Source organism: Aegilops tauschii, chromosome 3 (genome assembly GCF_002575655.3).
Source record: "Aegilops tauschii subsp. strangulata cultivar AL8/78 chromosome 3, Aet v6.0, whole genome shotgun sequence".
In the NCBI taxonomy this organism is placed as follows: Eukaryota; Viridiplantae; Streptophyta; class Magnoliopsida; order Poales; family Poaceae; genus Aegilops; species Aegilops tauschii.
The window spans coordinates 237298792-237370880 of NC_053037.3; the positions used below are offsets into that span (position 1 = coordinate 237298792).

Below are 72089 nucleotides of genomic sequence, written 5' to 3' on the forward strand. Positions count from 1 at the left end.
GTACATCCCACACAATCGCTCCAAGGAAAACGTTTCCGTTCACAGGTACATCACACACAATTTTTCCCGTTAAATCGTTTGCGTTATTGAATGTATCACACATGGTTCGTTGAAGAAACTGTGTGGCAAAGGATGTCCATCACACACAGTTTTATGTGGTAAACGTTTGCGCAAGGTGGCCTAACGCAAACAGTTTTCAAGAGAAAGTCGTGTGTGATTGTTCATTGATCCAACGCGGTTTATTCCTAGAAACTGTGTGCGTTGCCTGAGGTCATCGCCCACGGTATTTTTTCAACAATCGTTTGCAATAGCAAAACCCAATTAGTAGGCTAATTCGCCATTAGCAGGCTAATTATCCGATTATTCATAATCCATTTATTAATCTAATTGACATTTCATATTAAGCACACAATGTATTTCATTTTCATAATTGAAATACATCAGAGTACAACATGATATAGCTTCAGCACTCAGCTACCGCATTACACAACTACACCAGGACCAAGTTTCACATGCAACATCTATAACCTTTCGAAATTAGCATCATAGACGGTACATCGACAGATGTATCTCATCTGGAAAGCTGCTGAAGCAGAAGGCGAATATTGAGGATGTTGAAGGTCTTTGTAACTTTAGGCCAGTGCCTTTGGATGATTGACCGTCCATCCTTCGTCCTCTTCAGGAACACTTCAATATTGAACCGTGGGTGTTGTATGAATAACTTCCTCGCCTCCTAACCATACAGGTTGTTTGAGAGGTAATCATCAGTGATCTGCTTTGGAAAGGCCTGAAAACAAGGATGTGCATAAATATCTTCTCTATATTGAAAATGGGGCAAAGGAATAAAAAAGGCAAGGTATAATAGTTAGTACCATCCTGTAGTGAACCGATGTCTTCTTCATTGTGCAGACAAAGATCTTGTTGTTTTTGTCGCTAATTTCTTTATCCTAACAATCTTCTGAGTTTCTTGACTTGACTGATATTCATGGACAACTCATTTCCTCATATGCAAAAAGGGTCGAACAGTGGGTCAAAACCTCTGACAGCAGGACCTACATGTGCAAGACCAAATTGCTAAAAACCTAAATATTAGAATGGTTCCTGCAATTTCACAATAATGTGCTATTAGACAACGTACCATGCACGTGCTAACCTCGATTGTAAACCTCAGTGCTTCCCATTGTTTCCCTGCAACACATATAAGGTAGTTAGTCATCAGGTTAAGTAAGGGTTCGCATGCTATCAGTAAAATATGTTGATGAAAAATAAGCACATTGCAGATTCATCATATTAATTCAAGCCACGTGGAAAACCCATTTATCCAAACCAAGCATGATTAAGAACTAGGAAATATAACACTTGTATATGTTGATCATGTATTAAGTGCAGCCAAATTCGATTTATTCCTCACATGCAGAACAATACAAAATTCGACCCACAACAATTGGACATCGCAGTGTAGAATTAAACCAAGCAGTTATCTAAACACCACAACAAATGAACCAAACATTAACTGAGCACCACATTGCACAATATAACATACTCCTAATAGAAGATCAGACAGTTAACCAAACCAAGCATGCTTAACAACTTGGAAATATAGCAATTGTATTTGTTTCTCATGTATTTAGTACAGCCAAATTCGATTTATTTCTCACATGGTATACAATAACAGAATGCAGCCACAACAATTGAACATCGCATTGCAGAATTGAACCAAGCAGTTAACTAAACACCACAACAAATGAACCAAACGTTAACTGAGCACCACATTGCACAATAAAACATACTCGTAATAGAAGATCAGAGAGTTAACCAAACCAAGCATGCTTAACAACTTGGAAATATTGCACCCTGAAGAATTGAACATCACATTTGCAGAATTGAACCAAGCAGTTAACTGAACACCACATTGCACGACATATAGAACATATACACTATAGCAGAAGATTGCATAGTAAAACTAGATAGCACAATTCACTAGAATTTATTAAGGAAAGGTAGTAGCTAGCAAACGATGGCCTCGAGAAAACGCCATGAACTGTCGTTTAAAGCAGCCAACCGCGTCGCGGCGTCGGTGCGAAGCGTCAACAGTGGCCTCGACGGCGAGGTGCTCCTCCAAGATCCGGGAGTCGGCACGAATAGCAGCCATCGCGACCTCATCCACGCGTGCGGCGGCGATTTGCTTCTCCGCTGCCAAATGCTCCTTGAGATCCTGGCTATACTGCGTGCACCACGGCTTAGGCCGGCGCTTATTTGGTGGAGGGGTCGGTGATTTGGGTGGAAAGTGTCGCGCTCGCGCCGGCGGTCGGGGCATGTGGGATGTGGAAGGAGGAGGAGGATGGGGGTCGGGTGTGGATTACCTTCCTGGATAGACGAGGCCGAGCAGCGTGAAGGAGGGTCGCCGACGAGGAGGCGGCGCTGCAAGTAAGGAGTGAAGGTTTCAACTTGAAAAGGAAGGCGGAAAGAGGGGGAAATGTGGCTTTTGGTAAGGGGGAGGGGGCGGGGAGGTAGATATTTCCGCGGAAGCCGAAAATTTGGAATCGCTTCAGCCAAAAAACTGGCGCGCAAAGTGTCATCAGACACGGTCCCCTATTCAGAACTGTGTACGATATGTGGACATCACAAACGATTCAGATTGCTTCACCCGTGTGTGATGAGTTTGAACATCAAAAGTTTTGGTTCAAATTTCCATGGTTACAGTGGTCATCCACGTCATTGCGTAATTTGGGTACACAAAGGAGACTACAGCACACCCACACTTCTTAATCGACCAAGTTCAGCAATTAAACAGAGCTAGCTGACCTAAACATTACTCTAACAAATTAAAGACCGGTGCTCTTCTTTACCTAATAATAAAGGACGGAGGCTTTCATAGTTCTCCATATGTCTATTAGTTTTTTCTTTACGTTCTTTTGTTTTCCATGCATTCTTATATGTATTTGTACTTTTGGAAAAATGTGCGTTCTGATATGTAATCGATCGTGTTATGTGTGTTAAAGACTATTGGGCTGTCGGTTGTGTACTTAGTTGGGCTGGGCCTTCCTACCCCAACCCCCCCCCCCCCTCCCCCAAAAAAACAAGATCTGTTGCCGCATCGGTCTCCTCCTTCTTTCTCATCGATCCCCTTCTTCCTCTCTACAGGACGCCTCCCGCAGCAGATCATCGCACCGCCGCCGCCGCAAATCAGGTGTCCTTCCTTTTCTTCGATCCAACCCAATCTCTTTCCTCTTCTTTAGTCCAATCCTTCTACTTTTTGATCCAACTAGTAAGTGTGCACGTGCAACGCACGTATGATACCATGGTTTTTTTTTGTAAAATTTGTCTTAATCCCTGCACTTGTAGGGGTAGTTTGACCTGAATCATGTACATGTAATCCCCAAAATCGGGCAAGAAACTCACTAATTTCAATTATTAACATCGCAAATCACATTTTCCAAGCGGATTGCCAGACTAAAGTCAGGCTCGGGGCACTCTTGGGCAAGTCACTAAGCTCGCTCGAGTCAATCGCGATCCAAATTGGTGGTAATGTTGAACGAAATCTAAGGATCGAGAGCGGAAGGAAGAGAAGAGCGGAAACCAATAGATGATGAAAGGAAGAGGGGCGGCCATTGATATTTAGGAGGGCGGAAAAGGGGAAAAGACCATCTCTCGACGTCTGGTGCATTTTCCACAAGTGGTGGCCGATGATGGATCGGATGCAAGAGCGGCATTAGTAGATAAGCATTCCACGCTTAGGGCACCGTGCCAGTACGTCAGCTTTCTCACAATGAGGCTAAAGTTATGGAGCGTGTCACCGTGTTCCCGAGCTACATGGTCAACAAGTCACATAGCACGCCAGTGTCCGCCTTGCCCTTTGCTGTGCCGGCACGAGATGGGCATTGTTGGACGAGCTAGTTAGTGCAGTTTGTGATACCCTTTACTTACTGGATCCTGATGTCTCACGTCAACATGTCTGATCTGCTTGCTACTTTCTCCTAGGATAGATCAAAGCTACTGTTAGTTTGACGAATTAAATACGTTACTCAATATCTCTGATCTGCTTGCTACTTTCTCCTAGGGTTAGCTGATCGCAAATCTCACATGTTTCCATTCACATTTACATATGCAACAGAAACAAATAGATTCACAATGCCGGTACTCATATATGTAATAAGATATCGCTGGGCATTTGAAATCTGCAAAGGATGCTTGTGCATTTGGCATCAAGTTGTAATTTAGCAGTGATCATATATAAAATCTGGTTAGCAGAGACCACACTGCAACCCAAAAAGGGAAAGATTACATAATGGTGTGGGAAGAAAGTTTGTATAAAAATAGTAATACAAAATACAATTCTTGTTCTCCTTTATTGTTGACCAATTCTCTGCTCAACATAAATACAATTGCACAAGCTTCAGCAGGGGAAACTAATGTTAATCTCGATATATTTAGTTGTATAATTCTCGTATGGTGTGAGAAAAAATAAATGGGGAAAGTCCGACATACACCATATTTGGCGAGTGCACGCCCTTAGCTCTGCTGTGTACCAAACTGAGATTGACCTCAACACACAACAGCGCAAACGTCCATGCTCAGCCTACACCTATATAATTTCTCAAAAAAGAAATATGACATTCTGGAAGAAAATATACATAATCAGACAAGCATAAACTACAACACAATCTAGCATATCAACATCATGTGCCCTAGAATCATTTAAAAGCAAGTAAAATTAAATTTGGGTGCAGAATCTGATTACCTGAGGTACTCTACAAGCCCATACCTGGTTTGGCAAATCTTCTATACTTTCTTTGCCATGTTGACCATGCCAACCATGCAACTCTAAATTTCCAACGACAACAACAATCGAAGATTTGTCCTCGAATAGTTTCAGTCATTACTACAGAATTGTCAGATGATGGGGCTTGAGTTTTGTACTGACTATACAACATAAAGCAAAACAAAGAAAGCCACCCAAAAAATAGCTATAGAACAAAATTGCACAGAAATAGGCCGAGTCTGATTCAAGAAAGATGTAGTTGTATTGTAAAATAAATTACCGTCCAATATAACCTGAGATAGCAAACTGACTTAGTGGCATCTCATCAAGTACCTGTAGGGTGAGGACTATCATTAATCACACAGTTCATTATGAAAGCCTGCTCCTAAAATTGACAAAAAGAGGCCCAATTGTCGTGCATATGGGAGAACATATTGAAGCAAAATTGGAAGATCTAGCTGCACACTTCAGTAAAAAAATACTCCTGTATGCTAAAACAGTATATAATACTTCTTCTAGTGTACAAGAAATATGACAAGAGAAACCAAGGCAAAGTCCACTGTAAATATGAACTTACCGTTATGCAGAAAATATGGAACGTAGCATTACATGAGGTATTTTAATGGAGAAAAACTGGTACCCATGCGGCAATTCTAATCGAGACAATACTTAAATTTCTGCCATAATATAATTATGTACACGAATTCAAGGCAATTAGATTAGAAGCTAAGTCAGAAATTTGCTCGTGTGAGCTAGATTGCACGCAGGAGTTATGGCTTTATAGGATGCATGAAATCTACAAGTTAATTGGAATAGTCTCACTTGCAACATCAGTACATCGCATACACGATGCCATATCAGAAAGCATGCAAACACTTATCTACAGGTCCGAAGGAGCCATGCGAGGGGGAGGAGGCGTTGCTGACCTGTGCATCTTTCAATTGCTGCATCTTTTGTAGCAGCCGCAGTCCCCTAGTGCAGGAGCCAGACGGAGAATCGATGACTCCCGTCGCCCTCCAGCGCCCAAACAGGAAAGGATGTAGGTGCCCTCGTCACCCCGCTTGACCCCGTGGGATTTCTTCCAGTAAGAGCTGCGTCAGCCTCCAGAAAGAGCGGCATCGGCCTCGGCAATGAGCGCATACACGCGCGGCGTCCAGAGCGTGTACCTCGCAGCCGCCTCCTCATCCCGATCCTGTCAGATCCCATCCCCACACCAACACCCCGCAGGGGAAGAATGCAGCGAGCCAGTGAGGAACAGATTCCACTCGCCGAAGGCGGCCACCGGAGGAGATGCGTGGGGATCGGGGGGAGGCGGGCGGGAAGGCCAGATGGGTGGAAGGGGAAGGTGGAAGGAGGACCGGTGCTACGCGTGGGAGCGACGGCAAGGTTTTTTGGAGGGCGAACGGATATTCAGGACAGTAAAACTGAGCCTAAAGGGAGCCTTCTCACGACTTCAGTGTTTATGGCCGTCCATTCGAGTGATCTGGTCGATCTGAGTCGTTAGATCTACTGCCAATGTCGAGCTCCACCGCAGTTTTTTTCCTGGCCCAACTGTCCTAAAGGGCCTCTACTCCGGAAGAAAAACGGAGATATGTGGTGCACTGGGCTTTTGTGCCGGCCCATTTGTCTAACCCGCACGCTATAGGGCCAGATCATCGACCTGAGCGCCGAATCCCTAGCCTCCCGAAGAAAAATCGTTCGGTCCCTGCCAGAGGAAAGGTCAATAGGATTGATTGGCTCGATCCAGCCGAGCGGGATGCAGGCGACGCGAGAATCCCTGGATTCAACCGACGCATGCGATTTGTCTACGAGGGGATCCAGCTGACAGGTGCCATGCGGGTCGAGGCAATAGGTATTCGGGGTGTTCGGCAGTCCCGTGAGGCAGATCGACAATCGAAACTGGTCCTTTGGGATTTGAAGAAGGTAATCAATCTTCAGTTTCTAGGGTCATTCATGGTGGATGATGTATGGCACTCGCCGATGGCAATTAATCAAGGTGTGTGTCTTTCTATTTTCCAACTTGTGTTGTATATATGCTCCCTCGCATGGCCCTCTCAATCACCGTTCTTGCTCCTTTTCTTTAAAACTGAATCACCGCTCTTACTCAGCACGGTTCTCGGCTAGGTTGGCCTCTATCTTTGTTTCTCCCCTTTCCTCTACTATCCCTTCTTCCACCCATGCTAATTCCATTCCTACCCCGCAGGTGGTGACTGTTGTTTCACGCTGGTGAGAAGATATTGCACAAAGCTTAGGTGATCAAAACCCACCCCAAAATCCCCACCAATCAGGTAAAACCCTGTGCATGAGGGCACAATAAACATTTTCTTTGTCAAAGAAATTCTTGATTAACTATGACTGTGTTGTTGATGCTTGGTTTCTTTTTTCAAGATTTGGCTTCAGTTTAGGTAAATCATCAATTTGTTTCTGGGTAATCTCTATTCTTACCAGATTTACATATTAGAGAACAATATGTACTCTAGATTAAGATGCCGTCATGAAATCATTTATCTGAACATAGCAAAGAAGATTTAGAAGTTGGGGATAGAGAAGTAGTACAGGAATGCAATTTATCGTGTAGGGCTGAATCGGCATTTTGTAAAATTTCCAATGAAACACGTGTGGAGGCTACAATCAGGTATAGTCCAGTTTGTGATACACCAAACGCAATCTGAGAGAGTTAGGAATATAGAGAGAAGATGGTAATTATGGACAGAGGAGAGGAATAAATGTGATCAACATATATATGTAGTAACTGGAGAGATGATGTGGTGGAGTGGAATTTGAGTAGGTGGTGAAGCAGAATTTGGGTAGGTGACGAGTTTATTAGCTCTGTCCATTTGGTAAGATGTACTAAATGGGGCCTTATGTATAATGAATGTTAGCTACAGGAGCACATCTCTGTATGGATTGAATTCACTTGAGGAGCTGCACTTGAATACTATCTTGAAGCTTATAACTTGTGTCTTGTTGCTGTGCAAAGAAATGAATGGAACAATGATATTTTTAGTATCAGGAAATAGACATGTGTGTGTGTGTGACCATCCGGGATGCAGCTAGAGCTATGAGATGAGTTTGACTCCACTAAGCTTTGTTTGATAAATAGTGTTCAATCCCCTGTTGGGTTTCACACATTATTACCTTGCCTTAGAAACAGATTGGATGAATGAAACTATACTATGGTTAGTGCCAGAAAGTTGAATTGTTTCTATATATGAGAAAAACGAAATGTCAGTGCCACTGTTCTATTCCTTCTAGATTCCAGTAAGTTGAATCAGTTTGGATAAAATCAAAATGTTAGCGACCCTGTAATTTTGCATAATATGGATTCTTGTATTCCTCATTTTCTTTTTTCATTTAAAATCACAGTATGGTTCATTGTGTTATGACCTGAATCTTGATGTGATGTACAATAGTATGAGTGTGATGTCTGATGATCTTGAGAAAATGGTTAATACATGAAAGTTGAAAGTATACAAAGCTATTGTCAATGAAGTAAAAGATGCACTTTATTAACAAACAATTAAAGGTTGGTTTCAGTTTTATATATAAGTGTAACGAAAAAGTAAATAGACATCAGTTTATGTCCCTTCTGCTATGCTTGATACAAAGCTATGTCAGACTCTGTCATTTAGGCACAAGTTCTTTTTCGATTGTTCGTTCATTTATATATGTTTCTCTAGTAGGAAACCATGTTCATCAGATGGCATAACTCTGAGGCATGGAAATAAAAATAGAGTGCCTAAATAATTTTGTTCTATCCTCCTCATTTCTTGCTTATAATTAGTGTTGCCAAAATTTGTTGTTACTCTGAACATACAATGATGATGGAATACATGAAGAAGGTGTTGGGGAACGTAGTAATTTCAAAAAATTTCCTACGCACACGCAAGATCATGGTGATGCATAGCAACGAGAGGGGAGAGTGTTGTCCACGTACCCTCGTAGACCGAAAGCGGAAGTGTTATCACAACGCGGTTGATGTAGTCGTACGTCTTCACGATCCGACCGATCAAGTACCGAACGCACGGCACCTCCGAGTTCAGCACACGTTCAGCTCGATGACGTCCCTCGAACTCCGATCCAGCCGAGTGTTGAGGGAGAGTTTGGTCAGCACGACGGCGTGGTGACGATGATGATGTTCTACCGACGCAGGGCTTCGCCTAAACTCCGCAACGATATTATCGAGGTGTAATATGGTGGAGGGGGGCACCGCACACGGCTAAAATATCGTATATCAATTGTCGTGTCTTTGGGGTGCCCCCTGCCCCCGTATATAAAGGAGCAAGGGGGAGGCAGCCGGCCAAGGGGAGAGGCGCGCCAAAGGGGGGAGTCCTACTCCCACCGGGAGTAGGACTCCTCCTTTCCTTGTTGGAGTAGGAAAAGGGAAGGGACAAGGAGAAAGAAGGAAGGGGGCGCCCCCCTCCCTAGTCCAATTCGGACTAGTCCATGGGGAGGGGTGCGGCCACCCTTTGGGGCCTTTCTCTCCTTTCCCGTATGGCCCATTAAGGCCCAATACGAATTCTCGTAACTCTCCGGTACTCCGAAAAATACCCGAATCACTCGGAACCTTTCCGATGTCCGAATATAGTCGTCCAATATATCGATCTTTACGTCTCGACCATTTCGAGACTCCTCGTCATGTCCCCGATATCATCCGGGACTCCGAACTCCTTCGGTACATCAAAACATATAAACTCATAATATAACTGTCATCGTAACGTTAAGCGTGCGGACCCTACGGGTTCGAGAACTATGTAGACATGACCGAGACACCTCTCCGGTCAATAACCAGTAGCGGGACCTGGATGCCCATATTGGCTCCCACATATTCTACGAAGATCTTTATCGGTCAGACCGCATAACAACATACGTTGTTCCCTTTGTCATCGGTATGTTACTTGCCCGAGATTCGATCGTCGGTATCTCAATACCTAGTTCAATCTCGTTACCGGCAAGTCTCTTTACTCGTTCCGTAATACATCATCCCGCAACTAACTCATTAGTTACAATGCTTGCAAGGCTTATAGTGATGTGCATTACCGAGTGGGCCCAGAGATACCTCTCCGACAATCGGAGTGACAAATCCTAATCTCGAAATACGCCAACCCAACAAGTACCTTTGGAGACACCTGTAGAGCACCTTTATAATCACCCAGTTACGTTGTGACGTTTGGTAGCACACAAAGTGTTCCTCCGGTAAACGGGAGTTGCATAATCTCATAGTCATAGGAACATGTATAAGTCATGAAGAAAGCAATAGCAACATACTAAACGATCGAGTGCTAAGCTAACGGAATGGGTCAAGTCAATCACGTCATTCTCCTAATGAGGTGATCCCGTTAATCAAATGACAACTCATGTCTATGGCTAGGAAACATAACCATCTTTGATTAACGAGCTAGTCAAGTAGAGGCATACTAGTGACACTCTGTTTGTCTATGTATTCACACATGTATTATGTTTCCTGTTAATACAATTCTAGCATGAATAATAAACATTTATCATGATATAAGGAAATAAATAATAACTTTATTATTGCCTCTAGGGCATATTTCCTTCAGTCTCCCACTTGCACTAGAGTCAATAATCTAGTTCACATCGCCATGTGATTTAATATCAATAGTTCACATTACCATGTGATTAACACCCATAGTTCACATCGTCATGTGACCAACACCCAAAGGGTTTACTAGAGTCAATAATCTAGTTTACATCGCTATGTGATTAACACCCAAAGAGTACTAAGGTGTGATCATGTTTTGATTGTGAGATAATTTTAGTCAACGTGTCTGTCACATTCAGATCCGTAAGTATTTTGCAAATTTCTATGTCTACAATGCTCTGCATGGAGCTACTCTAGCTAATTGCTTTCACTTTTCAATATGTATCTAGACCGAGACTTAGAGTCATCTAGATTAGTGTCAAAACTTGCATCGACGTAACCCTTTACGACGAACCTTTTGTCACTTCCATAATCGAGAAACATATCCTTATTCCACTAAGGATAATTTTGACCGCTGTCCAGTGATCTACTCCTAGATCACTATTGTTCTCCCTTGCCAAAATCAGTGTAGGGTATACAATAGATCTGGTACACAGCATGGCATACTTTATAGAACCTATGGCCAAGGCATAGGGAATGACTTTCATTCTCTTTCTATCTTCTACCGTGGTCGGGCTTTGAGTCTTACTCAATTTCACACCTTGTAACACAGGCAAGAACTCTTTCTTTGACTGTTCTATTTTGAACTACTTCAAAATCTTGTTAAGGTATGTACTCATTGAAAAAAAACTTATCAAGCGTCTTGATCTATCTCTATAGATCTTGATGCTCAATATGTAAGCAGCTTCACCGAGGTCTTTCTTTGAAAAACTCCTTTCAAACACTCCTTTTATGCTTTGCAGAATAATTCTACATTATTTCCGATCAATAATATGTCATTCACATATACTTATCAGAAATGTTGTAGTGCTCCCACTCACTTTCTTGTAAATACAGGCTTCACCGCAAGTCTGTATAAAACTATATCCTTTGATCAACTTATCAAAGCATATATTCCAACTCTGAGATGCTTGCACCAGTCCATAGATGGATCGCTGGAGCTTGCATATTTTGTTAGCACTTTTAGGATTGACAAAACCTTCTGGTTGCATCATATACAACTCTTCCTTAATAAATCCATTAAGGAATGCAGTTTTGTTTATCCATTTGCCATATTTCATAAAATGCGGCAATTGCTAACATGATTCAGACAGACTTAAGCATAGATACGAGTGAGAAACTCTCATCGTAGTCAACACCTTGAACTTGTCGAAAACCTTTTTGCGACAATTCTAGCTTTGTAGACAGTAACACTACTATCATTGTCTGTCTTTCTCTTGAAGATCCATTTAATCTCAATGGCTTGCCGATCATTGGGCAAGTCAATCAAAGTCCATACTTTGTTCTCAAACATGGATCTCATCTCAGATTTCATGGCCTCAAGCCATTTTGCGGAATCTGGGCTCATCATCGCTTCCTCATAGTTCGTAGGTTCGTCATGGTCTAGTAACATAACCTCCAGAACAGGATTACCGTACCACTCTGGTGAGGATCTTACTCTGGTTTACCTACGAGGTTTGGTAGTAACTTGATCTGAAGTTACATGATCATCATCATTAACTTCCTCACTAATTGGTGTAGGAGTCACAGGAACATATTTCTGTGATGAACTACTTTCCAATAAGGGAGCAGGTACAGTTACCTCATCAAGTTCTACTTTCCTCCCACTCACTTCTTTCGAGAGAAACTCCTTCTCTAGAAAGGATCCATTTTTAGCAACGAATGTCTTGCCTTCGGATCTGTGATAGAAGGTGTACCCAACTGTATCCTTTGGGTATCCTATGAAGACACATTTCTCCGATTTGGGTTTGAGCTTATCAGGATGAAACCTTTTCACATAAGCATCGCAACCCCAAACTTTAAGAAACGACAACTTTGGTTTTTTGCCAAACCACAGTTCATAAGATGTCGTCTCAACGGATTTAGATGGTACCCTATTTAACGTGAATGCAGCTGTCTCTAATGCATAACCCCAAAACGATAGTGGTAGATCGGTAAGAGACATCATATATCGCACCATATCTAAAGTACGGTTACGATGTTCGGACACACCATTACACCGTGGTGTTCCAGGTGGCGTGAGTAGTGAAACTATTTCACATTGTTTTAACTGAAGGCCAAACTCGTAACTCAAATACTCTTCTCCACGATCAGATCGTAGAAACTTTATTTTCTTGTTACGATGATTTTCCGCTTCACTCTGAAATTATATGAACTTTTCAAATGTTTCAGACTTCTGTTTCATTAAGTAGATATACCCATATCTGCTCAAATCATCTGTGAAGGTCAGAAAATAATGATACCGGCTACGAGCCTCAATTTTCATCGGACCACATACATCTGTATGTATGATTTCCAACAAATCTGTTGCTCTCTCCATAGTTCCAGAGAACGGCGTTTTAGTCATCTTGCCCATGAGGCACGGTTCGCAAGCATCAAGTGATTCCAAAATCCCATCAGTATGGAGTTTCTTCATGCGCTTTACACCAATATGACCTAAACGGCAGTGCCACAAATAAGTTGCACTATCATTATTAACTTTGCATCTTTTGGCTTCAATATTATGAATATGTGTATCACTACGATCGAGATCCAACAAACCATTTTCATTGGTGTGTATGACCATAGAAGGTTTTTATTCATGTAAACAGAACAACAATTGTTCTCTAACTTAAATGAATAACCGTATTGCAATAAACATGATCAAATCATATTCATGCTCAACGCAAACACCAAATAACACTTATTTAGTTTCAACACTAATCCCGAAAGTATAGGGAGTGTGCGATGATGATCATATCAATCTTGGAACTACTTCCAACACCATCGTCACCTCGCCTTTTACTAGTCTCTGTTTATTCTGCAACTCCCGTTTCGAGTTACTACTTTAGCAACTGAACCAGTATCAAATACCGAGGGGTTGCTATAAACACTAGTAAAGTACACATCAATAACATGTATATCCAATATACCTTTGTTCACTTTGCCATCCTTCTTATCCACCAAATAGTTGGGGTAGTTCCGCTTCCAGTGACCAGTCCCTTTGCAGTAGAAGCACTTAGTCTCAGGCTTAGGACCAGACTTAGGCTTCTTCACTTGAGCAGCAACTTGCTTGCCGTTCTTCTTGAAGTTCCCCTTCTTCCCTTTGCCCTTTTCTTGAAACTAGTGGTCTCGTCAACCATCAACACTTGATGTTTTTCTTGATTTCTACCTTCGTCGATTTCAGCATCACGAAGAGCTCGGGAATTACTTTCGTCATCCCTTGCATACTGTAGTTCATCACGAAGTTCTACAAACTTGGTGATGGTGACTAGAGAATTCTTTCAATCACTATTTTATCTGGAAGATTAACTTCCACTTGATTCAAGCGATTGTAGTACCCAGACAATCTGAGCACATGCTCACTAGTTGAGCGATTCTCCTCCATCTTTTAGCTATAGAACTTGTTGGAGACTTCATATCTCTCAACTCGGGTATTTGCTTGAAATATTAACTTCAACTCCTGGAAGATCTCATATGGTCCATGACGTTCAAAACGTCTTTGAAGTCCCGATTCTAAGCCGTTAAGCATGGTGCACTAAACTATCAAGTAGTCATCATATTGAGCTAGCCAAACGTTCATAACGTCTGCATCTGCTCCTGCAATAGGTCTGTCACCTAGCAGTGCATTAAGGACATAATTCTTCTGTGCAGCAATGAGGATAATCCTTAGATCACGAATCCAATCCGCATCTTTGCTACTAACATCTTTCAACATAATTTTCTCTAGGAACATATCAAAAATAAACACAGGGAAGCAACAACGCGAGCTATTGATCTATGACATAATTTGCAAAAATACTATCAGGACTAAGTTCATGATAAATTTAAGTTCAATTAATCATATTACTTAAGAACTCCCACTTAGATAGACATCCCTCTAATCCTCTAAGTGATCACGTGATCCATATCAACTAAACCATGTTCGATCATCACGTGAGATGGAGTAGTTTCAACGGTGAACATCACTATGTTGATCATATCTACTATATGATTCACGCTCGACCTTTCGGTCTCCGTGTCCCAAGGCCATATCTGCATATGCTAGGCTCGTCAAGTTTAACCTGAGTATTCCGCGTGTGCAACTGTTTTGCACCCGTTGTATTTGAACGTAGAGCCTATCACACCCGATCATCACGTGGTGTCTCAGCACGAAGAACTTTTGCAACGGTGCATACTCAGGGAGAACACTTTTATCTTGAAATTTTAGTGAGAGATCATCTTATAATGCTACCGTCAATCAAAGCAAGATAAGATGCATAAAGGATTAACATCACATGCAATCAATATAAGTGATATGATATGGCCATCATCATCTTGTGCTTGTGATCTCCATCTCCGAAGCACCGTCATGATCACCATCGTCACCGGCGCGACACCTTGATCTCCATCGTAGTATCGTTGTCGTCTCGCCAACTTATTGCTTTTACGACTATCGCTACCGCTTAGTGATAAAGTAAAACAATTACATGGCGATTGCATTGCATACAATAAAGCGACAACCATATGGCTCCTGCCAGTTGCCGATAACTCGGTTACAAAACATGATCATCTCATACAATAAAATATAGTATCATGTCTTGACCATATCACATCACAACATGCCCTGCAAAAACAAGTTAGATGTCCTCTACTTTGTTGTTGCAAATTTTACGTGGCTGCTACGGGCTTAGCAAGAACCGTTCTTACCTACGCATCAAAACCACAACGATAATTTGTCAAGTTGTTGCTGTTTTAACCTTCGCAAGGACCGGGCGTAGCCACACTCGGTTCAACTAAAGTGAGAGAGACAGACACCCGCCGGTCACCTTTAAGCAACGAGTGCTCGCAACGGTGAAACCAGTCTCGCGTAAGCGTACGCGTAATGTCGGTCCGGGCCGCTTCATCTCACAATACCGCCGAACCAAAGTATGACATGCTACTAAGCAGTATGACTTATATCGCCCACAACTCACTTGTGTTCTACTCGTGCATAACATCAACGCATAAAACCAGACTCTGATACCACTGTTGGGGAACGTAGTAATTTCAAAAAATTTCCTACGCACACGGAAGCATCAACACCAATATGCTTGGTGAGCTCATGCTTCACAGGATCGCTCGCAATGCTAATAGCACCTGTACTGTCAGATAAGAGCAGAGTCGGTGTAGTGACAGAAACACCAAAATCCTGAAGTAACCACCGTAACCAAGTCACCTCTGCCGTCAAAAGAGCCATGGCTCGCAACTCAGCCTCAGCACTAGAACGGGAAACTGCAATCTGTTTCTTCGTCTTCCAGGCAATGAGAGAACCGCCAAGAAAAACACAGTAAGCAGAAAGTGAACGGCGATCAGAAGGATCACTAGCCCACATAGCATCCGCATAGGCCTGAAGCTGTAAAGAACTGGAGTTAGGAAAGAATAGACGGTGAGAGATCGTGCCCCGAAGATATCGGAGAACACGAAGGAGATGACTATAGTGAACCGATGTGGGAGCAGAGACAAACTGACTCAGAATATGAACCGGATAAGAGATGTCCGGACGAGTGACAGCTAGATAGACAAGACTGCCAACAAGATGACGATAACGCGTCGGGTCAGAGAGAGGATCACCATCAGTAGCACGGAGGTGAACATTGAGCTCCATAGGAGTCTCAACAATGCGCTCGTCAGTAAGAGCAGCACGAGCAAGAAGATCCTGGATATACTTTTCCCGGGATATAAAAAAGCCATCAGAGGTAGAAGAGACTTCAATCCCAAGAAAGTAGCGAAGAGGTCCAAGATCAGACATAAGAAACTGCTCACTAAGACGGGCCTTTACAAAGGCAATATACTCGGGGTCATCCCCAGTGATGACCATATCATCAACATAGAGAAGAAGAGTACGGCCACGAGGAGAAAGGTGAATAAACAATGCTGGATCATGAGCACTTGCTGAAAAACCAGCAGAAGTGACAACAGAGGCAAAACGCTCAAACAAGGCGCGAGGGGCTTGCTTAAGGCCATAGAGAGAGCGACGAAGACGACACACCATGCCATCAGGAACAGAATACCCAGGTGGTGGCTGCATGTACACCTCCTCACGCAGCTCACCATTAATAAAGGCATTCTTAACATCAAGCTGAGATATAGACCAGTGGCGTGCAGAGGCAACGGCAAGAAGTGTACGAATAGTGGTCATATGGGCCACAGGAGCAAAAGTCTCGTCATAATCACGACCATGCTCCTACTGAAAACCACGAGCCACGAGACGAGCTTTGTGACGCTCAAGAGAACCATCAGAGCGAGTCTTAACCTTGTAGACCCACTTACAAGTGATGGGACGGACTCCGGGAGGAAGAGAAACCAGATCCCAGGTACCAGTGCGTTCAAGAGCAGCAATCTCCTTTGCCATCGCAAACTGCAAGGATGAACAACAGCCTGACGGTAAGAAGTCGGCTCAAGAACAGCAGCACCAGCGGTGGGAAATCCAAAGCGATCAATAGGCGGACGAGGACGAGAACGCAAGCCATAAGTAGGCTGAGAGGAAGAGGACGACTCATCCAAGGAAGCATCCACAAGTCGTGAACGACGAGTGTAATGCTGAGGAAAAGATGGAACAAGAGAAGGAGGAATTGCCAAGGTAGAATCGGGGGGTGGCGACGAAGAAGTCACCGGAGATGAAGGTGTAGAATCCGGTGACATGCTAGGTGAGGAGACCGGGGAAGATGGTGGCTGCAAATCGACGAGGCGTGGAGAAGCAGAGGGAGTGGAACGAATAGGCACAGGCGCGACGGGGGTGATAGGTGAGTCAGGAAAAGTGAGGAAAGAGATATCCTCCACGGAAAAAATCGATGAAGATGGGCGTGGGTAGAAAGGACGAGACTCATCAAAAGTCACATCTCGAGATATACGCATCCGACGACCGGTAGGATCCCAACAACGATAGCCCTTATGTTCATCACTGTAGCCTAAGAAGACACACTCAACAGACTGAGCGGTCAGTTTGGTGCGTTCGCGAGGGGCAAGAAGAACATAGCAAACACAACCAAACAAGCGAAGCATCGAATAATCGGGAGAACGATCAAAAAGACGCTCAAAAGGAACACTACCCTGCAAAGCAGCGGACGGCTGAAGGTTGATGAGATAGGCGGAAGTGGAGATAGCCTCAGCCCAAAAATGAGGCGGAAGAGAGGCGGCGATCATCATCGCACGAGCCGTCTCAAGAAGGTGACGATGCTTGCGCTCAGACACGCCATTCTGAGCATGAGCACCAGGACAAGAGAACTGGGCAAGAGTACCCTGCTCAGCAAGGACACCACGCAACATCTTAGAGATATACTCGCCAGCGGAGTCAGCACGAAAAACACGAATGGGTGAAGAGAACTGAGTATGAACCATGGCAGCAAAACGCTTATAAATAGACAACACCTCACTACGAGAAGTCATGAAATAAAGCCATGTGTAACGAGAAAAATCATCGATGAAAATAATATAGTATTTATGACCACCTTTCGAAGCGAAAGGAGCCGGACCCCATACATCAGAATGGACTAAATCAAAAGGACGCTTAGACACTGACTCACTATGTGAATATGGTAACTGAATCTGCTTGCCAAGACGACAACCCTGACACTCTAAAGAGACATCTCCTGAGACAGACCCCAGAAGACCTCGACGAACTAAAGACGATAACCGAGAACCACACAGATGACCAAGTCGATGATGCCACTGCTTGAAGGAACCAGTAACAGAGGCGACAGCAGCGGAGGGACTGGCGATGGTGGTGGCAGCGGAAGGAACATGAAGCCAGTCCAACTCCCAAAGACCCTGAGAATCACGGCGGCGAGGGCCAGCCCCAACCAGAGTGTGCGTGCGACGATCCTGGACAGAACAAGAGTCAACGTCAAGGATGACACGACAACCAGAATCAGTAAGTTGACCGGCAGAAAACAGATTCATGGTAAGTCGAGGAACATGAGCAACATCAGGAACAGAATAAGGAGTGGAAAGATGGCCTCTACTAGCAACAGAAAGTGGAGTACCATCAGCAGTGAAGACATGAACAGGAGAATCCAGCGATCGAAGAGAGGACAAAGCGGAAGAATGAGAAGACATATGAAAAGAAGCTCCAGAGTCCAGAACCCATGGGGATGTACCTGACTGTGTAGAGGGCGGGTGCTCAGTGCGGGAAGCATCAGTCACAGAACCAGCAGTACCCGTCGAGGAAGAACCTGAGGCCGCGAGCAGACGCTTAAGTCTCAGAATATCCTGCTCAGTCAAAGCAATGGCTGAAGCTGTCGAGGGAGATGACGAAGTCCCTGAGGAGGATGAGCGCGCCTTGCGCAGGTGTTTCCGCTTTGTGTAGCACTGGGACTCAATATGACCATCAATGTTGCAGTAGTCACAATGTGAACGGGGGCGACCTGAGCCTCCAGAAGGAGTGGGCAAGAGCGGCGGAGCACTCGAGCGAGAATGGGGCGGTGCAGCAGGTGGAGTGGAAGAAGCCCGAGTAGCAAGCACAGAGGGAACCTCCAGCAAACCAGCACCACGTAAGCGAGTCTCCTCAGCATGAATCTCTGAAAGCGCCTCCATGAGAGAAATGCGGCCACGAGCAAACAACTGAGCACGCCGGGGCTCAAACTCGGCGCGAGACAGGAACTCGTAGACGCGATGAAACTCCAAGTTGGCCTGGACAGCCTGGCAGCAGGGGCAAGTACGACAACCAGCACTGCAGAGAGAATCAAGCTGGCGCCAGATAGCAGAACTCTGTGCATAAAAGTCATCAACAGTAGAGTCACCCTGCTGAAGAGCATGCTCCTGACGCACCACAGAAAGGTATAAGGCATCACCAGAGGGCTCATAGCGCTGACGAAGACAGGTCCACATCTGAAAGACAGTAGGAAGACCCAGAAACTCAGAAGCAAACTGAGGCAGAACACTAGCAGTGAGAACAGCTGCAGCACGAGCATCATCATCAAGCCACTGGGTGTAAACAGACAAAGCACCATGATACGTCTGAAGAGCCTCCTCATAAGCCAAAACCCTCTCATCATAAGCACGATCAACAGTCTCATCAGCAAGCTTAGCCGCATCCTTGGCGGCCTGAGTAGCATCCGTAGGAAGAACCAGTGGAGTCGGCGGAGTAGGGGCCACCGGAGGGACCGGACGTGGCGGACAGCAGACCTCGCTAGAAAGAACACCCCAGAGACGAATGCCGCGCATGTGAATGCACATGAAGCCAGCGAACTCGGTGTAGTTGGTACCATCGAAGATCACCGGACAGTGAGGGACAGCAACATAGCCCGATGCAGCAGACATTTTTTGTTTTTTGTTTTTTTTTGGGCAAAGATCCGAAAGCAGCAGAGGCCGGACGAGGACGGCGGCTGGGAGCGGGATCCGGCACGGGCGGCAGGGGATCTCGATCGGGGCCGGCTAGGCAGGAGCAGGCCGGCTGGGAGCGGCGTCGATCAGGGCCGGCTGAGCGCAGGAGGGAGCAAGCCGGCTGGATCTTGGACGGGAGCAGGCCGGCTGGGAGCTGCGCCGATCGGACCGGCTAGAGCGTGACGAGATCGATCGGGGCCGGCTGGGCGCAGGAGATCGATCGGGGGCCTCCCTGCTTCGATCGAGGAGAAGACTGGACACGATCGGGAGGAGAGGCGCCTGGCGGGAGGGGACGCAGCAGCGGCGCCGAGGCAAAGAGAGAACGCGGCGGCGGCGGGAGTGGATCGAAGCACGAGTTGCGCGTGCGAAAAAAAGAGACCTAAAGCTCTAATACCATGTTAGGAATAAGCAACTTGTATTCCCATGAGGCCATAGGCCGATATATATACATGTACAGGTGTGGAACATATGCAGGAAACCCCTTATACAACAGGATAAATACAAAGGGGTACATGACCTATATTATAACTCTAACTAATAATCACTTCAAGGATTATTTGATATCTATTCCAAGGCATGAACTGCTTAATTTTGCTAACTGAAATGCAAATCAAATAATTCTCTTTTTAAGAAAACAGTAGAAATGATAAGCTTAAAATTTTCGCAGAGTTCACCAAGAAGATATCACTAATATAATTCTAAAATGGACAGAACAACACAAAATAAGAAAGGACCAAGGACCCTTGACTCTCTGTAGCAGTTTTCTTTCCTGTAACTTGATAAATAATTCTTTCCACCATTTTCTAGAGCTCAAGACCTATGCTGATGCATATATCAATTTTAATTAGTTTATTCCTTTTTATTAAATAACACATTAACCACTGTTGCTGATGCATATATCGATTCCAATTAGTTTCTCATTTCTATTAAATAACATACTCTTACACATTCCAAAACTACCGTGCAGGAAAGCCAATTGAGTTTCAATCTTTGTTAATGGATGCCAAGGAACAAAGAAGAAAGAGTTAGAGAGCGATATGCACAGATGAGTAATGAAGAAAAGCAGGAAAAACAAAAAAACAACGTGAAGCTTATCAGAGAAACAAGACAAAAATATGCACACAGAAAAGGCAGAAATATGCAAATATGCAGACAGAAGCAGAGATGACCAATGAAGAAAAGCAGAGAAAGCCGGACAAGCTGAACAAATGCCGTGAAGCCTATCAGCAAAACAAAACCAAAAAAAAGGCACAAAATAGGGAGATATATGCAAACATGCAACCAGAACAAAAGAAAGCTAGAATACAACAAATTACAGCTAGCCAAGAGTTGAAGCGCAGTATGTTGAGATGGATGTGTGGCCACACGAGGAAGGATCGAGTCCAGAATGATGATATACGAGATAGAGTTGGGGTAGCACCAATTGAGGAGAAGCTTGTCCAACATCGTCTGAGATGGTTTGGGCATATTCAGCGCAGGCCTCCAGATGCTCCAGTGCATAGCGGACGGCTAAAGCGTGCGGAGAATGTCAAGAGAGGGCGGGGTCGACCGAATTTGACATGGGAGGAGTCCGTTAAGAGAGACCTGAAGGATTGGAGTATCACCAAAGAGCTAGCTATAGACAGGGGTGCGTGGAAGCTTGCTATCCATGTGCCAGAGCCATGAGTTGGTTGCAAGATCTTATGAGTTTCACCTCTAGCCTACCCCAACTTGTTTGGGACTAAAGGCTTTGTTGTTGTTGTTGTTGCAAGAGTTGAAGCGCAGCACACCAAGCAAAGATTCAATTGCGATGGAGAATCCTGCATATGTTGCAACTCAAAAGGAAGTTAGTACATCCAAATTTAGTGAAAAACACGTAAAGCGTGTGACACCCGGAGAAAGGCAAACATTGCTACGCCGCTGTAACAAAGAATTCTCGACAAGGCGGATGAAAACTGTTTCTGTATCATCAAAAGAAGAAGCATCTATGACAGAAACCGGCAACGATGGCACGGAACCTCTACAGCAACCAGAGGTCATGATTTATGGTAATACTCTAAATTTTATACAATACTTGCATTCAAAATAACATCTTTATGTACAAATAACCATCGTTGTGCGTAGACATCCCCTCGTCAATGTTTCCAAGCATCAAAGAAGCAGATGCCACAACAGAAACAACCTACAACGACAATCACAGCAAGGTGGCTTTGTGGCCAGACATCCCCTCTTCAATGTGTTCAACAATCAAAGAAGTAAATGCACGAATACAATCATTCTATAACGATGATCACGGTAAGGCTATCAATATCATATTTACTTTTATGCAATAGACAGATAATATATTCAAAAAATACTACACAGATAATGATGAAGTGATATGTGAGAAAGACAAAACCATCAAAGAAGTAGATGGACCAATACAATCAATCTACAACGATGATCACGGTAAGGTTATCAATTTCATATATGTTCTTATGCAATACAAAGAAATATAAACAATAAAAAATTACAACATAGGTAATGATGAAGTCATATTTGAAGAAGATACAAACGAGGATGAATACATGTTCTTTGGTGAAGGTATGCTCAATACAATCTTAATATTTTTGCATCATTATATTGCCCCTTCACTAATTTTTGTATGCTACAAATCAAATCAGAAGAGGATGAGGAAGTGGAAATTGAAATCAAGGAAGACGAGGAACTTCACAATCCTGATCCGTATGATTTTGTCTACAGCAACATACCAAAGAACACACACGTGTTCAAAACGGAAGAAAATTGCAGGTTCTGCAAAGCAACAAAATTCAAGTATGAATCTAAAAGGTTATGCTGCAAAAAAGGGCAGATAAGACTAGCCAATCCAGATACACCACCTGAACTCATGAGACTTTGGACAAGCAACGATTCTGAAGGAAGGCATTTTCGGAACAATATAAGATTTTTCAATGGACACTTCTCATTTACTACTCTATACTGTCACGTTGACAGAGATACAACTGACATTCGAACAACTGGTATTTACACCTTTCGAGCTCATGGTCAGATCTATCACAACATACACTCATTTGGTAATAGTCGCTCAGATCCAAAGCATCTAGAGCTATACTTCTACGATGATGATCCAAGCTTAGAGCATCGGTACCGCCACTACCGCGAGGCAATGTACGAGCAAGACAGGCAGGTGATTGGAATAATAACAGACATTCTACGCGATAACCCATACTCTCAACAGTTTAGGAGTTTGGGACAAGCCCAAAACCTTGAGGACTACAGACTCATCTTGAACCTTGACCAAAGATTGGACCAGCGAACATACAACGCACCAATCAATTCAGAGGTAGCTGCAGTGTGGATTGAAGGAAATGAAAGAAGAAATACTTATGACAGGAATGTAATACTACATGGGAACAACAACGAAATAGAGCACATTCGATCATATTACGGGTGCTATGATCCGTTGTCGTATCCTCTATTCTTTCCAAGAGCTGAACTGGGTTGGCATCGGAAAATCCCAAAGAAGGATACACAAGAGGAAGATGTTGGTGCTGAAAATATCAATAATGATGAGGATCCAGGTAATATTCAGAACTCAATTTTCATATATGCTTCACTACTACATATTCAACTAAGTTTCCATGATGCAATATTTGCACAGATTCAGTCAGTGGCCTGTGGGTAACCATGAGAGAATACTACTGCTATAAATTCCATACACGACCAAACATATTCAACCCAATATTGCATGGTGGACGGCTTTTCCAGCAGTTTGCTGTAGATACATACATCAAGATTGAAAGCTCCAGATTGGATTATATGTGGCATCATCAGAACAAAATAAGGGCAGATCTATACCAAGGCCTTCTAGACAACATTCAAGCAGGAGAACAGAATGGAGATGCAGTCGGAAAACGGAGAGTACTTACCTCATCGTTTATTGGAGGGCCACGAGATAAACTTCGCCGGTATCTAGATGCTATGGCTTTAGTTAGAAAATATGGGAAGCCAGATGTATTCCTCACAATGACCTGCAACCCCAACTGGGAAGAGATCACACGTGAACTACAGTTCAGACAAACACCACAAGATTGCCCAGACATTGTAGTTCGTGTCTTCAGGGCCAAGCTAGAAGAAATGAAGCAGCTATTTGAGAAGGCCATTCTTGGAAAGGTTCAGGCATATACATATGTCATAGAGTTCCAAAAGAGGGGACTAGCCCATGCTCACTTTTTGCTCATCATGACCGGGAAATACAAATACACATGTCCGGAACAGTATGACAGAATTATCTCCGCTGAGCTCCCTGACAAGCACAAGTACCCGGAGCTATACAAAATGGTAGTCAAACATATGATGCATGGTCCTTGCGGTGCATTGAATAAATTTTGTCCATGCACAAAGAATCGTCCGTCATAAAAGAATAATTTGTCAGCACTAGAGCTCTGTTGCTGACGAACGGCGCATCAGGGAGCAGACAGGAGAAGAAGGGGACAGATACTAAGTGGCAGGCCGAAAGTTGACTCAAATGTATGGGCCGTTGGCCCATCTCGTAGGGCAAGAGGACCCATGTAATAGAGTGCGTAAATACCCAGTAGCTGAGCCGGAGAAGGCAAGGAATTGTAATTGGATCTCGATCCCCTCTCAGACTCTCCCTTCTTCCTTCTTCCCCAAGCTGTACCTCTCTTCTCCCAATCCCCATTCCAATCTCTACGAAAGTACTATGTATCCTTGAATCCGTTCAATAGATCGTGAGCAGAGGGTTCTGTACATCACAGTTGGTATCAGATTTGGGTCGATCGGCGGCGGTCGGGTTGGGTTCTCTCGTAAAATTCCCGTCCGTTGGCTGGGTCTGCGGCGGCGGTGTGTGGCTGCAGTTCCGGTGCGGCACGGGCGGCGTCTTCAGTGGCGGCGGTGATTTATTCGGCGGCGGATCGAGCGTGGCTCACGGTTGCACACAACTCTTCTGTGTGTGTGAAATCCCGGTGAGGCTGCTTGATTGGCGCTGCAGGGCGGCGGCAAGGAGTCGGTTGCAGAGGAAGGGGTTAGCGGCTGCTGTAAAACTCCCTGGTACTCGCCGATTTCCGGCAGGCGGTGAAGCTGGCGACTACGGCGCCCCCCAAGCCGAACCAGCAGACGCGTCTTGTGGTGGACGCCATGGAGACGATTGAGGCACGGGTCGGAGAGCAGTTGCAGATGCTACAAAACGTGGGTGACAAGCTGAGTAAGCTCGATGATCTCTTTCGTCGATTGGATTCTTTGGATCAGCAGTTTGCAGCGCAAGCCGTGCAGATGCACATTGTACAGAACAACGTCAGTCTCACGATGAAGTCAATCGGAGAAATCAGACAGGAGCAGGCAGCGGCTGCTCGGGAAGTGGGTTCCAAACAATCCCCTCAGGGTTCGTTTGCAGGTGATGGAATCCTTGGTATGCCACCACAGCAGCAACGTCCACCAGTTACACCAGTTCCACCACCGGTGTTTGTACCTCAGCCTGTACATCACGAAGCAGAGCATTCTGGGGCAGAAGTTCAGTTGAAGAAACCGTGGATGCCCAAAATGGATTTTCCCCGTTTTGAGGGAGAGGATGTTCGTATCTGGCTAGATGGATGTGAGGCCTACTTCTCACTGTATGCTATCCCTGAAGAATTCAAGGTCACGTCAGCTACGCTGCACCTGTCTGGTGATGCAGCAAATTGGTTCCATGCATACAAGGCTCTGCATCAGTGGCCGTGCTGGAATGAGTTTAGGATGGCAGTTATGCAGGAGTTTGATGTGAATGTTCATCGCACAAAGATGAGAGCTCTGTTGTTACTTAAACAGACCGGATCAGTGGCTGAGTACAAACGGGAGTTCACCCAACTAGTGTATCAACTTTTGTTGTATGAACCGACAGTGAGTGACACATTTTTGGTGACGAGGTTCACTCTGGGCCTCAAGGAAGAACTCCGGGCTGCTGTTGATATGCAGCTACCCACTACTGTTAGTGAAGCAGCTTCATATGCATTGATCCAGGAAGAGATTGTACAACGTGCTCGCTCTAACAGAAGTTTTACTACCAGAACTGCCTTCTTCAAGCCGGACACACGCCCAAGCACTCCAACAGCTGGAGAGCTATGGAAAGCAAGGCAGTTGAAGGAGTATAGGCACTAATGGCCTGTGTTTCAGTTGCGGTGACAAATACGCACCTGGTCATACTTGTGTGAAACCACCCACTCCTACTGCAGTCATGGCCATGAATAGTGCAGCTGAAGCCATTTTGTCAGATGATATACTTGATGCAGTAGAAGAACAAGAAACTCAGGAAATCACTTGTCTGTCAATGCCTTGTCTGGAGCTGATCACCCTAGAACCATTCGCTTGCGAGCTCTTATTGGCAATCAAGTGGTACTTATTCTCCTGGACTCAGGTAGTACTCACAGTTTCATGGATTCAGCGTTGCTGCCCAGAATTCAAGTGACACCACAACAACTGTCCAAAGAAATCTCTGTAACAGTGGCCAATGGAGAGAAACTGTTGTGTAATTCTGAAGTGCCCCAGCTCAACTGGTGGATCCAGGGACACACATTTGAGTATGATTTTAAAGTTCTTGATTTGGGAGGTTATGATCTCATTTTGGACATGGACTGGTTGGAAGCTCAAGGGGAAATGACATGTCACTGGAGAAACAAATGGATCCAGTTCAGTCACAAGGATAGTCTGGTTAAGCTGCAAGGAATTCTTCCACAGTCTACAGAGGACATCAAGGAGGTCACTCTAGAACAAACTATGAAATGGCACAAAGGCAATGATATTTGGGCAGTGGCACTGACACAACCAGTATGGGACAAAAAGCCTGACCCTGTTCCTGATCCAGTACAACCCTTGTTACAGGAGTTCGCAGATGTCTTCAGAGAACCTACGGAGCTACCACCCTCTCGAACTTTGAACCATGCAATACACTTGTTACCAGGGGCCGTTCCTGTCAACTCCAAACCTTACAGATACTCACCACTGCAAAAAGATGAGATTGAAAGGCAAGTTGCAGAAATGCTTAAAGCTGGTACTATCACTCCCAGTCTCAGCTCTTTTGCTTCTCCTGTCCTATTGGTAAAAAAGAAAGATGGATCTTGGAGATTTTGTGTAGATTATAGGAAGCTAAATTCCATCACTGTGAAGAGCAAGTTCCCAATGCCAGTGGTAGATGAGCTTTTGGATGAGCTTAGTGGCACTAAGTGGTTCTCCAAGTTAGATCTCAGGTCAGGATATCATCAAATCAGAATGTTACCGGAGGATGAACACAAAACAGCTTTCAAAACTCACAGTGGACAGTATCAATTTAGGGTGATGCCCTTTGGTCTTACTAATGCCCCCTCCACTTTTCAATGCATCATGAATTGAATTTTTGCTGCTTACAACAGAAAATTTGTTCTTGTCTTCATGGATCATATCTTAATCTCTAGTGAGACCCTGGAAGAACATTTGGAACATCTCAGAATAGTGTTTCAAACCTTAAGAGAGCATCAGTTCTTTGCTAAGAGTACCAAATGCACTTTTGCACAGCAACAATTGGAATATCTAGGACACATCATTTCTGACAAAGGGGTTCAGACAGATCCTGAGAAAACTTTGGCTATGGCCAGGTGGCCTACTCCTCAGAACGTGACTGAATTAAGAGGGTTTTTGGGGCTCACGGGATATTACAGGAAGTTTGTGCAAGGATATGGTATAATTGCTAAACCACTCACTCAACTACTGAAGAAACAAGCATTTGCTTGGTCCTCATAGGCCCAGGAAGCCTTTGAGAAACTCAAGGCAGCGATGATGACTACTCTTGTATTAGTGTTGCCTGACTTTGACCAGCCGTTCTGCATTGAAACAGATGCATGTGCTACAGGAATTGGTGCTGTGCTCACTCAAGGAGGACACCCTGTTGCCTTTTATAGCAAAGCTTTGGGCATCAAAAATCAATCTCTGTCCATCTACGAAAAGGAGTTTTTGGCAATTATGATGGCTGTAGAAAAATGAAGAGCATATCTACAGCGAGGGCCTTTTATTATCAAAACGGATCATCAAAGTCTATGTCAGTTGGAAGACCAAGTCCTTACAACTGATGTTCAGAAAAAAGCCATGACCAAGTTAGTGGGGCTGCAATTTCAGTTTCAATACAAAAAAGGCAGTGAGAACTTAGCAGCTGATGCCTTATCCAGAGTAGGGCACTTACTGGCAGTGACCACTACTTCCACCAGTAGACCTGTGTGGTTACAGGAAGTACTTAATTCATATGAGGTGGACCCAGATGCTCAAACACTGCTTCAGAAACTAGCTATTTCTGCTGCTGATACATCAGAGTACTCTCTGGAGAAAGGTGTGATCAAGCATCAAGGCAGAATATGGATTGGAGCAAATCAAGCATTGAGAACAAAACTCATTTCTGCCTTTCATGCAAGTGCTGTGGGGGGACACTCTGGCATCCAGGCTACATATCAAAGAGTTAGGAAACTGTTTGTGTGGACTGGGCTGAAACAAGATATCATTGATTTTGTTCATCAATGTGCTGTGTGTCAACAAGCAAAGCATGAACATGTGAAATCTCCCGGATTACTTCAACCACTTCCTGTACCTGACGGACCTTGGCAGGAGATCACCATGGACTTCATCGAAGCTCTACCAAAATCTGAGGGCTATACAGTGATCTTAGTGGTGGTTGATAGACTGACCAAGTATGCTCACTTTATCCCCTTGAAACATCCTTTCTCTGCTCCAGTGGTAGCGAAAGCATTCCTACATACTGTGGTCAAATTGCATGGACCACCCCATACTATAGTTTCAGATAGGGACAAGATCTTTACCAGTCACTTTTGGAAGGTTTTGTTCAAGCTTTGGGATACTAAATTGCTCATGAGTACTGCCTATCATCCTCAAACAGATGGGCAGAGTGAAAGAGTGAATCAGTGTTTGGAGATGTTTCTCAGATGTGCAGTACATGATACTCCAACAAAATGGCATTCCTGGTTACCCTTAGCAGAATTCTGGTACAATACTAATTTTCATTCTGCTTTGGAGTGCTCCCCTTTCAAAGCTCTCTATGGATATGAACCTACTTATGGGGTGTTTCCCTCTTTGCTTACCTCTGAGAATGTTGAAGTGGAACAGTGGCTTAAGGAACACCAGGCACATACATCTCTGCTGAAGGCGCACTTACTTAAAGCCCAGACGAAGATGAAACACTATGCAGATCAGAACAGATCACCCAGGATGTTTTCGGTGGGAGACTCGGTGTATTTGAAGCTCCAGCCATATGCTCAACACACTGTAGTCAACCGACCATGTGCAAAATTAGCATATAAGTTCTATGGGCCTTTTGAAGTTTTGGAACAGATCGGACCGGCTGCTTACAAACTTCAGCTACCTGCAGCAGCCCAGATCCACCCCGTGTTTCACGTCTCTCAACTCAAAGAATTTGTGCCAGATCATACACCAGTCTTCTCCACTGTGCCTGCCCCAGTTGATTTTTCCAGTATGGACGTGCAGCCAGGTATGATCTTGGACAGGAAATTAGTCAAAAAAGGTGACAGTGCATTGTTGCAGGTTTTGGTACAGTGGACAGGACTTCCAGCCGAGGCAGCCACCTGGGAGGATTACGATACAATCAAGCTTCGCTACCCTACTGCTCCAGCCTGGGGTCAGGCTGAATCTCAAGAGGGCGGCACTGTCAGCACTAGAGCTCTGTTGCTGACGAACGGCGCATCAGGGAGCAGACAGGAGAAGAAGGGGACAGATACTAAGTGGCAGGCCGAAAGTTGACTCAAATGTATGGGCCGTTGGCCCATCTCGTAGGGCAAGAGGACCCATGTAATAGAGTGCGTAAATACCCAGTAGCTGAGCCGGAGAAGACAAGGAATTGTAATTGGATCTCGATCCCCTCTCAGACTCTCCCTTCTTCCTTCTTCCCCAAGCTGTACCTCTCTTCTCCCAATCCCCATTCCAATCTCTACGAAAGTACTATGTATCCTTGAATCCGTTCAATAGATCGTGAGCAGAGGGTTCTGTACATCACATAATTATCCAAGGCCATTTAACGAAACTACGATTCAAGGCAAGGACTCCTACCCACTTTATAGGAGACGCAATGACGGTCGGACTGAAATGGCCCGCAATTGCCAACTAAATAATAGGTGGGTTGTTCCTTACAACCCCTATCTGTTAAGGATGTTCAACTGCCACATAAATGTTGAGATATGCTCAAGCATTAAAGCCGTTAAGTACCTCTTCAAGTACATCTACAAGGGTCATGACCGAGTATCTGTGTCAGTAACTGACAAAGTGGACGAAGTCGAAATCGATGAGATTAAACAGTACAAAGACGCACGGTGGGTGACGCCTCCAAAAGCACTGTGGAGAATATATGGCTTTGAACTAAGCAAAATGCACCCACCTGTCTTGCAACTGCAGCTACATCTCCCAAATATGCACATGGTTTCATATCATGGTATGGAAAAAATAAAGAATGTTATCAACCGTGATGGCACAGAAAGATCAATGTTGACAGCGTACTTTGAAGCAAACAACTTATATGAGAAAGCACGAGGCATACTATACAGAGACTTTCCAGAATATTATACTTGGCAAAGACGAGGGAAGTCTTGGCAAGAGAGGAAGCGAGCCGCTGTGTTCCAGGTTGGCAGGATCGTCTCAGCACACCCGGCTGAAGGAGAACGATACTATCTTCGAGTTCTCCTAAACCACGTGACAGGCGCCACCAGCTACGAAGACCTACGAACAGTCGATGGACAAGTAATGCCAACCTTCCGTGAAGCTGCAGAAAAACGGGGGCTCATTGAGGCAGACAACACACTAGATGATTGCATGACAGAAGCAGAGTTGTTTCGGATGCCATCATCGCTCAGAAGGTTATTCACGACAATCTTGGTTTTTTGCGAGCCAAGCGACGTCCGTAACCTCTGGAACAATCACCTAGAGGCAATGTCAGAAGACTACAGCAGAAACTGCAAATGCAAGCACACGGTCGAACAGATGGTTCTGAAAAATATCAGAGACATGTTGCACTCAATGGGGAAAGACATAGAATCGTTTCCTCTTCCAGATATCGACAAACAGCATGAGACGACAGACGACATACCTATGGTGATCATCGAGGAGACCTCCATCGAGGTGGACCCTGAGGACGTATCGTCGCATAAAAACCTCAACAACGAGCAGAGGAAGGCCTACGATGAAATCCTAGCCACGGTTGACCGCCAAAGAGGAGGTATATTATTTGTCGATGGGCCGGGAGGCACAGGAAAAACTTTTCTTTACATGGCGCTTTTGGCCACAGTGCGCGGACAAGGCAAGATTGCTGTGGCGACGGCCACTTCCGGTGTTGCTGCTTCCATAATGCCTGGAGGGAGAACCGCACACTCGAGGTTTAAGATTCCACTAAAAATAGACAATGGAGCTATTTGTAGCTTCACAAAACAAAGTGGGACAGCAAAGCTACTCCAAAGCATCACTAATAATCTGGGATGAAGCATCTATGACTAAGAGGCAGACAGTGGAGGCGCTAGACAAAAGCATGCGGGACATAACGGACAGACCAGATCTTCCATTTGGTGGAAAAACTATTGTATTTGGGGGAGATTTTAGACAAGTGCTACCTGTTGTCTGAAAGTGAACCAGAGCCCCAATAGTAGATGCATCACTGCGCAGGTCAGACCTCTGGAATTGCATGCGTCAATTGAAGCTTGTACGCAACATGAGGGCTCAAAACGACCCGTGGTTCGCAGAATACCTACTGCGCATTGGGAACGGAACCGAGGAGACAAATGATGATGGTGAAATACTACTACCTACAAGCATATGTGTGCCAAATAAGATGGATGATAATGGCCTCGATAGACTCATCGACAATATCTACCAAACGGGCAATGCTTCACTAAAAGATCGAAAGTACATCACATCAAGAGCAATTTTATCCACAAGGAACGATTGCGTAGACAAAATCAACCTAAAAATGATTGATCGCTTCCAGGGGGAGGAGATGGTGTACCACAGCTTTGATTCTGTAGAAGACGACCCACATAACTACTATCCACCAGAATTCCTAAACACCCTAACCCCAAATGGACTGCCTCCGCATATGTTGAAGCTCAAAATTAATTGTCCAATCATACTACTCAGGAACATCGACCCTGCTAATGGACTCTACAATGGCACGAGGTTGGTCGTACGTGGTTTTCAAAAAAATACAATTGATGCAGAGATTGTGGTGGGACAGCACTCTGGAATTCGAGTTTTCCTACCTCGGATACCATTATGCCCCTCTGACGATGACATGTTCCCCTTCAATTTCAAAGTTCCCAGTCAGGCTCAGTTTTGCAATGACAATAAACAAATCACAAGGTCAGACGATACCAAATGTTGGGGTCTATCTGCCTGAACCGGTTTTCTCACATGGTCAACTATATGTCGCGCTTTCTAGAGCAACCGCGACATCAAACATAAAGGTACTAACAGGTACACATGATGAGAATAAACAGAAGAATAAAAAGACAAGTACAAGCGACACATACCCAAAGGGTGGGAAGAAAAAGAAGAATAAGAAGACCAATACAAGCGGGACGTATACGAAAAATATTGTCTACACCGAAGTCCTAACCAAATAGGTACTGCAACCTTTCAATTTCTTGTTCAAATTTTCAGTTTCTATTTATATTTCACATTGCATTGCTTATTTTCTAACCTTAAATTTATTGCTTGGATTCTACAGAAACATTATAGCCAAGTGACAACTTCGCAGTTAGAATTCAGAACTTTATTGTCTTGAAGGACACTACCTCATTTATGTATATACAAATCAGTCATGATATAATTACTAAACCACTAAATCATTCATGGAATTTTTTATTATGTGTCCACTAACTCATTCATGGATTTTCTATAGAAATAATTCTATGTGTATATGCAAATTTAGCACCAAACTGTGTAACTAAGGGCAAAAGGAGACTTACAAGTCAAAATAAAAACATATTTCTCTCCTTGGAAATGTTGCTGCTGCGCTAATTTTTCGTAACATCACATTCTCTACCTCCCCTGGAACCTGAAATATATCTGTCCAATTTTGTAAAAGTACATATAATTTCATAGCTAAAGATAAACAACCAAACAAACCAGAAAACTATATATATGCACATTTTAGAAAGGATCTAATAGAAAGGGCAGATGAATATAATCCGGTGGATATACTATATAAAATGGAATAACTAGATGGAAGTATACCTAATTTTAATAGTCTCAAAAAGACCCGTGGCCTTCACTGCTGTAGCAATACAGACAGCAGCACCAACACCAATCACAGGTGGATCAACTCCAACTGCAGCTGCTAGGGATCTTGGTGCACAGGTTGAACGCGGCGGCAAGGGAACCAGACGACAAGGGCATGTAATTCTGAACTAGGCAACAAGTAACCAGAATAAAAGCTACATCTACAACTATGAAGAAACAGGAGACACCCAGCCGGGAACAGTGACAAGTTTCGTCCTCTCATATTACAGTTCATCTCTACACTCTGCATTTTATTCGGAAAAGCATACAAAGAAAGGCAATCCTCAAATGTAGTTTAATCATGCAACAACTAACTGTACTTCCCAAAAGTTAAATAACTGAACCTTCTAACCAGTTCCTTGCACTCTGCTCTGCAAATCTATGGTTCAGTTAGTCCTAAACTTTGCATCTAATAAAATGTTAATGGACGAGGGTGTGTTATTGCCCAGATTAACTTCAGTAATCTTTTGTGTAGATTGGTACTAAGTTCGTTGCTGCAGTGCAGTACATGGAAAGAGCGGACAGGGGCGAGAGTGGGGGTGGACCTCCATGGCACCAGCAGCAGTACGTTGGAGGCGCTCGGAGCAGTGGAGCCATCTCCTCGCCCCTCGCAGGGCCTCGTCGGCGGCGAGCAGGACCACGCCGAGGAACAATCTGCATCCAACTCCTCCTCTACCGGCCAGGAGCCCGCTGCATCCGCGCGAGGAAGCGCTGTAGGCGTCGGACAGGAGCCACCGGGGGCGCCAAAGCCGCGCCGTCGACGGTGGCGCAGGCGCGGGCGGAGCTGAAATAAGAGGGAGCCGCGCAAGGTCCCGTTGATAAGCCGGCGCAGGTGGAGGGCACGACGGTACAGCCACATCCTTCGTGCCCTCGTCCTCGGAGAACGATGAGAAGACGGGAGGCGGCGGCAGCGCCGCTTGGCCAGCACCAGGAGAGAAAATGGGGAACGGGAAGAGATATCGAGTTCGTGCGTCTCCTTTTCTTTTTTGAGGAGTAACGTCTCTTTTGTTCTTTTTTTTGAGAAATTCTCTTTTGTTGTTTAGTAGCAGACATATTATGTTTTTTCAGGGGTAGCAGACATATTTTCTTTTGCTTGGGCCAAGCCCAAAAACAATGCAAAAATAAATACAATTGAAATATACTTTTCCAAGAAAATTGATCGTCAACAAAAAAATGATTAATTTTTTGAATATGTTCTGAAAAATAAAAAAAACTTTTCAGAATGTGTTTTACTAAAAAATCAACTAAAAGACTGTTCATGCAAAACTATTATTTCATCGGATGATAGTGCGGAGATGAATTAGGTCGTGACGAACGTCGTCAGGGTGGCTTCTTCATGTCCAAAATTTATGGTCCAAACTGTTATGCTAAAAAAATACAGTTGAAATATACTTTTCCAAGAAAATTGATCGTCATAAAAAAATGATCCAATTTTTGAATATGTTCTAAAAATTACAAAAAAAAAACTTTTCGGAATGTGTGTTACCTAAAAAATGAACTAAAAGACTATTCATGCAAAACTATTATTTCATCGAATGATAGTGTGGAGGTCAATTAGGTCCTGACGAACGTCGTCAGGGTGGCTTCTTCACATCCCAAATTTATGGTCCAAACTGTTATGCTCAGTGTAACCTTATTTCTGATGATAGCCAAAATTAGATATAAAAAGGGTTGCGTAATACCATGTGAGCATGTATAAAAAAATTCGTCCGTTGCAATGCACGGGCATTTGTACTAGTAATTAAACAAAACAAAGAGTACTACTACGGCTGGTGCTCGTCGATCTTCGCCACCGCCTCCATGTCCAGTTTGCGCCCGACGGTCTCCTGGGGAAGGGGCTCCATGGCATCCATCGCACCATACTCGGCAAGCATTTCGCCATCCGCGTCCGCCATACCTTTGGAATAGGGAATAGGCCACCACGAGCAGGGCGTGGGCGGCCGCGATCTGGGCTTTGGCGGGCTCCGTCGTGGCAAGGTATGCCGCGCAGGAACGGATGGCTGCTCGAACTTTCTCGGCGATTGCCACCTCTTCAGCCATGGGTTGCCGACCGTTGTCGGAGAAGCTTCCTTCGATTTGTGTGGTGAGCGCCACGAGCTGGGTGTGGACGGCCTCGACATGTTGGCGGGCGGCCTCCATCAGGGCTAAGGCCGCCGCTGGAGAACGGACAGCAGCTGTGACGCTCTCATCAGTTGTTATCCCCGAGGCAGATGTTGTTGCCACCGCCTGAGAAGCAACAGCGGCCGTTTCGGCTGCTTTGGCCGTCCGGACGCACATTGCGGTCGCCCTCACGAAGTTTGTTAGCACTCGCTTGGCGGCTGCGGCCGCGCTCTCGCCGGAGTGGGCCGCCGAAGTTGCCCTCACGACGCGGGTCCACGTCCCCATCTTTCATCGGGGACGATTGAACAGTGAAATGATATTTGGGGAGTGAGCTAGTGTGCTTGAGACGCCGGCTGTGGACTGTAGCCGACGCACCTTCTCGCGTAAGCCATAGGCATACTATACACCGACGGTGCTCCAGGTGTAACATCCCAAATTTTCAATTTGGAATGTTATACACTACATCATCATTGCATATCATATTTTATTGCATTTTTGTTTGATCCTAGAAATTCTACGCAACTCAAGGACCCGCGGAGAGAGTTGGGGATTTCATTATTTTCATATTCGAGATTTTCTCGAATTTTGAAAAGAGGATCGTTTGATTTTAATTATTTTTCTCTTTGAATATTTCTTTTATAAAAATAAAAGAGCGAGGATAAAATGACTTCCTCAAAATAAAGAAATATCGGAGATTTAATATTAAAATCAAATAAGATTCTTATTCGGAGTTTTGTCGCTATTTTATTTGAATTAGGAAAATATGTGTTTTTTAAAAATGCATTTTAGGCCCAAATAAATGTTCACCTTGTCCGACCTATTTTTAGATGACGGAGAAAAATTATTTCGGGATTTGTGGAGTCCGTTTAGTATTTCTTTTATTCGTTTTTCCGAGCGGAATTATTTTTTAAAAAAAGTTACCGACCTACCGGGCCGTGTCCGCCTGGGACACCGACTCAGCCGGCCCTTTAAGAGGTGAGGGGCCCGAGTCGCCAAACCCTAGCCCAGCCCCGCACCCTGCCGCCACCGCCAACCCCGCCGCCGCCGCCGGACGCCGCCAGCCCCGCCGCCTGCGCCGCGCCCCGCGCCACCTGCTGCTGCCGCGCCGCCCCGCCGCCGCACCGCCGTGCCGCCACCCGCCGCCGCCCGCGCCGCCGCCGTCTCGCCGGATCCGCCGGAGGTAGCCGCCGCCGCCTCGGTTTTCGTTAGAAAACCATCATTTTTTCAGAACCCGCGGTTTATTTTTTTAGATTGGTTTATTTTTTCGGTTTAGTTATTTAGCGGACGTTCGTCCATACGTTCGTCCGTACGTTCGTTTTAACGAACGGTTTTCACCGTTTAGCCGCAGACAGCGAACGTTCGTTCGTTAGCCTGTTCGCCAGTTTTTCTTTTTCTCGGATTTTCCGCGATTATTTTCGATCGCGATTTCTGATCCGATTTTCGTTTTAGTTTATCTTTTCGCTCGTTTATTGAAATCAGGCGATTCAAGCGCCTAGAGTTTCGCCTCGAAGCCCTCTTTTTGTTTAACCAACTTAAACAAGTTTTTGCTACTGTAAAATTGGACTTTAGTCCAGATTAGTAAACGAAGCTTGTTTCTTTCGTCGTTTGAGTTTTGTTGCTTCATTTGATTTGATTCTTTTTTGCAAACCGGAGTTCTTAAGTTGAACTTTCTGGTTAGATCTCTTATTTGAGTTTTACCCGTGCCCTTGTTTGATTGCTTATTGTATGCTTGTTTGTTTGCGATAGAGTACCCGGAGTGCGAAGCGTGCTACTACGAGTCTCTAGGTTTCGCCGATCATCAGCAAGGCAAGTAACACTTTGATCATACCTCTTTCATACCCAGTTTTATTGCATTAGATCAATCCTCAAACATTGCATGATTAGGATCTAATTAAATTGTGGGTTTTGGGAAGTAGATGAGGTAGTACCTATTCACCTGTTTATTATCAAACCTTTGGGAGTTACTTCTACGTTGCTTATACTGCTATGTTATGCTCGTAGACGTGGATTGGGTTTGAGTGTATTCATGACAGATGTGAGTATTGTTAATTAATGGTTTACTTAAGGTGGCAACTTAAATACACATCTGGGTGGATTGAGGCACCTGGGGAATTCCAGTGATTGCCTGTTTTTTTGGAAATCCCGGGGTACCGTGTGATTCTCCTATGGACTGCCACCCAGGCTCAAAGGGATCATGAGATTATTCATGCTAGAAACTTCCGTGTGCAGCCACAAGCCATTATGGGCTCTGGCATAGTTGATTAAGTCGTGTGAACTCTTACAATGGTAGACTAGCAGATGTAGGGGATGTAGGTGGTACTGTCTACCCATCATAAGGTGCTAACGCTTCTGAAAGACTGTGTCTCAGTCATCCGTTTCTCAAACACCATGTAGTGCGAGAAATCCAACGGAGGAGATCGAGTCTCGTGGGAAAAAGTGCGCAAATCTCTGCAGAGTGTACAAACTAATCATGGTTAGCCATGTCCCCGGTTATGGACATCTTGAGTATCTGGTTCTTGGATTATCATGTGAATCTCATCACTTTTAATTATAAAATTTGATTGGGATGTTAATTACCTTTAATTGGGATTGAGAGGGGGTTTACCTTCTCAATGTTTTCAACAAACCTTGTAGTTAAATAAAATATATTCCTTTGTTGTAGGGAAAAATTGGCTTTTCGCAAAACATATTAACCATACAGCCTCCACCAGCCATATATGCATGTAGTGATAGCTTTATCCTGTTTATTACTCTCTTGTGTTACATTGCCAGCATATTCCATGTGCTGACCCATTTTCGGGCTGCAATGTATCATGTTGCAGACTTTTCAGAATACGAGTAAGGAGCCTTAGGTCGTGGTCTTTCACTCAGTGATGCCGTTGGAGTTGATGGACTCACTTTATCTTCCAAGCCTTCCGCTGTTATCGTATTAGATGGCCTTAAGCCATATTTATTGTAATAAGTTCTCTTTTGAGACATTCGATGTAATAAGTGTGTGATTGCTACTCTCTTATAAATCCTTCAAGTACTGTGTGTGTCAGCATTACCGATCCAGGGATGATACTTATGCACAGAGATCAGACTGTTTGAGGTCTGGTCGCTACACCAGGATATTTTGTACTGCATCTCACACGGTTGCTGATAATAAATTGTGTGCGATCTACTTGATTTTTCATCTTGATTTGAGTTACATAATGGGGTCACAGCGGCAATGGACGGTGTTTGAATTGCTAGACCTTTTATCTGGAGTGAACATGCAACTATATGTGTGTCGTCAAATTTTTTTGGAATTATTCAGGGTTCGCTTGGTCGTCTTTATACATTAACTTGGTTTGTAAGCATTTCAGGTGCATAATTCAAATTTGAACTACATGCACATGCTCCAGTGCATATAAACTGGTTGAAAAATCAAATATGTGTCCTTGGTTGCATGCTTAGGTCCCATGCAAGAAATGAGAATGAATGTCAAACACCCAGCCACCGTCACTCGGCCGCACACATTGAGATACTTGGTTTTTAAATTCTAGTAAATCCAAAACTCGTCTGAAATTCATGAAGTTTGGCATGCTATCATGGAGCGGCATCAACATGACGTGGTAAATTTTTTGTCCCATTTGGGGTAGGTTTGGGTATAAGCTTCTCACAAACCAGACCTTCTCACAACAAGCATGATGGTTTCGGTAGGGAATGCCCCACCTTTGGGGACGAAACGATATCTGTTGCCTCTTATTGCTTCCAAAAAATTTCTCGTGTCAACATAGAACAACAGGACTATTGTGTTATTTTTTTGTGATTTTTGGGGTTCGTTTCGACATTTTTATGCATTAAGTGGATTTTCAATGCATTTATGTGCATAATTCAAATTTGCATGCACATGCTCAAGTGCATATAAATTGGTTGAAAAATCAAACCCATGTCCTTCGGTGCATGCTTAGGTCCCATGCAAGAAATGGGAATGGATTTCAAACACCCTGCCACCGTCACTAGGCCGCAGACATTGAGATACATGTCTTTTAAATTCTAGTAAATTCAAAACTCGTCTGAAATTCATGAAACTTGCCATGCTATCATGGAGCGGCATCAACCTGCTGTGGTAATTTTTTGTCCCATTTGGGGCAGGTTTGGGTATAAGCTTCTCACAAACCAGAGCTTCTCACAACAAGCGTGATGGTTTCGGTAGGGAACGTGCCACCTTTGGGGACGAAACGATATTCGTTGCCTCTGATTGCTTTAAAAAAATCGTGTGTCAACATAGAACAACAGGAGTGTTGTGTTCAATTCTGGAATTTTTCGTGGTTCGTTTGGACATTTTTATACATTAACTGGGTTTCCCAGGCATTTTATGCGCATAATTCAAATTTGAACTACATGCACATTCTCCAGTGCATATAAACTGGTTGAAAAATCAAATATGTGTCCTTGGTTGCATGCTTAGGTCCTATGCAAGAAATGGAATGAATTTCAAACACCTTGCCACCGTCACTCGTTCGCAAACATTGCGATACCTGGTTTTTAAATTCTAGTAAATCCAAAACTCGTCTGAAATTCATGAAACTTGGCATGCTATCATGGAGCGGCATCAACATGCCGTGGTAAATTTTTTGGCCCATTTGGGGCAGGTTTGGGTATAAGCTTCTCACAAACCAGAGCTTCAACAAGCGTGATGGTTTCGGTAGGGAACGTGCCACCTTTGGGGACGAAACGATATCCGTTGCCTCTGATTGCTTTAAAAAATCGTGTGTCAACATAGAACAACAGGAGTGTTGTGTTCAATTCTGGAATTTTTCGCGGTTCGTTTGGACATTTTTATACATTAACTGGGTTTCCCAGGCATTTTATGCGCATAATTCAAATTTGAACTATATGCACATTCTCCAGTGCATATAAACTAGTTGAAAAATCAAATATGTGTCCTTGGTTGCATGCTTAGGTCCCATGCAAGAAATGGAATGAATTTCAAACACCTTGCCACCGTCACTCGTCCGCAAACATTGCGATACCTGGTTTTTAAATTCTAGTAAATCCAAAACTCGTCTGAAATTCATGAAACTTGGCATGCTATCATGGAGTGGCATCAACATGCCGTGGTAATTTTTTTGGCCCATTTGGGGCAGGTTTGGGTATAAGCTTCTCACAAACCAGAGCTTCAACAAGCGTGATGGTTTCGGTAGGGAACATGCCACCTTTGGGGACGAAACGATATCCGTAGCCTCTTATTGCTTTCAAAAATTTCGAGTGTCAACATAGAACAACAGGAGTGTTGTGTTCAGTTTTGGAATTTTTCGGGGTTCTTTTGGACATTTTTATACATTAACTGGGTTTTCCAGGCATTTTATGCGCATAATTCAAATTTGAACTACATGCACATTCTCCATTGCATATAAACTGGTTGAAAAATCAAATATGTGTCCTTGGTTGCATGCTTAGGTCCCATGCAAGAAATGGGAATGAATTTCAAACACCCTGCCACCGTCACTCGGCCGCAAACATTGAGATACATGGCTTTTAAATTCTAGTAAATCCAAAACTCGTCTGAAATTCATGAAACTTGGCATGCTATCATGGAGCAGCATCAACATGCCGTGGTAAAAATTTTGTCTCATTTGGGGTAGGTTTGGGTATAAGCTTCTCACAAACCATAGCTTCTCACAACAAGCGTGATGGTTTCGGTAGGGAACCTACCACCTTTGGGGACGAAACGATATCTGTTGCCTCTTATTGCTTTCAAAAAATTTCTAGTGTCAACATAGTACAACAGGAGTGTTGTGTTTACTTTTGGATTTTTTCGGGGTTCGTTTGGACATTTTTATACATTAACTGGGTTTTCTAGGCATTTCATGTGCATAATTCAAATTTGAACTACATGCACAAGCTCCACTACATATAAATTGGTTTAAAAAAATCAAATTTGTGTCCTTCGGGGAATGCTTAGGTCCCATGCAAGAAATGGGAATCAATTTTAAACACCAGGGCACTGTTGATTGCCGGCAAAACATTAAGATACTTTGTTTTTAAATTCTAGTAAATCCAAAACTCGTCTGAAATTCATGAAACTTGGCATGCTATAATGGAATGGCACCCGACATGCTGTGGTATTTTTCGTGTCCATTTTGAGAGAAGGCGCACTCGAATAACAGCCAACAAAGGCATTTTGAAACAAATAGCTGCCACTGTAACATCTCAAACGTTTTGTATAATTTAAATTGTGTGTGTTCTGTTAACCATTCACGTGACGCCACGCCTCACTCTTTTAATGGCTAGGAGGTGCCGTGCGGACACGTGCTTGAGTGCTTGACTAAACGGAAGGCATGCGAGCTGTACTCCAATGCGGAGGCTCAATGGGAAGCGTGCGAGCTGTACGCCACGCAGGCTCACCGGAAAGCGAGCCCTTTGACTTCAATGGCCGCCCGCCTTGCTCGCATCCTCTCTATTAATGGAGCCCAAGCCGCATTTTAATTCGGTTTTTAAATATAAAACACTCATCGCAAACGTTTTAGTTAGAACACCCGTATGCAAACCGATAGCTTCCCTAGGAAGCCAAGGAAAAATGTGCCGAACAGGATTTGTGCAGCTCTTGATCGCAAACATTTTAGATAGAACACACATATGCAAAGTGAGAGCAGCGCAAGATTTGTACATCCCTTCAACGCAAACGGTTGTTTTGGATGACCCGTGTGCAACCACGTACAAACAATTTGGTAAGATTTGCATCTGTCATATTGGGTATGTTGCCATTTATCAAACTGGAAAGATTTACATTTGTTGATCTAGTAACGTTGCCATTTGTCAATCCTTGTAACATCGCGATTTGTCAAAATATGCAGCTAGAAATTACTAGCACTATCTAATTTTTGGAACTAAAATTCAGTAATTAAGCATAGATTTCATTCATAGATTAAGCAGTCGTTCTTAATTTATACAAACAATTCAACTCGACAGCTGAATCGATCAAACTTTTCCCCAATTGTTGCCAACCACGTACTGAAATAGCTAGTTCAACTATATATACTAGCTAATTTTAAGTACGTTGTACAGTTCGACCACACATCTATATTCAGATGAACTGAACAAAATAGCCCCTAAATACTACTACTACCACGGAGGGGCTTTGTGCTACTTTCGGCAGCCTCTCCTCTGCCGAGCGCGCTCAGTGAGAGGCAGAGGAGGAGGAGGAGCCTACCGACGAGCTGGAGAAATGCAATACGGAGCCTGCCGCTTTTGCAAATTCAGCAACGCTCGCCAGCTCGAACGCCCACTACCGCTCCAGATGACCCCTCTCGAAGCGGCCGGACTGCTCATAGATCTCCTGATTCCTCGCCTCTGCATCGGCGTGTGCTGCGGCCACGGCTGCGGTAAGGCTCTTTGCATGCTCGACGAGGCGCTCCTCCTTCTCCCGCAGGAACTCGATGTAGCGCGCAAGGTCGCTGACGCACGTGCGGGCCTCCACCTCTGCCTCCCTCCTTGGGGCGGCGGTGGCGGAGCGGGTGATGATCCCGGCAGTCAACGGTGGGCTGGCGGCCACGGCAGCCAACGATGGGGTGGGGGCCACGACCACCACCTCCCACCTTCGGGCCGCGGTGGCGGAGCGGGTGATGGCCACGGTGGCCGGCAGTGGGGTGGAGGCAACAACAACCACCTCCCGCCTTCGGGCCGCGGCGGCGGAGCGGGAGATGGCCCTGGCTTTCGACGATGGTGTGGCGGCAACGGCGTCCGGCAATAGCTGTCGACGGGCAGCAGCGGCGGAGCGTGTGGTGGGTGTTCCGCGCACACCCAACAGGGATGCCACGCGCACTACACTACGCCGGGGACTACGCCGCCACCGCGGTGTAGCCTCCTAGCTGGAGCTGTCCTCTAATGACGGCGGAGTGTCTGAGCGACGACGACGGACCGGTGCCATTGGCGATTGTGGAAGAAGCAGACGAGATAAGCTACAGGGAGGGAGGGGAAAATGCGACGCAAGACTCACCGGCCGTGAGGGTTTTTATAGCAGGCCAGTAAGCATTGGGATTTTGGGGGATTTCACCGAGTCGGGCGGGAAGCTTGCGCGGGAACCTGCGAGGTTGCGCGGGTACGGGCTCACCGACGATTAATTGGCGCCACCGTTTGGCCAAAAGAACGCCCCCGCGCGCTGCGCAAGCTTGCGCGGTAAGCCGTCTGCGGCAGCCGGGTGACAAGACGTGTGAGAGGAGGACGAAAGGACACGTACACATACGGTTAATACAAAAAAACGTTTGCGGTTTAATTACCTCCTATACCCCCGTCCTGGTTTATAAGTAGGATTGAACTAATAAAATACGAATGCATGTCCTTATAAGTGTGTGTGTGTGTGTATATATGTTGTTCTGTATGCAATCCCATCGCACAACACACACGTCTTATTAGCAGCAACCATCTGTGTTATTATCGGTCTTCACACACATTTCTGATTACAGACCTGTTTGCCGCGTATCACACACATCTTGTTAAGTCGAACCGTTTCTGTTCTCATGTCTCAACGTAAACAGTTCATCCGAGTGAACCGCATGCCGTATATCGCACACACCTTCATCTGGCTGACCGTTTCTTTTGTGTTGCCTAATCACAAACAGTTCATCCGAGTGAACCGTATGCTGTATATCGCACACACCTCCATCTGGCTGCCTGTTTCTTTTGTTCCTCCTCATCGCAAACAGTTAATTGAACTGAACCGTATGCCCTGCATCACACACGCAACTAAAATATGAACCTTGTTTGATGGCTCCGCCATCACAAACGTTTTGCACCTTTTTGACGGTTTTTTTACACCACCGTTTGCGATTATGGCATCGCACACAGTTTCGTCGAAGGGTCTCTGATGGTAGTGTCGTGTTAGCAGCATCCTGCAGTAGTGATTGTTGCTAAATATTTACCACCTAGCTTTACGTACCAACACAAGAAAAAAATCTTCTATGATTTAAGACATTACTTTTGGGACGACCCACGTCTTTATAAAGAAGGAGTAGATGGTATTATTAGATGTTGTGTACCTGAGCATGAACAGAAAAATCCTACGGAAACGTCACTCCGAAGCTTATGGAGGGCATCATGCTGGTGATAGAACTGCTCACAAGGTATTGCAGTCTGGATTTTATTGGCCTACTCTCTTCAAGGAGGCCCATAAGTTTGACTCATCTTGTGATGAATGTCAAAGAATAGGTAATATCGGTAAGCGTCAAGAAATGCCTATGAATTATTCACTTGCTGTCGAACCATTTGATGTTTGGGGATTTGATTACATGGGACCTTTCCCTTCCTCTAATGGGTATACACATATTTTGGTTGCTGTTGATTATGTTACTCAATGGGTAGAAGCTATTCCAACCAGTAGTGCTGATCACAACACCTCTATTAAAATGCTTAAGGAAGTTATTTTCCCATGGTTTGGAGTCCCTAGATATTTAATGACTGATGGTGGTTCACACTTTATTCATGGTGCTTTCCGTAAAATGCTTGCCAAGTATGATGTTAACCATAGAATTACATCACCTTATCATCCTCAGTCTAGTGGTCAAGTTGAACTTAGCAATAGAGAAATAAAATTAATTTTGCAAAAGACTGTTAATAGGTCCAGGAAGAATTGGCCTAAGAAATTAGATGATGCACTTTGGGCTTATAGAACAGCATATAAAAATCCTATGGGTACGTCTCCTTATAAAATGGTTCATGGAAAAGCTTGTCATTTGCCTCTTGAGTTAGAACATAAAGCATTTTGGGCAGTTAAAGAACTCAATTATGATTTCAAACTTGCCGGTGAAAAGAGGTTATTCGATATTAGCTCTCTAGATGAATGGAGAACCCAAGCTTATGAAAATGCAAAATTATTCAAAGAAAAGGTTAAAAGATGGCATGAAAAAAGAATCCAAAAGCATGAGTTGAAAGTTGGAGAATATGTTCTTTTGTACAACTCTCATTATATATTTTTTGCAGGAAAACTCCTCTCAAAATGGGAAGCCCCATATGTCATCGAGGAGGTTTATTGGTCTGGGGCCATCAAAATAAATAATCCCGAAGGTACTAACCCGGAGGTTGTCAATGGGCAACGAATAAAACATTATATCTCAGGTACGCCCATTAATGTTGAAAGTAATATTATCAAAAATTTGACACCGAAAGAACACATAAAAGAGTCCTTCCGGAACACTCCAGAATCGTGAAAATAAGGAGGTATGTGATACGGTAAGTAAACGAACTCCGAAAATTCTGCAAAAATATTTTTTATTAGTTTTGGAATATTTAAGAATTTTGGAATTAAAGAAACTTCCAGGAAGCATCCCCTGGTGGGCACACTACACCGGGGCACGCCAGGCTTGCCTGGCGCGCCCAGGTGGGTTGTGCCCACCTGGGACACCTTCCGTACTCCGTTTTCTCCCGTATACTTGTCCTCCAAGATAAAAAAAGACTATATATACTTCCTGAACCTGTTAACCACCGTATCGCGGAGAAAATCCTTTGTTCACTTTTGTTGCTGTTTCCGGTCAGATTTATCAAGCCAGGCATCATGTCTTCCTGCTCCTCCAACCACATGGAAGAAGATGCTTGGCTGATGAAGATCGAGATGAAGAGGGAGGAGCCTACGGATGCGGTCGTGGTTTTGTCACGGTAGATGTCCTAGTGTGAGGACTTAGTCGTGGAGCCATCGTAATGTAGTTAGCTTAAAGGGGTTAAAGCGGGACAAAGGACGCAAGGAGTTTATACTGGTTCGGCCCCTTGCGGTGAAGGTAAAAGCCTAATCCAGCTGAGGTGGAATTGCTAGGGTTTCGATGACCGGGGAGTGAATACGCTTTACCTGGCTCTCGACCTCTTCTTTCTTGTCCCTGAACCGCCGCCGGGTCATCCCTTTATATACACAGGTTGACGCCCGACGGTCTACAGAATCCCGGCCAGCTCATAAACAAGTCCGGCTCAGTTTCTACCCTTTCCTATCTTACAACACAAGTTATACATCATATGGCGGTTTAAATCTACGTGCCCTAATCCGCCTTTGGGCCTTGGGCCTTCTCGTTAGATCTCTTCCATAAAACGCCATATTCCTTATCTTCGTGGGCTTCAATATGAGTAATTCACTATGAGTATAACCCGGCCCCTCCTGGGCGGTTTATACTCAGTAGTTATATCCCCAACATTAGGCCCCAGATTGATTTGAACTTGTTCATGTCAGTCTTCAATACTTAGAAAAATTCCTTCTTCAATACCTTTGTGAAAATCTTGTAACTCGCCGTGACGTCACCTTCTAAGATCACGATACTCCGCCATGACGTCATCTGCATAAACTTTATATAGAACCCAAATCTTTTAATACTTCTCCTTTAATGAATCTCCGAAAATCGAGGCGTCTGTATATCTACAGATCCGTTTTTCGACCTCCTCGATTCCCGCGTCTGCCACTTATCCATTCACCTTGTAAATAGGGCCGGGGGTCATTTTCACTCCCCCCCTCGTGCCTCTTTGCCTCGTCGTCTTCCTCGCGCCGCCCCGGCGCTTCGAGCTCAGCCGCCGCCGTCAAGCCTCGTCTTCGACTTCACCTCCGGCCGCTGCATCACCCTAAACGCACCAGAAAAACGTGGCGTCTCTCCGCTGTTCCCTCAGCATCAGTAAGCCACCCTTTCTTCCACCATAGATCTGTCTTTAGGGTTTGAGCATTCATCAGTGTTCGTCACTGCACAGCAGTCCTTTGATTCAAACCTCAATATTCAACCTGTATAGCGACGACCATAATCCTTCTTTTTTCATTGATGCATCTCGTTTAAGCAGAAACTCCAATCTGAACCTTTATCAACTGCTTCGGTACCAATATTTAGGTCTGAATATACTTTCATTTTCTGACATATGGCAGATCCAAATTATAATGCCAACTTGTGAAACCTGTTTTTCTACTACTTAGTTATTTCAGATATGTACCTTCAATATCAATGTAGGCGGTTTAACTTTAGAAAATGATAACCCGCCAGGTACCATTAGTCCCCTCTTAAACCGCCAATCGCTTGTCGTTATAATTCTGATAACATCATCCTCCGGTTTAGCAATTTTGCATGCTTTAGCACTTTCTGTCTCTTAACCTGCAACACTTTATGCTTGCCAATCATGAACCTTAAACCGGCACAAACCTTCCTTCAGGTTGTCGAATAAATGGCCAAGTCCTTTTACGCTTGCAACTGGGTTCCTTCCCGGGTTACTGAAGAACAACTGAACGGGTCGTCGCCACCGGCGCTTTAGCAAAAAAGGAAGTCATCCACTGGAGAGCCCCTGGTCCAGAAAATCCTCCTGAGCCCAAGGATGGAGAAGTGATTGTGTTCGTTGATCATCTGGGTCGAGGGTTTAGCCCTCCCGGATCAAAAAATTTCCGTGATGTGCTTGCTAGCTTCCAACTCCACCCTCAAGATATTGGACCTAACTCCGTGTCCAATATTTGTAATTTTCAAGTGTTTTGTGAGGCTTATCTGCAGGAAGAACCCAGAGTTGAACTGTTCAGAGACTTCTTCTATTTGAACCATCGTACTGAATTTACAGATGGGCCCAACATTGAACTTGGCGGGGTTTCAATTCAGAAGAGGAAAGATGTCAGTTTCCCTCACACCAAGCATCATAGTCACCCCAAAGATTGGAATTAGACTTGGTTCTATTGCCGAGATACATCTCTAGCTGAAGAAAATCCTCTGCCGGGTTATCGCGCTCACCGGCTTACCAGTACACATCCATTCCCCCAACGACTAAGCGCAAAGGAACGAGCCAAGTATGCACCACAACTTTCGAAGCTCCGAGCCTTTGTGGCAAACGGTTTAACAGGCGTCGACTTTGTCCGTTGTTGGCTTTCTTGGAGTATCTTGCCTCTAAGCCATCGCCCCGGTTTAATGTGTGAATACACAGGGGACTTAAAAGACCCTCAACGCCATATTGATATCCAGCTATCTGATGCTGAAATTACTGAAGCTGTTAAGAAGATGCTGGATGAACCGGTGGCCGAATGTAGTGAAACAGGGATTAATCCTTTCTGCGTTTCCAACAAACCACCAGCTGTAAGAATTGCGTAACTCTTATTTTAATCCGACCCTTTTTAACATTCCCTTATAACTTTTGTCAATCTTTGATAGGGTGATGATCCGTTCTGGAAGAAGAAGCCACATGATAAACCGGCGAAAACCCCTCGTGTCAAGACTAAGGTCACCAAGAAGCCTGCCAAAAAGAAAACCGCCGACTCCACCGATTTAAACATTGAGGATGACGATGAAAATCACGAGTCAGAGGTAGAACTTGATTCACTTGGTTCCTTCTTCATACATCTTATTGATAATGATTATTATCAGGAGGACGCGGAGGCTAGCCAAGGTGGTGATGTAGAGGTAATTATTCTTTCCTCCGGCTCAAAACCTCTGCCAACTCCGCAAACCCGTCAAGCAAAACGGAAAGTAAGATTTCTCACCCTCTAGCTTACATGGATCCAAATTTTCTTTTGAAGAAACAGCAACACGAAGCTCGCCGCACAACTCAGCACAGCGGCCATGTGGTAACTTCTCCCGGTTTACCGAACACGCCAGTTCGTAAACATCGCCCAGAGGTCTCTTATAATTCTGACCCACGTTATCCTATGCGGATTATTTCCGGCAACCTCTTACTCCGTCTCATTCAAATTATTAGGGAACTTCCCATTCCTCTTCTGGCAAATCAACAGAAATGCAACTTCCAACCCTCAAGACGGTTCCTAGGTGAGTTATGCTTTAAATTTACCCTTAACACCTTATGTTTGCCCACTGTACCAACCTTTATGTTTGTTCCTCTCAGTGCCAAGCCTAGACCCAGCAAAAAGGCCAAGTTGAATAAACCGGCTGATGACAATACGACCACTGAACCGGAGGAAACAAATGCATCCGCCACCACAAGATCATGACCTTTTTGTTGAACAAGTGGAAGTTGATCCAACGGGCCATGCTGATAAACCGACAAGCCCAGTTAGAGCTGCTGATAAACCGACAAGTCCACTCAAAGCTGCTGATGACAACACGGATGATGTTGTAGTTACCGGCGTTGGCCACACCACCCCTGGCAATCCTATCGCTTTAGCAAAGCATAGTGCCAAGGAAGAACTTTCTACTATAGACAAGGGCAATTGGAAAACAGATTTGTCAAACTATGCCCACCTCAATGCCCAAGACATTCATTCTGGGTTTTTGAATCGCCTGTACACAAGCCGCGACTATGAAGCCGGCTTAGTGAACATGATGAAGGAGCGATATGAGGTAATTGCTGTTAACTCTGCATAACTATTCTTCCTTTATATCCAATTTATAATATCAACTCCAGTAGCCCCCAAGGGCTGGTTTATCATATCCATATAATCCGGGACTGTGTAATACTTCAACCTTGCCTGCATAGCCCCCAAGGGCCGGTTTATCTTTTCAAGATGAACCGGGACTTTAGCCTATAAGCTGCCAACTCTTGTTGAATATTTTTGTAAACCAATTGACCACCAAGCTGATTGAAGAAGACAATCCATAGTGTTAACTTGAGAAAATATGCATTAGCCCCCAAGTGCCAAGAATAATACTTGTATTGAGCTTGGGACTTATGAAAAAAATTTGATAACGAGCAAATAGGCATTAGCCCCCAAGTGCCAAGTGTATAACTTGTTATGTGCTTGGTACTTCAAATATATACTGCCAACTCATAAATTGCACGTTGCTTGCAGGCTGATCTTAGCAAGAAAGAATCCCAAATCGCAGACCTTCAAGAAAATATTAAGTCCCAACAATCAGAGACGTCCAAAGCGAAAGAAGAACTCACTGGCGCTTTAGCAGCCATGGAAAAATTGAAGGAGAATTTCAAGAACGAGCGTGCGGGCTGGGACACAGAAAAGGCAGCTCTGCTGAAGAGGGCCGAGGACGCTGAAGCGGCCCTTAATCCAATAACAGAAGAGCTGACTGGCTTGAAACGGCAAATAGATGCCATGAATTCTACCGTTTTTTGGTAAAAAAACCTCTTCATAACCTTTTAGCATGTAATATCCACAAAACTGCCGGTTTACTGATCATTGTGTATGATGCAGGATCTCGCATCGCTCACCTTGGCTCAGACATGCGGAATAAATTGAAGGCTGCCTATACTCTTATAGAGCAACTATATACCGGTGCACAACAGATCATCTGCACGGCCTCCCACAATAAGCCGCCCCCGACTTTGATCAAGGAAACACTAGAAAGATTGTCAATGATGCCTGCCCGGTTTGAAGAGCTAAAAAGATCAGCTGCAAGGGCAGGTGCTCTGACAGCACTAACTCAGGCCAAAGCGTGGGTACCTGATCTTGATCCAGCTGATGTGGGTAATGGCTATCCAAGCTTAAAAGAGAACGGATCAGATTTTGATAATGATGACCTCCGAGCTTTGACGAAGGAAATGCGCCCCTTGGCTAGCAAGCTGGCCGAAGAGACCGATCTTTCTCATTATTAGTCGATTTATGACGCTGACAATAAGAGAGTTAACCTGCCAACCAATGATGCTCCAACGCTTATTCCTCCAATCCCTAAGACACTTACGCCCCTGATGTTGAACCTTCCACACTTATAAGTGATGAAGATGTATTCAAGGCCTTAACTGGGATCAACTGGGAAACCATTGACTTCCAGCCACTCGGTGGAGAGGAGGAGGATGAACCGGCGCAGGATGATCCACAACCTTCAAGTCAGCCCGGCGAGGATTCATGAACCGGAGGCCGGTTTAGCTTCTGCATACTGCAACATTGTGGAAAACAATTATCCTTTTGGGCATCAAAGCGCCTTGTAATAGGCTAGTTTAAACACTTGGTCTGCTATGCCATCGTGCATATTCACTTTGCATGACACTGTTAACCCGCCATGATTAAGATATGCTATGTCTGCTTATGATCCTTAGCAGCTTATTCAATCTGTTCCTGCATACAACAAGTTGAAAGTGTCCTGGCGGTTTACCGCCAGACGGGTCATAATGCCCAACATAAAGCCAGGGTTTATAACCAAGGCTGTACTTAAGAATACTCAAATATGACATATATCATACCTGTGATATTGAATCACGTCGTTGGTTTATCAACTTATTGTAGTAAGGGTGATAACCCAAACCCTGAGTACTGATAACTCCTCCTATGTTTGCCGGTTTATAACAAAATCGGACCGGATTTAATAAGCACCGGATTATCCTTATATCATACTGGCGACTTGTAGTCGAAAACCAAACCAGGTCAATAAACACCAGATTGTAGCTGATCGTATGCTGGCAACTTATAGTCGAAAGCCAAGCCGGGTCAATAAACACCGGATTATTATAATCTTCATCAAAATAAACCTCAAAAAGAAAGATTGCAAAAGAGAACATGCAAGAAGCGAGGCTTTTCATGGGCTGCCAGGCCCAAAACGAGGCTTTTCATGGGCTGCCAGGCCACTGAGTTAAACCATTTTACAAACCTTATAAGATGGACCTCACATTAACCAATCGTAATTTTAACTAAGACATGTTCAGGGTCTGTATAAGATTGACTTGTCAAACGTTCGACGAGTCTTACCAGGATTACCTGGGCGGAGTGACTTACTTAAAAAGGCAGGATAACCTGGGGTTTTAGGTGAATACACCTGGCTTCGAAGCCTGGCTTTTATAGCCTATTACAAGGTTATAGACTCTATGTTCTTTTAGAACAAAGAGCCCCCAAGCAATATTTTGAGTTGTGCTCAATGGGCGCCTATGTTTGAGTTGTGCTTTGCAACAGACTCTCTTTGGACCCTTTTGACTTTGGGTATCAAGCCCCCAAGTTTTTTTATGTGTGGCCTATAAGCCGGATCAATGGGTAATCAGAACTCCGCTTTATAAACAGAAGCCCCCATGTAACCAAAAACTTTTAAGGGAGAACGGCAGAGGCCCCGCTTTAGCAGGGATGCCGGTTTATTATATTGATCATAATATATACATTGTCAAGAATATGTACATAAGAGGAGCCTATGGCTCAGGTGCAGTAAGGCCGAAGATGAGCGATATTCCACGGTCGGTGGGTCTCCTCCTCCGATTTACGTGAGTCTTTGTGCTCTCGAACATCGATAAGGTAGTATGACCTGTTGTGCAGATTCTTGCTGACCACAAAGGGTCCTTCCCAAGGCGGGGATAATTTGTGCATATCAATGTGATCTTGGATGAGTTGGAGCACCAGATCGCCTTCTTGAAAAGTTCTGGTTTTAACCCGGCGGCTGTGATAACAACGCAGATCTTGCTGGTAAATCGCCGAACGAGCCGCTGCAATATCACGCTCCTCATCTAACAGGTCAAGTGCTTCCTGACGTGCCTTCTCATTGTCAGCTTCAACATAAGCCGCCACACGAGGTGAGTCATGACGGATGTCACTAGGGAGAACCGCCTCTGCTCCGTAAACCATGAAAAAAGGTGTGTAACCCGTAGACCTATTAGGTGTGGTATTGATACTCCATAACACAGAAGGTAACTCCTCCACCCAACAACCCGGCGTCCTCTGTAAAGGAAACATAAGCTGGGGCTTGATGCCTCTCAGGATCTCTTGATTGGCTCTCTCTGCTTGACCGTTAGATTGGGGGTGAGCCACTGATGATACGTCAAGCCGGATGTGCTCACGTTGACAAAATTCTTTCATAGCACCCTTGGACAGATTAGTACCATTATCAGTTATGATGCTATGTGGAAAACCAAAACGGAAAATCACCTTCTTGATGAATTGAACCGCCGTGGCCGCATCACACTCACTAACTGGCTCTGCCTCCACCCACTTAGTGAACTTATCAACCGCCACCAAAAGGTGGGTCTTCTTATCCTTGGACCTCTTAAAGGGTCCAACCATATCCAGTCCCCAAGATGCAAACGGCCAAGTGATTGGAATCATCCGCAATTCCTGAGCCGGAACATGTGCGCGGCGGGAAAACTTCTGACAACCATCACACTTTTTGACCAAGTCTTCAGCATCAGCATGAGCCGTCAGCCAATAGAAGCCGTGACGAAAAGCCTTGACTACCAGGGATTTTGAACCGGCATGGTGACCACAATCTCCTTCGTGGATCTCATGCAAAATCTCACAGCCTTCTTCAGGAGATACGCAACGCTGAAACGCCCCTATTACACTGCAATGATGCAATTCTCCGTTGACAATGGCCATTGACTTTGATCGCCGGACTATCTGGCCATAGTTTCATCCTTAGGTAACTCGCCCCGGTTCATATACGCCAAATATGGGACTGTCCAATCTGGGATAACATGAAGAGCCGCCACCAACTAAGCCTCCGGGTCAAGAATAGCCCAATCCTCCTCTGTAGGTAGCTTGACCGACGGATTATGCAAGACATCCAGAAAAACATTGGGCGGCACCGGTTTACGTTGGGAACCCAAACGGCTTAAAGCGTCCGCCGCTTCGTTCTTTCGCCAGTCCACATGGTCAACCTGATAACCCTTGAAGTGACCAGCAACAATATCCACCTTTCGTCGACACGCTGCCATGAGCGGATCCTTGGAATCCCAAGTACCAGACACTTGTTGAGCTACCAGGTCCGAGTCACCAAAGCACTTAACCTAGCTTAAATTCATCTCCTTAACCATTTGAAGACCATGTAGTAAGGCCTCATATTCAGCTGCATTGTTAGTGCAAGGGAACATTAAACGGAGAACATAACAAAACTTATCACCTCGTGGGGAAGTTAACACGACTCCAACCCCCGAGCCCTCCAATTGCCTGGACCCATCAGAATGAATAGTCCAGTAAGTGTTATCCGGCTTTTCTTCCGGCGCCTGCAACTCTGTCCAGTCATTGATGAAATCCACAAGCGCTTGGGATTTGATTGCCGTACGAGGCATATACTTTAACCCGTGAGGTCCAAGCTCAATGGCCCACTTGGTAACCCGGCCAGTTGCTTCCCTGTTTTGGATTATATCTCCCAAAGGGGCAGAACTGACCACAGTGATGGGATGACCCTGGAAAAACTGCTTAAGCTTCCGGCTTGCCATGAAAACTCCATACACCAGCTTCTGCCAATGTGGATACCTCTGCTTGGACTCAATAAGCACTTCACTGATATAATAAACCGGCCGTTGAGCCGGATACTCCTTGCCAGCCTCCTTGCGCTCTACCACAATGGCCACACTGACAGCCCGGGCATTGGCAGCCACATACAACAACAGCGGCTCTTTATCGACCAGAGCAGCAAGGACAGGTGGCTCAGCTAACTGCTTCTTCAAGTCCTCAAGCGCCGCATTAGCAGGATCACTCCAGACAAAATTGTCTGTCTTTTTCATCATCTGATATAGAGGGATAGCTTTGTCTCCCAACCGGCTGATAAACCGGCTCAGCGCTACAATACGACCCGCCAGACGCTGAACATCGTTGATACACGCCGGTTTAGCCAGAGACGTAATAGCTTTGATCTTTTCCGGATTAGCTTCAATGCCCCTGTTAGACACCAGAAAACCCAAGAGCTTGCCTGCCGGTACACCAAAGACACACTTGGCCGGATTAAGCATCATCTTATAAACCCGGAGATTATCAAAAGTTTCCTTCAAATCATCTATTAGCGTCTCCTCTTTCTTGGACTTCACCACAATATCATCCACATAAGCATGAACATTGCGCCCAATCTGATTATGAAGACAATTCTGCACACAGCGCTGATAAGTTGCCTGGGCACTCTTGAGCCCAAAAGGCATAAACACATAGTAGAAGGCTCCAAAGGGAGTTATAAAAGCTGTCTTCTCCTGGTCCTTAACTGCCATCTTGATCTGATGATAACCAGAATAAGCATCCAGAAAGCTCAGACGCTCACAACCCGCCGTCGCATCAATAATCTGATCAATACGAGGAAGAGCAAAAGGATTAGCCGGACAAGCCTTGTTTAAATCCGTGTAGTCCACAGACATGCGCCAGGTGCCATTCTTCTTAAGTACCAGCACCGGGTTAGCCAACCACTCAGGATGAAATACTTCAATGATAAACCCAGCCGCCAAGAGCCGGGCTACCTCCTCACCAATAGCTTTACGCCTTTCTTCATTGAAGCGGTGGAGAAACTGCTTGACCGGTTTAAACTAGGGATCGATGTTAAGAGTGTGCTCAGCGAGTTCCCTCGGTACACCTGGCATGTCAGAAGGTTTCCATGCGAAGATGTCCTGGTTCTCACGGATGAACTCGGTGAGCGCACCTTCCTATTTCGGATCCAGATTAGCACTGATGCTGAACTGCTTGGATGAATCGCCAGGAACGTAGTCAACTAGCTTAGTCTCATCAGCTGATTTAAACTTCAAGGTCGGATCATGCTCTATAGTTGGCTTTTTCAAAGAAGTCATATCTGCCGGATCAACGTTGTCTTTATAAAACTTCAACTCCTTTGTTGCACAAATCGACTCAGCATAAGCCGCATCACCTTCTTCACATTCCAAAGCTATCTTACGGCTCCCATGTACCGTGATAGTCCCCTTATGACCCGGCATCTTGAGCTGCAGATAAACATAACAAGGCCTTGCCATGAACTTAGCATAAGCCGGCCTCCAAACAGGGCATGATAAGGGCTCTTGATTTTCACCACTTCAAAGGTCAATGTATCTGATCTAGAGTCGTGATCATCTCCAAAAGCAACCTCCAGGGCTATCTTACCGACTGGATACGCCGACTTACCAGGCTCCACACCATGAAAAACAATGTTCGACGGTTTAAGATTTTTATCTGTCAACCCCATGCGACGGAAGGTCTCATAATAGAGAATATTGATGCTGCTCCCCCCATCCATGAGTACCTTGGTGAACTTATACCCTCCAACCTGAGGTGCCACCACCAGTGCCAGGTGACCCAGATTATCAACCCGGGGCGGGTGATCTTCTCGACTCCATACGATGGGCTGCTCAGACCATCGCAAGTAACGGGGAATTGCCGGTTCAACGGAGTTCACTGCTCTCTTATGAAGCTTCTGGTCGCGTTTGTATAGGCTAGTGGTGAAGACATGATACTGCCCACTATTCAACTGCTTCGAGTTACTCTGATAACCCGACTATTGCTGCTGTTGACTCCCCTGATGATTATAAACACCTTGATTGCCATGACTGCCTTGATTGCCTTGAAATCCTGAGCTAGAACCGCCGCCACCATAACCCGGCCCATGAGAACCGGGTCCTGAACCGCCACCCGGTCCATGACCATCTTGGAAAAGATTTGAGTTTTTGAACTCCCTCATAATAAAGCAATCCTTCCAGAGGTGCGTAGCTGGCCTTTCTCGCGTCCCGTGTCTTGGGCAAGGCTGGTTTAGCAGGTGCTCAAGATTGATACCTGATCCTCCACTCCGAGGGGGCAGTTTACCCTTACGACGCTGACCATTATTCTGTGTGTTGGTGTTAGCCACAAAATCCAAACTGTTATCTGCCTTGCGCTTACCATTGTTTCCATGGCCCGCCGGGTTGTGCTGTTGCCCTCTGGTGCTGCTGCTCTTCTTTCCCTTTCCCGGCTTTTCATCATCAGACTCGGGGTCCTTGGTACTATCAGAGTTAGCGTACTTAACCAGAGCCGCCATAAGTGTCCCCATGTCATTGCAGTGACGCTTGAGCTGTCCTAACTTCAGCTTCAGAGGCGTGAACTGGCAATTGCCTTCCAACGTTAAAACTGCTGAATCGGCATTGATACGGTCCGACGAGTGCAGGATTGCTGAGACCCGGCGCACCCAATGGGTTGTCGATTCACCTTCTTCTTGGACACAGGCGGCTAAATCCACAATTGACATGGGCTGCTTGCACGTGTCTTTGAAATTCTGGATAAACCGGGCCTTTAAATCGGCCCATGATCCAATAGAGTTAGCTGGCAAACTTTTCAGCCAAGTACGAGTTGTTCCTTCCAACATGATGGTGAAGTATTTAGCACATGCAGCATCGTCAACATCTAGCATTTCCATCGCCATCTCATAGCTCTCAATCCATGATTCGGGAGGTAAGTTGGCAGTGTAATTGGGCACTTTACGAGGACCCTTGAAATCCTTGGGCAGCCGCACATTACGTAGAGCCGCGGTGAGACACGGTACCCCCAAAGAACTGAAAGCAACACCTGGTTCCGCCGAAGTTGTTGGACGAACCAGAGTAAGCTCACAGGCCGCGTACTGCGCCGCTAGCTCGGCCTCTCGACGTGCTCTACCTTGATCCACCACGTTCTGAGCATCAGCACCACCGCCCGCCGGGTTATGCCTTCGAGGCGGGTTACGGTTCCGCGCACTGCTTGACACAGCCGGTTCATCAATATGCCTACTGTAACTCCGGCTTGGGCGGGGGGTGGAATGAATCCTCTCGCGGCTGTATGAATAAGCCTGCTGCTGAGTCAAGGCTGTCTGAAGGAGCTCTCTAGCCCGTCACGTCTCAACCGCTACTGGGGACTCGCCTTCGACTGGGAGAGCCGCCAATCGTGAAGCGGCGGCGACTATGTTATCCAAAGGGTTAGAGTAATGACCCGGAGGCGTTGATATGTGCTGTGACAGGACATTGTTCTGACGAGGCGGATCCATCGTGCGCGGCTGAACCGGCGCCCCCGTTCCAGGTGCCTCCACCCGGTTTACCACCGGCTGGTTACTGGTTCATGCTCCTGGCGTGTTAAAGAGATTCCTTGCCTCATAAACCAGAGGCAGGTGAGACCGGTACCTTCTCCTCATGACATCATTTGACACGTTCTGATCCAACATAAGCCGGTAAGCCTGTGCATCCAACTCAGCCCACTCTGCAGCCATCCTGGTGTCGTCAGCTGCCAGGTCTGCCTTGGCTTGAGCTATCTGATCCTTCACTTTCGTAACTTCCGCGTTATGCTCATCCTGATTCGCCGGGTTAACTTCTGCCGCCAACAGCGTTGCCAAAGTGTCAAATAAGTCGGACAAAACCTGAGCCGGCGGTCGCGCAGGGCCTCCTGCCCCGGCTGCTGTTGCCGCTGCTGACCCGGAGATCATCGCCGCTGCAGTCGAAGAGTGCTGCACTGGCTATGTACCGGCCATGAAGATTGCAACCCGGCTCGGCGGATCGAAGGGGTCCGGAATACTGTCGCCATCGGAATAGCCCCCAAGCCGGCCGTCTTGTAGTTGGTACAATGACTCGGTCTCTCCAGTAGATGACTCGTCATCAGAGTAAACGACGGTTTCACCACCAGATGCCGATCTAACCTCAGATTCCGCTCCGTGGATGACTCCCACGAAGGCACGCTTCATGGCAGGCTGAACCTGGGTGGATCTCGCACGCTGAGCCATTTTGACGATGTCGGTGCAGATGTCCGGCTGAGGGCCCGGTTCGCCAATCTTTCCAATGAAGACGTGAATACCGCCGAAGGGGACCCGGTACCCGTACTCAATTGAGCCGGCCTCGGGGCCCCAGCCTGCATCGTAGATGTAGAGCTTGCCGCAACGACTATTGGTCATTCGGCCTACAGCGATCCCTTGAGCCCTTCAAAGCTGCCCTCTAAGAACTTGAAACCATCGTGCGATCGCCCCACGGTGGGCGCCAACTGTCGTGGTTTTGTCACGGCAGATTTCCTAGTGTGAGGACTTAGTCGTGGAGCCATCGCAACGTAGTTAGCTTAAAGGGGTTAAAGCGGGACAAAGGACGCAAGGAGTTTATACTGGTTCGGCCCCTTGCGGTGAAGGTAAAAGCCTAATCCAGTTGAGGTGGAATTGCTAGGGTTTCGATGACCGGGGAGCGAATACGCTTTACCTGGCTCTCGACCTCTTCTTTCTTGTCCCTGAACCGCCGCCGGGTCGTCCCTTTATATACACAGGTTGACGCCCGGTGGCCTACAGAATCCCGGCCGGCTCATGAACGTGTCCGGCTCGGTTTCTACCCTTTCCTATCTTACAACACAAGTTATACATCATATGGCGGTTTACATCTGCGGGCCCTAATACGCCTTTGGGCCTTGGGCCTTCTCGTTAGATCTCTTCCATAAAATGCCATATTCCTTGTCTTCGTGGGCTTCAATATGAGTAATTCACTATGGGTATAACCCGGCCCCTCCTGGGCGGTTTATACTCAGTAGTTATATACCCAGCAGATGCCATCAAGGTAGACAAGGGCAAGGAAGCTACCGTAGATCCATCCCTGGTGGCAACACAAGCACTGCTGGCCGAGGAAGAGGAGAAAGATATCCTTAAGCCCTACCTTACTCACCTTACTCCTGCTGAGATTGAAGCTTTTCGCGTCATTGAAATAGTTCACATACAAAATAAGTATCTTACTCGCGAAAATATTCTACATCAAGAGCATATCACCTATCTCCGGAGCGTCATCCGTCGGTTGGAGAATCTCTTGATCCTCAAGGATAGGATTGCTTCTTCACTACCACCATCTTCTTCACCACCAAAGGAGAATTGAGTATCGGGTATGGGCACTCCCCTTGGCTTCCGCCAAGCTTGGGGGAGGTGCTCTGGTATCGTATCATCCCACTATCTTTTGCTTTTACTTATCTTAGTTTGAGCTTTTGCTTTAGAATGAATAAACATTTAGTTCGATCCTTTCTTATTTGAGAGTTTTGCTTAGTGATCTATCATTGTAATCGTGTGCAAGCTATATAATAAAGTTTATTTTGAGTTTTTGCTTTCTTTACTTTCATGTTGCAAATAAAGAAAAGAAATAAGTAAGAAAGAAAAAGAGAAAGGAAATAAATAAAAGAATGGAAATAAATCAATAAGATCATATACTAATCCTATGGTAGGTGACAGCACCACATAAGGAAAAGTATAAGTAGGAAATTTTATTAGAGATTGATAAACATAACATTAGTCAATGATGCAACTCATGAAAGAATTAATAAGGGAAGAGAAGATTCACATATAAATATACTATCCTAGAAATCTTCTGTGATTGTGGGCCCTCATCAAAATATTATATGCCAAAATTGTTGACGTTGGACAAGGAAGACAACTTAATGGTTTATGTTTTTTTATATTCACATAGAAGTCATATTGTCATAGATCCTTCAACATGTGATGCTTACCCCTATCTTTGCTAGCCAAAAATTCCGCACTAAGTAGAGATACTACTTGTGCATCTAAAAACCCTTAAACCCAAATCTTATTTTCAAGAGTCCACCATACCTACCTAGGGATTGAGAAAGATCCCTCAAGTAAGTTGTCATCGGTGCAAAAGGGCAATAAAAATTGCTTCTAAAAATGTGAGATCATTTAGTGTAAGAGAAAATTGAGCGTTGTACGAACTTGGATGACAAAGAATAAAAGAGACAGACTACATAATAAAAGTTGTCATCTTAAGGGGCAATACAATGCGACGTTGTCTTGCACTAAGGGATTGAGCATACAAACTCATAAGCGCATGGCAACCTCTGCTTCCCTCTGCGAAGGGCCTATCTTTTACTTTTATGTATTTACTTTTATGCAAAGAGTCAAAGTTTTCCTTCTATTCCTTTTTATTTTTCTCCTTTGGCAAGCATCATGTGGTGAGGAAAGATCTAGGCACATATGTCCAGTTGAATATAGATAGCATGACTTATTATTGTTGACATCACCCTCGAGGTGAGTATGTTGGGAGGCTAAACTATAAGCCCCTATCTTTCTATGTGTCCGGTTGAAACGTTTTGCTCATGGGTACGAGGTGAGTGTTAGCAATCATAGAAGACTATATGATGGTTGAGTATGTGGACTTGCCTAAAGGCTCCGACACATGACCCTTCCTGAAAAGATGATGAATTGTAGTTGCAAAGTTGATTGTGAACATACTTTGTTGGTTTCTAATAGAGTTTTTGCTTTATACTTCGATTGTGTGATGAACTATTACTTATTCATGAGAAGTATTTGATAAAAGTTCTATGATAAAAGTCCTATGTTTAATTTTGTTGTTGTTATAATAATCAACATGATGCTTCCACTAGTAGAAAAAGGACCTAATGTGAGACATATTAGTCCCGGTTCGATTTTGGCCTGATACTAATGGTACCATTAGTGCCGGTTCGAATGGCTATGAATTAATGCCGGTTCGTGTTGAACCTTTAGTACCGGTTCGTGGCACAAACCAGTACTAAAGGGGTGGTGGCAGGCTGGCGTCAGGCCGGGGCCCCACGATCACCTTTAGTACCCGTTCGTGGCACAAACCGGTACTAAAGGGCTAAACTTTAGTACCGGTTCGTGCCACGAACCGGGACTAAAGGGGTCTGACCTATAGTCCCGGTTAGAGACACAAACTGGGACTGTAGGGCAATTTTCAAACTCTACCCCCCGTGTATCGCCATTTCAGTTTTGAAAAAACAAAAGAAAATGATAAAAAATTCAAAAAATAAAATTCTTTGAGATGTAGTTATATTACTACATCTACTAGTTAGGAAAATTAAAAAACTTAAATTTGGACATGTTTTGCAAAGAAGTGTTATGAAAAGTAAAACGGCTATAACTTTTGCATACGATGTCGGAAAAAAACGTATAATGTATCAAAAAATTCAGCACGAAAATCAGCATCCGATTTTGACAGCCTACGGCCTATTTGCAATTTTTTAGAATCCTCAAATTCCAAAAGGAAAAAAGATATGCTCAAATTTCAGTTTTTTTAATTTTGGTTAAATCTGGTCAAACTATGGTCAAACTACTTATTCAAAAAGTATTAATGTTACTACATAATTATTCAAGAATATTAGTGTTACTAAATAATTATTTCAATTTTTTGAATTTTGGTCAAATCTGGTCAAACTGTGGTCAAACTATGGTCAAACTTATTTAAGAAATATTAGTGTTACTAAATAATTACATTTTTTAGAATAATAGTTTCAAACTCAAACGGTGATACGTGTGACCTAATGCTCAAGCTAAACTGCTGAGGGTTAATAGGATTGACAGCTTACATTTGTCAGGAAAACAACAAGTGCAGACTTGGAAAGTAGGGGGAATAGAACTCCGAAGTTAAGCGTGCTCAGGCCGGGGGAGTGAGAGGATGGATGACCGGCCGGGAAGTTAGACGATTTTGAATGAGTGATCCACACTTGAGTAGTTAAGAGGGGTGATTAGAGACTAAATCATCAAACAATTCAGAAAATTGAAAATCGAAAAAAATCAATTTTTTCCAAAATTTTGAAAAAAAATAAAAAAAAACCTTTAGTACCGGTTCGTAACACCAACCGGTACTAAAGGTCCCCCATACCACGGCGCGAGCTCACGCCATGTGGTGGGCCTTTAGTGGCGGTTCGTGCCGAACCGGTACTAAAGGGGGGGGGTCTTTAGTCTCCACCCTTTAGTGCCGGTTGCAGAACCGACACTAAAGGCCCTTACGAACCGGTTTTAAAGCTCCATTTTCTACTAGTGTTCTATGTCCGTATTTTGTTTTTATCGACACCTCTCTCTCAAAGCATGTGGACAAGTTTTTCGATTTCGGTTTTCGCTTGAGGACAAGCGAGGTCTAAGCTTGGGGGAGTTGATATGTCCATTTTGCATTATGTTTTCTTACTATTATTTATAATGTTTTTATTCATAATAATGCTTTTTGGAGTAGTTCTAATGCGTTTTCTCTCATAATTTACAAGGAACACACAAAGAGGGAGAATTCCGGGAGCTGGAAATCTGGACCTGGAAAAGCTACGTCAGGCCACCTATTCAGCACAACTCCAAACAAGCCGAAACTTGACGGAGATTTTTTATGGAATATATAAGAATTATGGAAGCAAATAACTACCAGAGGGGGCCCACCAGGTGGGCACAACCCACCCAGGCACTCTAGGGAGCCCAGGCGTGACCTGCTAGGTTGTGCCCTCCTTGGCCCACCTCTAGTGCCCATCTTCTGGTATATAGGTCATTTTGACCTAGAAAAAATGAGGAGAGGACTTTCGGGACGGAGCGTCGCCGTCTCGAGGCGGAACTTGGGCAGGAGCACTTTTGCCCTCCGGCGGAGTGATTCCGCCAGGGGGACTTCCCTCCCGGAGGGGGAAATCATCGTCCTCATCATCACCAACAACTCTCCCATCTTGGGGAGGGCAATCTCCATCAACATCTTCAACAGCACCATCTCATCTCAAACCCTAGTTCATCTGTTGTGTTCAATCTTGTTACCGGAACTATAGATTGGTGCTTGTGGGTGACTAGTAGTGTTGGTTACATCTTGTAGCTGATTACTATATGGTTTATTTGGTGGAAGATTATATGTTCAGATCCATTATGCTATTTAATACTCCTCTGATCATGAGCATGTTTATCATTCGTGAGTAGTTACTTTTGTTCTTGAGGTCACGGGAGAAATCATGTTGCAAGTAATCATGTGAATTTGATATGTGTTCGATATTTTGATACTATGTATGTTGTTATTCCCTTAGTAGTGTCATGTGACCGTCGACTACATGACACTTCACCATATTTGGGCCTAAGGGAATGCATTGTGAAGTAGCAATTAGATGATGGGTTGCAAGAGTGACAGAAGCTTAAACCCCAGTTTATGCGCTATTCCGTAAGGGACCGATTGGATCCAAAAGTTTAATGCTATGGTTAGGATTTATTCTTAATACTTTTCTCGTAGTTGTGGATGCTTGCGGGAGGGTTAATCATAAGTAGGAGGTTGCTCAAGTAAGAACAACACCTAAGCACCGGTCGACCCACATATCAAATTATCAAAGTAGCGAACACGAATTAAACCAACATGATGAAAGTGACTAGATGAAATTCCTGTGTACCCTCAAGAACGCTTTGCTTATCATAAGAGACTGTTTTGACCTGTCCTTTGCCTCAAAAGGAGTGGGCTACCTTGCTGCACATTTTTACTACTATTGTTACTTGCTCATTACAAATTATCTTGCTATCAAACTACTCCGCTACTTATAATTTCAGCACTTGCAGACATTACCTTACTGAAAACTACTTGTCATTTCCTTCTGCTCCTCGTTGGGTTCGACACTCTTACTTATCGAAAAGAGCTACAATTGATCCCCTATACTTTCAGGGGCATGTGCAAAGATCCCCAACCAGCTCAACTCTCAAGCTCACCACCCCACGACCTAGGCCCGTCGAGTACGCGCGTGCGGGGAAGAAGATGAACACAACACTTTACCCAGGTTCGGGCGACCTTGCGGTGTAAAACCCTACTCCTTGTTTGTGGTGGATTGGCCTCATGAGGAGGCTGAAGATGAACTAGTACAGTGGATGAGCAGCCTCGCGAGGGCTCAGAGAGTGAGGGTGGAATGGATCCGATCCCTTTCTATGGTGGAGGCTAGTCTATATTTATAGTGGCCTCGGTCCTCCTCCCTCGAAACTTAGGCAGGAAGGGATCCCACAACGGCCAATTTGAAAGGGGACAAGTAGTACATCCTATCCTGACAAAAGGTCGTCTTCTCCTGCAAAGCTTCTGGTCGTGACGCAGCAGTGGGCTCGGTGATGAAATCCTTCCTGCTGAGCTCATGGTCTTGGTCTTGTTGCGCCGAAATGGAAACCTTTGGGGGATTCCTCGGGAACTCGCGCCCGTCCTTATCTCCTTAGCACCAAAGAGGAAATTGTCTCCTCTATGCCTGCTGGCGCCCGCCTGGCCTTGGTTCTCATGGCTCACGTCATCGCAGCCTCGTGAGCCTGGGTTCCTGCATAGAAATCTCCGCTCCTTGGAAGGCTGGCTCGGAGTGCTGCACCTCCGGAGGTCTTGGTGTTGCCCGCCTCGCGAGGCCGGGGGCCTCACAAGAATCTTGTCCTGGGGGGTCTTGCAGCTGAGCCGTACCAGGCCATTGAAGGAGCCACACCATGGGCCGCAGGCAGGTAGATCTGGGTACCCCCAATCCCGAAACGCCGACACGTAGGGCCATCGACATCTTCATCCATGTCAGTGGCCTCATCGTAGTCTAGCTCGTCGGTTAAGTCGTCAACCGTGGTGACTAGATGGGTGGTGGGTGGGACATAAATTTCCCGATCGTCGGCTTTAAGTCCGATCTTGTCATAAACTGAGGTCTTGCCATCCGAAATTGACAGGCTCTGGATATGGTCAAGCACCTCGTTCAAGTGAGATAACTCCTTGGAGTTCATGGCCTGGCTATAGGCAGGGATAACTTGAAGTACGCGCGGCGTATAACCCGACAAGTTTTCAGCATGGTGAGGATCCAAGGTCAATTTCGGATTCTGCGCCAGGGTCGGTTCTAAATCGGACATCACTCCTGAGATGGGGACCAGACTAGTATCCAGGTCGGGATTCAAGGCGAGATCGCCCGGGCTCATCATGTTAGGCTCCTTCAGCTGTGCCAGGGAGCCTGGTCCGACATCGTCGAAGGAGATCAGTTTCGGAGTCAAGCCACCGATGTTTGATAGACCCTCAACTCGGCTGGGCATCCAGCCTGATAGGACAAGCTCGCCGTGGGAGTCTGCACTGTATTCCAGGCCTCCGAAAGTTATGATCCGACCTGGGGCATAGTTCTCAATGGAAGCCAGATGCCCTGTCGAGTAGGTGCAAAAGATCATGCAACCGAACACAAAAAGTTGGCCGGGGACGTAAACGTCTCCCTGGCCAGTGCCGTAGTTGATCTGCAGATGACCCATCGATCCTTCCGCTGATGAAACAGCGGAACACTCAATGAAAACACGAGTGTCGGTGTGAAATCCGGCAGACCTCAGGGTAGGGGGTCCCGAGCTGTGGATCTCGGATTGATGGTAACATGAATAGGAGAGACAATGTTTACATAGGTTCGGGCCCTCTTGATGGAGGTAGAACCCTATGTCCTACTCTTGTTTATATTGATGGAGATGTATCAAGTACAAATTTCATCTACCTCGAGATTGTAAGTTGTATTCTACCTCTAAGGCCAGGCAAATGTAATCGTGATCCGGTCCCCTCTACGAGCTAAACACCTTGGCTTATATACACGCCAGGTAGGGCATCTAGGGTTACATGGTCGGTATCCAGAGGATTGCATAGAGGCAGCAGGAGATATCTTGGAGTATACGTTGGCAGGCTCGACCTTGATCACAACCAGGCGTGCAGCTTTCAGTGTTTTCCTTAATGAGAATGTGGCCCACTGGCCTAGCCCGAGAACTATGGGCTAACTAGGTTAGTACCCCTTAGTCTAGGACACCATCATAAAGGATGATGCAGTATAGTAAAGATAAGTACTTCGCTCAGTTACAAACCAAGGTTATCAATCCAGTAGGAGTACCATGCAATACCTCATATAAACAAAAACACAAAATAAAATGACGGTAAATAAATTGCAGCAGGGTATTTTTGGATTTTTAATATATGATGAAGATAGACCCGGGGGCCATAATTTTCACTAGAGGCTTCTCTCTCGAACAAAAAAGCATACAGTGGGTAAACTAATTAATGTTGGGCAATTGATAGAGAAGCGCATAGTTACGACGATATCCAAGGCAATGATCATGTATATAGGCATCATGTATGAGAGAAGTAGACCGACTCCTGCCTGCATCTACTACTATTACTCCACACATCGACCGCTATCCAACATGCATCTAGAGTATTAAGTTCATAAAGAACAGAGTAACGCCTTAAGTAAAATGACATGATGTAGACAAAGTAAACTCAAGGATTTACCCAGGTTCAGGCCGCTGTGAAGCGTAAAACCCTACTCCTACTTTGTTGTATTAAGTGTATGAAGCTCAAGTACTAGGAGCGCAAATTGCCGACAAGGTTGCACGTGAAGTGCAGCTACGCGTGTAAATGAGAAAAGTTCCGACCATTGTAAAGGTAGCCATGGGCCTCCTTTTATAGAGAAAGGGGTCACCAAAGTGGCAAAATGGTCTTTACATTAGGAAAATAGTGGCTACAGTGCCAAATACCTAACTCTGACGGGTTAGGACAAATGCATTAAATGCGCCATGAGGTGTCATGCTGGTGAAGTTCTCTGACAAGAGTCGTCTCTCCTTCTGTGTCGTTCGCCTAGCTACCTCATATTATCTTGACACGCTCCTTGGACGGGTGTCATTAAAGTTGTATCTTCGGCGACAAGCTGACACGTGCCCAGACAGAGCTCACCTGACAACCTACCCGCTCGACACCTACTTAACAAGTAACAAGTTGGTCGCCGAGGTGGAGTGGTGGCACGGTAGTGGGATCTTGCCGGCACGGAGCATGCCGAGTCTTCATTTGCTTGCCAACAACTCTAGCCTTGATCTTCTGTATTGTCCTTAGTACTTTCCGGCCACCTGCTTAGATGTCTTCTTTATGACCTTATCAACTAGTCCTTTGCTTGTTCTCAGCTGCCCTCCGGCATGCCCTGCCGTCGGGAAGGCTGCTACTTCCTATGCACAAGTCTGGGGTACTAAAGGACCCAAACTTTAGTACACCGACAGGAGCCCCTGGGCCTGGACCATACACGCATGTGAGGCATAGTTGGGCTAGGCCCATACAGTGCACATGCACATGTGGCAGAGCATAATTTTAATAATCTTCTCTTTAACCACACCCCCACGACGTGCATTAAATGCAGAACATGGGAGAGGTGGGATGATACGGCAGCAGTAGTAGTGCGCCTGCAAAAGCACATCCATGTCAGATAGTAAAGAGCCAGCCCCGCGCCTTCCCCATAAAAAGGAATCCGTGAAGGGCGCTACTCATTTACGTCCCCTCCTTTCCAATTTAGCAAGCCGTCATCGTCTTCTTCCTTGTGCCAGAGCAAAGCACACCTTCTTCTGCCAGTGCTTCCACGCCCTTGCTCATCCTCAGCCCCGTCTTCCACAGTCAGCATGGCACCAAAGAAGGGCAAAGACAAGCCTGAGAAAGTCGTCGACCCGGAGGCGGAGGCGCGGAAAGACAATAAAAAACACTTCTGTGATGATACATCTTTGTCAAAGCAGGTCATGTTTTCTGTCATGCATGTACATCTGTGAACATTGTATGACAGAATCAAGATAGCCATACACGTGGTGTCGTAGAAGTGTTCCATGACAATACTGAAATTATCATCACGGAAGTGTCCACTTCCATGACGATAAATGCCACATCATGGAAGTGTTTTCGTCAAGGGTAACCGACGCGTGGCTTCCACCATAACAGGTCGTTGTTAAGCTATCGGGTTCCGGTTTGGATCCGATAACCTGTTAACATCCCAAACCAATGGAGATTTTCCACATCTAAAATTCTCATTCGCCGGAGGATCCACGTGTCAAGTGCGCGTTGCGAGAGATGTTATCCATCTAATGGATGGTAGGAGCCTATGATACGTCGACACGTGGAACAACCCAACAGCATCCCATCTGGGTTAAAAAGGCCAGCCCATTTGACTTGGTCAAAAGTTAGCGGGCCCATCCATGGAATGCCTGTTAACAGCGTGTACGCATATAGCCCACTTATGACCTGGAACTGATGGCCTGTTATGGCCTTCGGGAATTCAGCCTAGTAGCGTCATCTGGGCTGTCAAATATAATTCCAGCTCGTCGTCACTTATAGCCCATATTTAGCCCGTGATGTCATTCAACCCAGATGAGGCCTTTTGTCTCTCTAGGCCCTTTAATGGCTGTCTTGTAGAACAACCATCTATGGGGTCATCTAGCCCCTTTGTGGTTCGGCTTGGGAGATGCACGAGTGCATAGAGGAGAATCAATAGAAGACACATGTCTTTTTACCCAGGTTCGGGCCACCCTGAGGTGTAAAACCCTACTCCTGCTTTGTATATTGGGTGTGTATGTGAGCACAAGTACAAGGAGTGCTTCCCCAGCAAGGTGCAAAGGGAGAGCAGCTACGCGTGCAAGTTGTGCAAAGGGTTGATCCTTGTAAATGTTGCACTGGCCCACCTTTTATAGCTTAAGGGGTTGCCATAGTGGAAAAACAGTAATTATATGTTGATTAGATAGCAAACAGTGCTATCATAGCTAACTATACCAGAATAGGACAAAAGCATTAAATGATGTGTTAGGTGTCGTGTGGAGGAGGAGTCCCAACAAGGTTGCTGCACCGCTCACCCAGCTACCTCCTATTATCTTGACACGCCTTTTGGACGGGTGTCTTTAATGGAAATCCCCTTCCAGCATGCTGCCACATGCCCGACAAATCCCACCTAACCACATGCGGACTCGACACCTCATCGATTAGTGACTTGCTATCCGATGAGGTGGACCATTGGTGGCTAGTGAGAGTTTGTCGGCCGCGGAGTGTGCCGGGCCTTCGCGTTGCCAGCTCGGTCTTGCCGCCAAGGGTCGCCTTTGGTGTTAATCTTGATGATTTGTCTTGATCTTCTCCCTAGTTAAGATCTAATAACTAGGCCTTGAATCTTGGTCTTGTTAATCTCTGGCAAGGCTTGGCCAACAGAGAAGTTACTACTATCTATGCATAAGTCAGGGTATAAAGTACCCATGTTTTATACACCAATAGGAGCCCCTGGGCCTGGGCCAAACGTGTTGCCAAGGCATCGTTGGGCTACGCCCAAACAATGCACAGACAGGCAACGGAGATTGATGCTGTAAATTATTTTTTCCATGATGATATCTGTCTTCTGACATTTTCTTTGCTTCTTCATTAATTTGGATCTATGTCCGTCCCTGGCCATCTTCCAGCTAACTTTGCTGTTGGGTGGGTAGCCACTGCCCGTGCACAAACCAAGGGTGAGCACACACCGTGGCGCCGTTTGCTCAGGCCAGGATAGGCGCAAGGTCATGCTTGACAGGTAATAACTGCCACATCTATCATTACTTCTCCTTTTACTATAGCTCCCACAACGCGCGTTGCACATGAAACATAGGATTGGTGAAGAGGGGTGGTCGTAGGAATGGTGCACTGGATAAGGGACGCAGGGAGCCGAATTGGCGAAACCGGGCTGTCGTTGGAGTAATGCACCCAACCAGAAATGCAGAGCATGGGATTGGCGGGACGGGGCAGTTGCCCTGAAATTCTGAGGAGCCAGCCCCCACGCCCCTCCTATAAAGTGGGGGCCATGGAGGGTGATGCTCATCCACATCTCGTCATTCTGATCCCCCAGTAACTACTATCTCCTTCTTCTACCTCCACCCACCTGCATCCGCCGCCATCATGGTGAGGGGGAAATGTCGAGCTCGCACGCTTTTAGAAAATGCTTAAATACTAAATGAATAAAACAACAAAAGAAAATATAAATTAAAAGAAAAAACAAAACAAAAAACAAAAAGAAAGAAAAAGGGAAACCCCCCTGGCCAACTGGGCCAAACGGCCCACTCGGCCAGCCCAACCGGTCCAACCGAGCAGGCCCACTCCCCTGTTCCCCATTGTCGTCTTCGCCCCCGCCCCACGCCCTGTTCCTCTGACCGCGCCATGAATAGGGGCGCGTCCCCGTCGCACCCCCTCGCTGTTCCCGCCGGTAGGATAAGGCCGCCAGCGCCGGGGCACCTCGATTCCCTCTCCCACTCACCCCCCGCTCTCCTCCTAGATCTCCGCCTCCCCCTCGCTCCTCAGATCCGCCCTCATCAGAGCACTCCCATGGCCATGGCCATCACGTAGTCGTGGCTGCCGTCCTCCCCGCATTGCGCGAACGTGTCACCTGGTTCCCTCGTTGCCCGCCTCGTCGTCCCCGACTGCTGATTCGAGCTCCGCGCTGTCGCAGCGTCATGGATGAGGTCGTCTTCAACCTCCGAACACCGAGCTCCACCGTGTCGGATTCCGCCTCGCCTCTGCACTCCCGTTCCCCGCAGGCCTTTCGTGTGCCGCTCGGTGAGCTCCAGCCCCTTCTTCTCCTCGTCTTTACTTCGTTCCCATGCAGTAGCTAGCTGGGCGCGACGGACCACCATTGTCGAGCTACGGTTCCGCCGTCGAGCTCGCCGTCGTGGTCACTGCATGCACGGCTCGCGGCTGACCGCGTAACCGTGCTCCGTGCACCACCGAGACACCGTAGCACTCTCCAGTGCATCCCCTCGCTACTCCTAGCTCCGTTCCCGTCGAGCTCCGATTCCGGCCGTCGCCTGACCTCGACACACCGCTCAACCCCGGCCTCCCCCATGCCCGCGACCACCGCCACTCGACGCGCGTTGTCGTGTGCGTTCGAACGTACCCAGCCCCGCGACGAACCGTGTCCCACAGTGTCACATCCTAGCTGGTTCAAGCATTAGAGTGTTGCATCATGTCTATTTTTCACAGAAACCTGAAATGGGGATGCCAGAAACCCCCAGCACCCCCCCTGAAACAACTAGGGTTTACTAAAATCCTTTTCAATGAACCTGAAATGCCCTCCATAAATGTTCACCATCTTTGGTTCTGGCTAAAACCTCTGCCAAAAATGGTTTCATATTTTTGGAGGCCATCTTGGATTTTTGCACAAGCCATAAGTATTTGCATTTGGGCATTTTAAATCCTATAAATATTTTCAAATGCCCAAATAATCTTGAAGGTATTTTTAGGCTGTTGAGAATAATTTCAAAGGTGCCCCAGAATATTTTCAGGATTTTTCCAAATGAAATAGTATTTTTACTATTTCAACACACAGAACATAAATAAATAAAAAGAGAGAAAACAGAAAGCAGAAGGACTTACCTGGCAGCCCACCTGGCGGCCCAGCACTGTGCTGGCCCGCGCCAGTCAGCTGCCTGCTCTCGCCAGAGCAGGCAGAGAGGTGACGCCGGCGAGCGCGAGCTCGCCACGGCGCCACCTGCTTGCCGCCTCACCCGTGGATGCGCTGGACGACCCCCTCGACGCGCCCCCGAGCCTCTGGACACCCCCATTCTCCCCCATCGCCTCTCCCTCGCCTTCCCCCACCATGGCCGACGCAGCCGCTGCCACCTCGCCGGAGTAGCCGCGCCCACCGTCGACCTCGCGCCGTCCCACCGTGTCCAACAGCTCCGCCGTCGCCCACTCCTTCGAGCAGGCCGAGCCCCGAGCGCTCGCTTGCCCCGAAGCCTCACCTTCGACCTCGCCTTCGCCGCTCACCGTCGGAGATCCCCTCCGCCGTCACCATTGCAACAGCGCGCCTCCGACTTCGCCGTCCGCTCCGTCGCAACCGCCGTGAGCCTGGCCACCTTCCCATCCTCTCCTTTCTCTCTCTCGAGCTCCGTAGCCACCGCACGTAGCTCACCCGTACGCGCCGCCGCACGAGCTCGTCGCCGACGAGGC

At 45.6% G+C, this 72089-nt stretch overlaps 1 protein-coding gene and 3 long non-coding RNA genes across 4 annotated transcripts; 1 reads left to right on the plus strand and 3 right to left on the minus strand.

The window, feature by feature from the left end:
* Positions 1-4198: 4198 nt before the first annotated feature.
* Positions 4199-6164, minus strand: LOC120976618 (uncharacterized). Its single transcript, XR_005772608.3, has 2 exons — positions 5689-6164; positions 4199-5095 (listed from the first exon to the last, which is right to left on the minus strand). It is a non-coding gene; the product is annotated as an uncharacterized lncRNA (long non-coding RNA).
* Positions 6165-6435: 271 nt separating this feature from the next.
* Positions 6436-7718, plus strand: LOC123497618 (uncharacterized). The gene is made up of 2 exons (XR_006671401.2): positions 6436-6758; positions 6966-7718. It is a non-coding gene; the product is annotated as an uncharacterized lncRNA (long non-coding RNA).
* A 10402-nt stretch (positions 7719-18120) lies between these two features.
* Positions 18121-19690, minus strand: LOC123497584 (uncharacterized). Its single transcript, XM_073510359.1, has 2 exons — positions 18521-19690; positions 18121-18245 (listed from the first exon to the last, which is right to left on the minus strand). The coding sequence occupies exons 1-2, from the start codon at positions 19680-19682 to the stop codon at positions 18199-18201; spliced, it is 1209 nt and encodes a 402-aa protein (XP_073366460.1). The 5' UTR covers positions 19683-19690; the 3' UTR covers positions 18121-18198.
* Positions 19691-22167: 2477 nt separating this feature from the next.
* On the minus strand, positions 22168-34111 carry LOC141042360 (uncharacterized). Its single transcript, XR_012204804.1, has 3 exons — positions 33575-34111; positions 32717-32805; positions 22168-22517 (listed from the first exon to the last, which is right to left on the minus strand). It is a non-coding gene; the product is annotated as an uncharacterized lncRNA (long non-coding RNA).
* Positions 34112-72089: the final 37978 nt, after the last annotated feature.

What these genes read in the sequence shown, in the direction of transcription:
- LOC123497584 (XM_073510359.1), bottom strand. Translation starts at nt 19,682, where the DNA reads ATGTCTGCTGCATCGGGCTATGTTGCTGTCCCTCACTGTCCGGTGATC. An exon ending in CCCGCCCTCTACACAGTCAG is followed by an intron (nt 18,246 to 18,520) that starts GTACATCCCCAT and finishes TGTTCTGTCCAG; the next exon opens with GATCGTCGCACGCACACTCT.